Genomic DNA, 72089 nt, shown 5'->3' on the forward strand with positions numbered 1-72089 from the left:
TTGCTGTTTATGATTTCATAAGAGCAGTTCCAGCATTTATGGAGGCTGACATCTTCACACTAGGAGGGCATTGAGATGACAGACTTGTGACTGTAGAGATCACTATTATGTTTTAATGTAACCACATCAAGTTAGGCCTGTCTAAAATATATATCCAACACACATAATTAAAATACTATTTTTAAATTATCTAGGTAAACAAATCTCATCATCATTTGATAAGAAACGTGATGTGGATGTTGCAGTAGCCGTTTTTTACCATGACAGCCTTCATATTGTTAGAGGGGGAGAAGCTTACACACTGTAGCTTTAATACTTTGTTGATTCTCCTCTGGCTGCGATTACAGCTTAAAGTATTTTATGAATATGATGCCACAAGCTCAACCCATGTATCTTCATTAATTTTAGCAGGACATTTTAAGCTCATTCGTGTTATATAGTTTGTGGAACATGAACTGTAACCTCTGCCTGAGGTGCAGCTGCTTTGCAGCAGGTTTTCATTCAGGATGTTTCTGCACATTGCTGCACTTATCTCTCTTTCTCCCAGCAATTTTCTGCTTCTGAGAGACATTTCCATAGCATGATGCTCCTGCCACCATGCTTCACATGGGGATGGTATTGGCCTGGTGATGAAGAGTTCCTGGTTTTCTCCAAACATAAAAAAAAGACAATAACACCAAAGCATTTTAATCTTTGTGGTTCAGAACAAAGCTTTGAGGCAACTTCTCAAGTGCCTTTTAAACAAACTCAAAAAGGGCCATTGGCCTTTTATTATGGAGTGGCTTTCCTCTGACCACTCTGCAATACGGGCCTGATTGGTGGATTGCTGCAGAGATGGTTAATCTTCAGTAAGCCTTTCCTCTCTCTTCCACAAAACACTGGGGCTTTAGCAGAGGCACCATGGGGTTCTTCGGCACCATGGAGGCCCTTTTACCCCAGTTGCCCAGTCTAGACAGCTGATTAGCTGTAGGTAGAGTCCAGGTAATGTTGAACTTCTTCCATTTATCAATAATAGATGCCATTTTATTCGCTGAAACCATCATTTTTCTTTACCCTTCCCCATATTTGTGCCTCAAATAATCAAAATATCAGGGGTCTGCACACAGATACTTCGACCCTATGCTTAATAAAGCTGGACAATTAATTACATTTGTAATTTAGTTACAATTTTAAATATTTGTAATTTTTATATTACGCAAGTAAGACACTAACATTTTCACTCCAGCCCATGGATGGCTGAAGCCCCCTAAAATTATTATCAAGCAGATTGTCAAATACTGTCATATCAGCTCTTACCCACCTTCATTAATGACTGGGGGTAAGGAACCCCTGTGGAGTACCACAGGGGTTAGTGTTAGAGCCAATTCTTTTTGCTATATATTTGCTCCCAACAGGTAGAACGATCACACTCCTTTTCAAGAGTGCATGGAATATGCTTGAGGCCCATGTTGTTCTTTTCTGCCTTGCAGCAAAATAAAATATTATTTTCTCTGAATTTCATTGTTTCATAATTAATACAGCACAGTAGTTTATACAAAGCATAAAGGGAATAAAGACAATATAAGTTCTTCATTTAAGTTTTCAGAAAAAAGTTGCTGCTTCCTGTGTTTTCTTTTCTGTTGAAAGTGGATTCAAGCGGCTCTTTGAAATTTAAGGGTTGCTGAATCCTGGGCCCATGTTTTATGAAACAATAATATTTCTCCACAGTCAGTCATATTAGTCAAAATAGTTGTCACATTAAAACCGGGCTATTTCACTTGAAAAACCTTAGTGGCAACATCCAAAGCTTCACAAAAAAAATAATGAATGTTGCCCTTTGTTGAAAACAAAATATATGAAATATGTTAGAAATGTGTGAAAAATTCACTTTTTAACAAAACACCTGGCATCCACAGTGCTCTGGCAACAGTTCTTTTCATATGTGCCTTCTTATAAATTCCTTGATTTTAAGGCACTGATCCTTTCTGAATAATATATTCAAATGAATCTAAACAAGAACCTGCCTGTATCATGCATACCTTGTGTACGAGAGTGTCGACCCAGTGGTTAGTGCAGTGCACTTGTGCTCTGAGAAGTTTGCAAGTACCTGGTTCGATCCCCACAGCCTGCACTCTGGGTCCCTGAGCAAGACTCTTAACCCCCGATTGCTCCCACATGGCTGCCCACTGCTCCCCAAGGGGATGGGTTAAATGCAGACGTAATTTTTTCCAGTGTGAGATCAATAAAGTTTAATTATGATTAATATTAGTTTCAAATTGATATTGTATCATAGCATGCTTTCTTTTGGTCTGTATTTCATTAGATTAATTTCATTTGATTAACAAAGAGCCGTGTTGAAAGAAATGCATTAAATAATCTTTTCTGTAATATATTCACAAAAGCATAACACATAGTTAAATTGACATGAGACTTATTTATAACCAAAGTAAACTCCACAGGGGCAGATTTTGCATATAAACACTATCTGCTTAGCTCCCTTAGACTGCATTGCGCATGCACTAAAGCATCTTGGGATTAACCCCCTCAAATACAGGGTCCTAAAGACATTCCTTCTCCAGCTGTTTATGCGGTGGTAATACACTTAAAGTCTGTTTGTGCAGTAGGAAAGAAAGGGTGGCAGCTAGCAGGCAGAGCCATGCATGCAAGTAGGAGTAAGCACTTCTCCATGTGACAATAATAGCAAATTTCTGTGAAAATGGACTCTGGAAAAGGAAGATTTTGGGTCCTAAGAATTATGAAACCCAGAAATGAAAAACAACTATATGCTTAAGGTTAGTGTAGAGGGACATTAAAATAAAAGTGCAATATTAGCTTAAAAAACATTTTTTGTGTCAAAATCATTTAGTGCTAATGCATAGTGTCAGCTGTGAGACCTTTCATACACAGAGGTGTGTGCCTCTCTTAATCATGTTAATTTAACTGAATTTACCCCCATTTGATTCAGTTCAAGCTGAAGAAAAAGATCAATGGAATCAGAAAGCACCTTTGCTTAATTTAAAATTTCAATACTTACTTGAATGGGGTATCCTTTATAAAAACAATTACATTGTCATTATTGGTTATTGTAAGTAGAATTTTGAGGAAAAAATTTATACCATTTGAAGAAAACTGAAAACACAATCTAGACGTGAGCAGGAAGTCTTTAATCCAACTAAAGGTGGAGTGCAAGAAAGGAAATCTGTTTTTTGTCATCCTTAGTCAGTATTTTTGTTTCTTATTAGTCAATCTGTATAAACTGAACTTTTAATTCTAAAACCAACTTTATCTGACATATTTAATGGCAGAGCTGTCATGGAAAATACCAGCATACTCTGCTCCTGAAGGTGAATACATTTTTGCTAAGCAGTCCGGTTCAAGCTGGTCCAGATGGATGGTTAGCAGCTGTTGGCCCTACAACCTCTTCCCTTAGTGCAGCCATTAAGCCTATCTGACTGCAATTTCCACCATCCTTCCTCAGTTCCCTCTGAAGTCAACAGTGATCGCTTTCCCACACCCCCGCAGCTCAGCAATGCATAACACTGTACATACACTGCAGCAACATGTGCCCTGAGCTAACCCGTGCACGTTCACAGGACCAATTACCATGTCCACCCACATGTGCACGGATACACTGAATCACAAACACACACATCCGGTAATGTGTTTCACTTTGCAGGAAAAACAGGCAGATTTTTGTTTTATTTCTCAAACTGAAAAAAGTGATGTAACCGTTTTCTGCATTTACTTAATCCTATTTACTCACTTTAACACAATTGATTCATGTTAGCCGGGTATGGCATAAAACAATTGTGTTAAGTAACTAAATATGATTAAGTAGATGAAAAAGCGGTTGCATAATTTTTTTCAATGGTGAATTTCAGTTTTGAGGTTTTCGGTGTTATATGTGACCATTACAGATTGTTATGAATACAAAACTGAAACAAAAGTAATGTGTTTCTGGGTTTTTGAGATTCAGGTTGTTTTTAAAATTTTAATTTTTAGCTGTTCTAGTTTCCTTTAACCTAAAAAAAATCTCCAAGCAAACCAAAACCAGTCACAGCAAAGCAGGTGAGAAATGATACGTCTGTTTATTGGTCAGAGAGCAGAAGAAGGGCAAATCATGTAGATGCTGTGATCTGAACTAGCAGAAATCAGAGAGCTTAATTATATCCTTTATGTGTTTCTTGATATATTTCAGGTTTAATTATCTTGGACAATTCTGAGATGATCACGGTCAGATCACATTCAAATCGTTAAAAGAATCGTCTCCCTCAATATAGTTGCTCTGCAGAGCACTTAAGTGCAATTGCTTTGTTCACATCTACATAAATGAAGGTTAGTGTAGACAGTGCCTCCTGTCTGCAGCACTGTCTGAAGTCACCTACAATTTCGGAGAGGTGCACCAGAGTTTCTGTGAAAGGAACATTTGCGTTCACTGCGACACACATGCAGACGACCTGGTTTCTGCATAAACCAGACCTGGTGTAAATCAGCCTTTAAATTTAGCCCTTCGGGAAAAGAAGCAGTTTTGGTGTCATTATGATATATATTTCAACTTATCTCTGAAACCTTAATAACTTCTGTTTTGTCAGTTAGAATACCAGTTTAACTGTTAGAAAAAAACAACAAAAACGTATATCTCAGTTTTTAGTAATTTGGGGGTTTTAAAGCTAAAAAAAAGGAGGCAGTGGAAGGACTCCGAACTGGGCTGAGGCGATCTACTTTCTTAGTTCTAGTGAGAGCATGGCCAGTACTTTTTTTTGGATCAGCTGCAGCTGTCTGATTAACTTTGGCAGTAATCAGTTCTACCAAAGAAAAAGATATGAATGAGTTTTTTCCTCCTTGGACAGTATTCAAATCCTGTATTTAATCCTGGAAATGTTCATCGGGTGATAAAAGGCTGACTTAGTAACTGAACATTTCGACCATAATTGGTATTTTCCAGCTGTAGTAACTGAAGCTGTGAGCTAACTATTTAGCTCTCCTCCTTTGGTCTGAAGATTATTTCCCAAGTTATTTTTTTATTCAGTTAAAGAAAATGATGACATATCCACATATTGATCTGTTCTATGCATTTAGCCAATGCTCTGATGGGTTCATAGTCACCGGTTTAATTTGTGATGTAAAGCTATATGTCGTCTGTATATAATTTGGACTAATGGGATCATGTAGATATTAAATAGAAGAGGCCCCAGAATGGAGCCTTGAAGAACCCTGAATAATTTAAAGTTCCTTAATGACACAAAGTTCCTGTCCTTCTGGTAAGATTTAAAACATTCCATTGAAGTACCAGAAAGGCAGATCCAGTTTTCCCAGACAGTCTAATAAAAGCGAGTGATCAACAATATCAAACGCTGCACTGAGGTCCAATAATAAGAGTACTGTGTTTTTTCCCACAGTCTCAATTTATATGGATATCATTGAACACCTTAATCAGGGAAGTCTCTGTACTCTGGTTGGATCAAAAATCTGACTGAAAGACGTCAAAGCTGGTAGTCATTGTTAAGAAAGCATTTAACTGTTGAAACACAACTTTTTCAATAACTTTACTGATGAAGGGGAGGTGCCTGTAGTTCTGCAGGATCAGTTTGTCCAAACTTCTCTTTTTCAACAATGGTTTGATAATTGCAATTTTAAGGCCAGGAGGAAAATACCTGACATTAGGGATGGGAGCAAATCAGACTCTAAAAAAACTTATACATCTTGTGGGTAAAACACCAAAACAGCAGGAAGAGGAGTTTAGCTTCTGAACAATTTCTTCTAAATTTTTGCAGTTGGTTAGAATTGTGGCATTGTCATGATGGGTTTCAGAAAAGCCCAGTATGCAGAACACCACGGAAACGGATGAAAAGTTTAACAAGTTTATTGAGCACAAGCACATGGAATAAACACAGGAACTGGATCAGGCCTGGGGGCAGGTTCACTGGAGTCTGTGAGGATGACAGCTCAGTTAGCTTGGAAGCAGATGAGTTTGAGAGGTTCTGATTTTTACCTTGAGGAGTCCGGGTTTGGCTTTGAGAGAGGAACTGTTGGGTCCAGAGACTGTTTAGTTCAGCAGAGTCCGATAACTGCTTCAGCGTCTTACTTCTAGCGTGAGGGCAGACCTTGGCTTTGGGTTTCCAGCTCTTAGTCCAGAGCAGCATGGGAATCCAGAGAAGAGTCTTCAGGTTTGGCTCAGAGGGCAGGCTCGGCAGGTTAAGCTCATCCAGAGCTTACAAGGAAAAACTGGATTCCTGAAAGCAGAGACAAAAAGGGATTAGAATCCAATCAGGAGCAACAAAGGTTCTCAGAAGAAGCTAGGCTCAGGTGCTAACCAAACTGGATAAACACTGCAGCGTTGAGGCAAGGTCTGAAGGCAGGTTATATACTGGTGGACCCTCTGATGATGAGATGCGCCTCAGGTGTGTCGAAGGCTCAGCTCAGGAGGATCCACGGCGGACTCTGCTGGAGAAAAGGTTGAACTTCTCCAGATCCCAACAGGCATTTTAAAAACATTTACTCTAACAGGTCGACAGCAATGGTAATTGAGTTGATATTGATGTACAGACTGTTTTTCTAATGCCTTTTTTCACTCAGTAAAGAACTTTGCAAAGTAATTGAAGGCATTTTTAGATTGGAGTTCATCGGTCACAGAGATAGAGTTTGTGAACCGGTCAACTGTGGCAAATAAGGCCCAAGTATTTTTAAAGTTGTTGTTCAGAATCTCATAGAAAAAAGATTGTCTTACATGTCTTAGTTGTAACTGTGAAGTGCCCAGTTACAGGGTAAGGTGGCAGCAGAAGTGTAAGCTAGGCTTACCCTTCTGCATGTTTTCTTATAACATCTCCTATGGAAATCTAAGTGGAATAAGGAGATTTCAAAGCAAAAATAAAAATGGTCAGATAGGGCATCTTCAGTTACAGAACAATTTAAAGTAGTTAAAACCTTACTGATTACCATGTCTTTATTCAGAACAGAAGAACCCAGTATTTTTTTTTCCAAATATATGTTTTATTGGGTTAGCAGGGTACAATACATCATTAACATGAGAATACATTTCACTTATCCCCCACTCCCCTACATTCCCATGAATACAGTGAGAGATGTTAACAATAAGCAAACGTGATTCTCTCCCTCATAACGAGAAATCAGGAGGGGAGAACAGTTACCAACAAGCAAATAAAAAAAAAAAAAAAAAAAATGGTAATAAACAAACAAAATTTAGAGGAGGGATCTAAAATGCTTAGAAAACCAAATCAAAAATATAACTATATCGTCTATTGCATGTTGTGCTTAAGGTTCGACCACCAAATCCCAACCGCTGGCCTCTCTTAAAATCCTGGCTGGTGTTCCAACAGTTCAAACCACTGGAAAATCAGGAGTGATTCAATTAGAGAATTAGAGATGGGTTATGTCCATGTATCTTACTTAAAGCCATACTTTTTAATCATCTAAGGAGGAAGTTGAGTCAACTAAGAAAAGAATGGGATTCCAAGTTTGAAGAACCCAGTATTAAGGCAAGACAGACAGTGGGATAACTTCAAATAGGCGTTTATTAATACAAGGACAGTGGATCCCTAGAAGTAGCAGCTAGGGCGTCTCTGGCTGGAACATCTGCAGGGGGGAAACACAGGTTATTTACCGCAATAATCTGGATGATTATTATTATAAACGCATGAGTCACCCAGGGTGTCCCAGACTCTACAGCCCCGGTGAACAATCAGGAGTCCGGAGACAGGTGAGGCAAACAGATCAAAACAGGAACAGGCAGGCTCAGAGGTCCAGGATTCTGAAGCCAGATCAGGCAACAGATCAGAACAGGAACAGGCTCAGTGGTTGAGAGGCAGGTCAGGATCAGGTAATCAGCACCTTAAATAGAGGCAGGATCAGGTGGATCAGATGAGAGGCAATCAGCAACCGGGCAGAAGTAGACAGGTGAATGAAATGAGTGATTAAGCCAGTCATCAGTGCCAAGATCATGACAGACCAAATCATAAATATGTCATTGTTTGTGCATTGGCTTTTTAACATATTGATTCAAACCATTTTTAAGTATATAACAGTTCTTTTGAACTGTCTGTCTTCGGGGTTGTCAACATTATGCTTGTTTCCTCTAAAAGTAGAATTTTAGTATCCCACTCTAGGCTTATCAAACTTTGAAGGCCTAATCTTCCCCTCTGTCAAGATAAAAACCATTCAAGCTACCACTTGGATACTAAAGTTGACATTCTGCACATGACTGAGAAAGGAATAACTTCATTCTTTGAAATTGTGTTTTGTTTTGATTCACACATGTCAGTAAAAATAGATTTGGAAAACAAAGTAACAATAGAAATGGTTTTGGAAAGTGGCATTTACTAACTTACTTTTAGTTTCACTTGTTTTGTTTATAAATGTTACAATGAGGCGATTTTAACTCCAAGCCCTGACCTACTAGGTTCTTAACTGTTCTTAATACTGTGTAAATATGTTTTCACTTGCCACGGAGCAGTAATTAATGACCTACAGCCTTGCATTTTTTTACCTCCTTCCTGTCCATGCGTGCCACATACATCATCAGGCCTTACCACAAGTGACGCTGGCAGGCAGCTACAGCTCCTGCTTGGCCTTGTAGCTGCAAACAAACCCTAACATCCCTGCATAGTGATTCAGGCTTGCACTTACACTTGGAGCTGTACACGGAAACCTCATATGCTTTGTCTGGCTCTGGTCTAAAGCTTATGATACAGTTTATTACAATTACTGGTTTCCTACATTGAAACTTATTTATTTTTCAACATCTCCAGTATCTGATTTCCTTTGACTGTTAAAGCTGCCTCTAATGTGACAATCATATATTTGTCTATAATTGGATCTTTCTTTAGAGATAAATCTTGAGGGGTTTTGTTTGACTCTTGAACCTCCTAATTCTATATTTGTCTTTTTTTAGATAGCCTTTGATAGTTCAATATGCCCCAACAAAACAAACAAACCTATTTCTATCCTATTCAAACTTATAAAACACAGTTTCAATGCAAATATTCCTATTCTCCAGTTTGACCGACATTAGTTACCAGAGATCTTTCCTTGAGACCTTATTTCCACTAGAGCCATGTCCAAAACTGACTGATTGTTGTACTCAAGATGCAGATTCTGTAATGATTTACTTGGCGAGGACCGAAAAAAATAATACTTTAGAAATAGCAGCACTACTTCATCATATTTTTCCTTGGGTAAGAGCAAAAACGTTTTTTGGTAAAAATTCTTCTCAAATACAAAGTGACTTGTCACATCTGGTTTACTACTTAAAATTCTAAATAAGACAGACCAAAATGTAAAGTAACCTGTATATTCTAGCATTTTATAGACTGTGATTAAATAATGAAAAGAATAACGTAACTGATAATGATTGATAACAAATCCAAGGCAGATTAAACACTTTTCCTAATCAATTTTCTTTTTATCATAAAATGTAAAAGTCCAATACTGACAGTATTTTAGTAGGCTATGTTGTTTTATGTGTAAGTTACCTTGAATGACAACATTCATTCCTTTAACTTGACCTCCAAATGTTTTGGCAGGTTTACCAGATGTAACCTAACTTCTGCACAAAAACAGAAAAACCATTTTTGCATAAACATTAACTATGGGTATTTGTCTGGAGCACTTTGGTTTAAAAACAAGCTTGTTTGTCATTTAGTGAAGTTACTCACAGTGAACAAAGTAGCCAAACATTTTAACCAAGTAAGCATAGCAACAGTTTATAGAGACCATACTTAAGTAAAAGTAAAGAGTATGGCGTGAAAAAATACTTCTAAATAGTGTTCTTTTCAAAAAGTTTCTCGTGTAAATGTGACTAGTCCTTATGCATCTCTGTAACTGGTCAAGTCCAAAAAAACTTAAGATATTTATCGTCATTTTACACCCATGCATCATTCCTTCAACTCTTACAAAGTCTACTGTCCCTGCTGAAAGAATGCACCACACAGTATGATCATATCATAAATAATAGCTTAAGCAGCCAGAGAGTCAGACCTGCTACGCCGTTAAATATAGTACCTGGATTTTGTATTAGACTTATTATATAATGAACATTTTGATCAATACTTCTTGGGGATGTAGATGAGAAATAGATGGGGAAAACATTGAGGAAAAAATATTCAGGTCTGGCAATCACATCACATCCATCAAAAAATGACTGATCTGTCCAAGCTCTTTTGTCTGGTTCACCTATACCTAGCATTACAAATTTGGTCCACAAAAAAAAATGCAAGCACATGTGTTCTCTGTCATCTGCTGACTTTGCTGTGTGTTGTAGCTTTGTGTGATAGAGACATATTAAACTATAGCAGAGAGAGAGAGAGAGAGAGAAGGGGAAGCAAAGGGTAGAAAAGAATGAGCCGTGGAAAAACAGAGAGCAAAGTAAAAGAAAAAGGAACAACAAAGAGACAGAACACGAGCTAGTCCTGCATGTGTGCTGGTTCCCAGCCCTGTCTGGGCCCTGTCAGCCAGTGATTTATGGCACCGAGACTGGGAGCAGTCTTTGCTGCCAGCTCGGTATTGTTACAACTGACAGCTAATGAGGCTGGACGGGCTTTCAAGCACGGCACTTAACAGAGGCCTCCAACTTCACGTGTCACAAGCTTTCCTCCTCCTTTTCTCACTCCGCTTTCTCCCTCACATTCATTTCTTCTTCCAGGGTGGCTGCAGCAGCGTTGCAAGCCAGTACAAAATCTCTGGGCTTGCAGGGAGAAAATAAGGCAGGCGACAGAGATGTATGAGCAGCGCCCTGAAACTGCTGCACTTTTACTTTCCTCTTCCTGCACACTATTAAACCAGAAGCAAGGGGGAGATTGGCTGGAGGATGGGAGTGGACACAGAGAGAGATTCAGCTTCTGCACTTCTTTTTCTCCATCTGAGGCCAGAATACTTCATGCCTCAGCAATTACTCTGTCATGTTTTCAGAGGCTGGAGTCACATGTCTCTCCTCGGTCTACATATGATTATGTGAGGCTGATCTGTGAGAGGTTAGCTCAACATTGCAGTCTTGGCAGCAATGTTTTCTACCTTCTACACTCTGGGCCTGAGCAGCTCGGACCACCTTCTATAATCACAACCAGAGTCTCTGGCAGAGCTGCCTTCCCCTCCTTCCACCACCTCCCTCGTCCCCTGGTTTCATGTCAGTCGTGATTAATGGCACTAGGGCCCCGGCGCAGCTTACTCTGCCAGTTCCAGAAATGTTCCCCTGATACTTAATGAACTCTGACAAACTTCTTTTCCCTTGCTCTGTTGTTCCCTTAAGAATCACACCCCCCTCCAGCCACGTTTAAAATGCATGACACAGAGCTGCTACAGCAGCACCTTGGGCTTAGCTCTGGTCGCTTGTAAATTTCTCAAGAGGCCGATGCCTAAAAATAAAGTGGGGCACCCGTTTAAGAGTCGAGGATCTCGGTTGTTAGCCTGGCATTGCCACACAAATGAGCAAGCTCGGCTTCTGCAAGGGCAAATGAAACATGACTGCTCTGATTCCTGTGGCCCCCAGAAAACTTTGATTTGTACCACTTCAAATGGTTTGTCAACAGCTGCAGATTATATGTTTGTTTTCTTCCCTGTTTAGAAATTGTTGAAGGAATGCAGAATGATATGTTCTTGTAGTCTTTGACTGAAACCAGGCATATGGCAATAAATGTTAAATATGATTTAAGACAGTAGAATAAACATGAAATGTTACAGTTAGTCATGGGGGGATGAGCTTTGATACCATAGACCTAGGATGGTTACATTGCAGCATGGTCTCTGTCTCCCCCTGCTGTTCACATTAGGAAAGACAGTGATAATGATTTACATGATCTTAACAAGCATTTGTGGGTTAACCAGAGGTGGATAATTCAGGTCCAGGGAGTAAAAAAGCATGTAGAGAGATCAGTTCCAGTCATTTGCATTTTCAGCACAAAAAAGACTAATCACCTGAGGAGCTAATCACCTGGTTAAGTGAACACGATAAAGAAAAAAAAGGCTGGGCTTTTGCCTTCTGGACCTAGATTATCCACCTCTAAGGTTGACTAAACATTTTTTTATTTAAGGTGGATGATTGTAGTTCAGTGATAGCCTGGTCCATTCATTCTAAAAGCACTCTTTTTATTGCTGGTGAAGGTTCTCATTCATCCAGGTCACAGTCATTCCAAAAAAATTTTTTTTTTTTTTTTTTTACAATTTTTTGGAAACACTCATTTTATTCATTGTCTGTCCTGTATTGTTTTTGTTCAGTTTTTTTTTTTTTTTTTCAATTTATTTATGTCTTCTCTGACCATGAAAATATTCTCTTTCCAACTTTTCTCAAGTTTTTCAGGACAGTAAGTTTGGATAAGATAGCTGATATGACTTTCTTATAATCGATTATTCTGTCAATAAGATTTAGGATTAATTGATTAATAATTGGATAGCCAAAGCTTCTTTAAAGAAGACTTTTTACAACATTAAAACTGAAATTCAAACATCTCTACTTGTGGAGTTCTGGATAAAGATTTTTTTTATCCTATGCAAATAAATTTACATTTTTTTTACAATCTTGGTATAGTTGCTGCTCTAAGTGGGTCACTCTGTCAGGTAAAGGCATGTTTTAGAGCCTCTATACTTCAGTTAATGATTATTTGATTACTAAATTTGTTTACAATTTCAATAACCCATTAATTACGAATAGTCTAAATAATTGTTTCAGCAGTAGTCCCAGTGCAAATTTCCAATACAATACTGATTTTACAGCTTTTAGTGTTGACCAATACCTCACATGTGAATTTACTACTAATTTTGTAGTGAGCGGTGTTAGAAAAGGAAGGTGATATCAAACATAGAACAATAGTCAACAACAGTATTTATGGTAGATGGCCTGTATTTTTATAGCGCTTTGCCTAAATCAAATTAAGACTACATTCAGTCATTCACCCATTCACACACACTGACAGTGGTAAGCTACCTTATAGCCACAGCTGCCCGTGGTTTACTGACAGAAGCGAGGCTGTCATACACAGGTGCTCTCTCTGACCACCATTTGTAGGCAATATCAATGAAGTGTCTTGCCCAAGGACACAACGACCAAAGCTCAGGTTTGACCTGATAACCCTTTGCTGGCTGAACCACATATAAATGTGAACAACTGACCCATTTATTAATAAACCACGGGTTACATTAACTTTAAACAGAAGGCAGATCTTTATTAGAAACCTAAACAATTAAGTAAATTTTTCCCATAAAGCAATTCACTCCAATTAATATTAATAATTAAGCAATATCATAACATGAAACATTTTTAGCTGTTAATATTTTTCTATTGGCATGTCAATATAGAAGAGTTTAAATGTAGGCCGATATATAATCAAATATTTTTTGGCAGATATTGGACCGATATCTGGTATCAATATTTAATCAGGATCATTTCTTCCCAAAACACTTTATACTTATTTTGGCTCAGATCAAGATGGCAAACAATACAATTCTGTTATAGTGCTGATTTTTCACTTTGTTGAAACTTCTTTGAACTTTATTCTCTATGTTGGGAATCTTGTGAGTCAAGTGTATGTGAGAAGTTTCTTAACAAAAGGCCAAGACAGAATCTATTCAGGAAAATTTCACTAAATCACCAAATCAGTGGTTTTAGCAGCCTTTTTTTTTTGTACAACATTTTCAAATTCTTACCCAACTTTTTAGAGCTTCCTGAACATAGCGGTCATACAGCTCGATAGGGGGCGCTCTGTTCATAGGGAGCTACAGGAAATTTGTGTAGAGCAACCAATCATTGATTAACAAAGGAGAACCTGGCACAGAGCTTTCGGTAGGTGCATGGCGCGTGTTTTGAAGCTGCTCTGCTTGTGGAGAAATGTCCTGGGCCGTGAGTAGTGAGGAAACAGGAAGCGATTCTTGTGGGATGGAAGAGGGAAATAGTGACAATGAAGGTTGGAAGATAGCAGCATCAAAAAATGAGAAAAAGCGGAAAAAACAGAGATCAGTTAAAGGGGAATCTAGTTCAGAACAATCCAGTGATGATCAATCCATACATTCCACAGCACAACAAAATGAATTCAAAGTCATATTCAAAGTCGTTAATCAGGCAGACTCTTTTACAAACTGGAATCCGGTTCACTTAACAAAAACCATCAATAAACTTGTTGGAGAAGTCAGAGGTGCCAGAATTCTGTACAGTGGAGACCTGCTAATTAACTGCAGAGACAGCGCCCAGCAAGGCAAAGCAATACGTATTAACAAAATTGACGGGATAAGAGTTCAGTGCAGCCTAATGGAGAACAAAAAGATCAGCAGGGGAGTCATTGGAGGAGTTCCTCTGAAAATTTCTGAAAAAGAGATTCTGGAAAACATAAGCGGTGCAAAAGTAAAAGAAGTAAAACGGTTAAAAACAACAAGAAACGGAGAAAGATCTGACAGTTTATCTGTACTAATTAAATTCGAGGAAGAGCAATTACCAAGCAAAGTATTCATCGGTTACATCAGTTACAATGTCAAAATCTACAATCCACCACCATTGAGATGTTTCAAATGTCAAAAATTCGGACACATTGCAGCAGTTTGTAAAGGGAAACAGAGGTGTGGAAGGTGTGCAGGAGAACATGAATATGGTAAATGTGGAAAAGAAGCTAAAATAAAATGCTGTAATTGTGGTGGAGAACATACTGCTGCTTATCGCGGCTGTGAAGCAAGCAAAAGGTCTGAAGAAATAAAAAAAATGAAATTTGAGCTTGGAATAACTTATGCTGAAGCTGCAAAAAGGATCCCATCTCAGTCAGAAAAACCCAAACCTACAGTTCAACACACGGCAAATTTCAAACCTCTAGAGAAATCTCCAAAAATTGATGAAGACTCACTAATTGTTAAAAAGACAAATTTTGTTCTTTTCATGGTGGAAGTGATTAACTGTACTGCTCAGACGACAAAAAAAACAGAAAAAATCAAAATAATAGTGAAGGCTGCAGAAAAATATCTGGATGTTAAAGATATGAACTGGGAGATGGTTGGAAGCATGATGGAAAGACCAATGGGACCATCAGAAACTGGCAGAGGTACGATGACCTAGAGTAAATTAAAATTATACGGGCAAATGTAATTTAGTATAATTTAGTATTATGTGGGTTTAAGTTACACAGGTTATTTTATTGTATTTTTTTTTTTTTTTTTTTTTTTTTTTTTTTTTTTTTTTTGGGGGGGGTGAATCGTTTCCTGTTTCCTTGCTTTACTCCATATTAGTTGGTGGCGGTAATGCACATTTCACAAGTTTGCCAACCGCCATAAAATCTCATAAGAAGAAGAAGAAGAGCTTTCGGTAGATTCAAGCTAATTGCGTTCTGTTCTTACTTTATTTAATACTGCTGTGCAGTTCCTGTTCATAGGAAAGGCTCTTTTAATTAGTTTGAAGAATGGGTAGGAGCAGGAGCCGAACTCCGCCGAGACGAGGTAAGATAGTATAAGGCTGCTACTGCCAGGTAGCTAACTTAGCGCTAGCTTATGTTATCACACATTTTTTGCTGTTTTATTCCTAAACATATCTATTCTTTCTTCAATATTTGATTGCTATATTGGTTACATATCACCGTCCAAGATGTTTATATCAAAAGAATATAGTTCAACGTTCAGAGTAAACTGTTTTAGTCCTCCGTGGTCTTAGAAGGTTCTAGATGTAGGGAATGCAGAAGCTAAAACTCCTCTTAATAAGATGAAAATATGAAGTTTTAACTATTGTTTGTGCAGATTTAACGAAAGCTCTTCTTTTTCAGTAGCAAATGGTGATATAGTTTCTATGATTGCTCGACGGTAAATTATATAGCACTTGTAAAGATGGATGAACTGAGGACTTTTTGTTTCTTGTACATTTTTTAAATGAGGCGCCGTTTAGTTACAGTTATCAGAGGGTTTGTTTCTGTTCAATTAATAAATACTGGAGTTTATGATGGAATCAAGTCCTTCATTTACTTCTTACATTTTAAAAAAAGTAAAACCTAAACCGGTAGAGCTATAGAGTGCAGGTACAGCAGCTCTCAAAAGTGTGAAACCAGGAATTGTAAAAATGTGACCATTTGCTGAAAGAATAATCTACCAACATCTGTATAGAACCCAAAACTGGGAAAATAATATAAACAGTTTACTTTTTTTTTTATCTCAAACTAATCACATTTGCTATCCTTATATTAATTTTATTGCAAAAGTAACAATGAAAATAAATTGTATTTAAAATAATAAATAAAAAAATGCTTATTTTTGTGTGGGTTTGTGTAAGTAGTTGTTTATGTTACCTATTTAGGACTGTATTTGGTTTATTTACTAACCTTCTGAAGACCAACAGGCCTCAGAAGATTAGTAAACCCTCTAAGTGCTGTATGAAACCCAAAACTGGGTAAATAATATAAACAGTTTACATTAAAAAAATCTCCAACTAAACACATTAGCTTTCCTAATAATAATTTAATTGTGACACAATGCAAAGCATGTTTGTTACTCATTGTTACAATACACCGTAAAACAACCTACCTTCGTAATGGTATTGTTTCATCTTATTTTGATTAGATGAATGCATCAAAAAATAAAGGTAACATCAGTCTTGTCACTTTTGGATCTTAGATGTAGATGACGCCCTGATTAACCAGCTCATTGCGTAAATGTAATTATTCTACAACAGCTTTTTGTAGATTTAGTTCTTAGACTTAAACAACTTCTTATTGAAATGTCGTTTTGTGCAGCTTTCATGACATTTCCATTTCTTAAAGTGCAGCAATGATCGAATGTAAACAGTGTGGGAGAAAAAAAATATAGTGAAAAAAACTGCATTGATATGAAATTTAAAGGAAGAATTTGAAGTTTCTTGAAGTTTTTTCTAGCAAGTTTAACGGCTTCGATTAACTTACATTTTAAATTCAGGTACAATGTATTTTTTTTTTAAAGTGTTTAAAAGCTGGTCATTTGTGTTTTGTTTTCTTTAAACATAGGGAGAATTTATTCTATCAGACTGGCCTGATAGACGCATGTTTTTTTTGATAGACGGCAGCACTGATAATCTATAAATGCAGATCTGTCTAATATAACAACTAAAATATTTAGCAGCATATTTGTAACAATCTTCCCTTTAGTTATTTAAATTGAACATCATATTAGGTTTTTGTTTTAATAAGTTACAGAAGTCACTGCTTCTTATTTGATTTATTATTTCTATTTAAAACATAAATATGCTGTTACTTTTCTTTTTTGAAGTATTAGGTGGTGATCAATTGACAATAAAGAAATTCTGTAAAACTAGCTAAAGTCCCATACTGATAGTGGGATGATTCAGAACATATTATTGGTAGCGGGTGGTGACACACTGGCCTGCTTTTCAATAAAGCTGAATAAAATCTACTTTTGCTTAATTGTTGTTCAGAAATGCTGAACAGTCTGTTGTAGATGGTTAATAAACCATTGCAGATATTTGGAAATAACTACAATGCATCGTTAACAGTTACCAAAAAAATTTAGTTATTGATGTGATGTGTGTTTTCCTGTTAGAGAGAAGACGGTCCCGCTCTACGTCACGGGAACACGAGCGCAGGCGAAGAGACAGGGAGCGCTCTCGCTCTAGGGACAGGGACAGAGACCGCCGCAGATCTCGTTCACGCTCACCACACCGAAGGCGCTCCAGGTGAGGCAATCTGTTTACTTTAGATGGTTCTTTATTTCCCCGCATGGGTAAAAACATCTTCCAAAACTGGCTTTCCTTTAATACTATAATATAGTTGCAGTAAAAGTTGCCAATTTGCTGTGAGGGGTAAAGAATTAACATATATAAGCCCCTTCTAATTTATACATTTTAATCTAGAAAGAATATTTAAGAGTATTTTATTTTGGTAATATAATAATAGGTGTTTGGCCCTTGAAGTTTGAAGAAGATTAGGGAAGTAAAGTAAGTAGTTATAAAGCTTTAATGTCGTTGTTTACTTCTGCACATACTGGAGTTTATGATGGAATCAAGTCTTTCATTTACTTCTGTAATAAAAAATAGTAAAACCTGATCCGGTTAGCTGCTGGGGTGGCAGCCTAGTGGTCAGAGCACAGACTTCCCATCTGGGTCTCTGAGCAAGACCCTTAACCCCACACTGCTCCCTGGCCGCCCGGTTGTGGCAGCCCGCTGCTCCCCAGGGGGATGGGTTAAATGCAGATGTAAATTTCTCCAATGTGAGATCAATAAAGTTAAATTATTTTTATTAGAGCTATTGAGTGCAGTAGGGCTGAACGATTTTAAGAAAAAATTGAAATTGCGATTTTTCTGGCAGAGATTGCGGTTTCGATTTCAACCACGATTTATTTTTTTTTAATCAAATTTCAGTACAAATTAATATATATTTAATAATTATATAACCAATGAATTCAATTAAGATAATGCAAGAATGAAAACTGGTGGCAACATATTTCAAATGCAAGACTGTTTATTCAAGCACCTAAGAAACAAATTATATTATCCAAAAAAGTCAAATAAAATGAGAACCCTCCTTTGTAAACTTTTGCTTCTTTTACATTCATTAACAAAAAATATCAAGCATCAATGGCTCATCAGCATCAAAATAATTGCACTTTTGTAAAATAACGTAGGCTACATAAAAATTACAAAGGGACGGGAGCCCTCTTAAGTAAACTTTTGCTTCTTTTACATTTTTCATAAAAAAAAACATTAATGGCTCAGCAGCATCAAAACAATTGCACTTTTGTAAAATAACATAAGCTACATAAAAAATATAACATATAACAACAAAGTTGAGCAAAAATGAAGTCTTACCTTAAAAGAAGTGCAAAATGGCTCAAAGGAGCTAGCTTATGAACATAAGCAACAGAGCAGTTACAGAAATACAACCCCTGTGCTTAGAAACCTGTGCTTCTTCAAATAAAGTGGCAAGAGGAATTGAAACATAAAAGGTAGTAAAAAATAACAACAGTACAATAACAGTATTAAAGTTTAAATTATCCTATATTTTCCTCACAACAAATGATGCCAGAATGGTTAAATTATTTTACATAGTCAGTAAACAAAAGATAAGTAAAAAAGATGAACAAAGTTATGTCAGGGTAAGTGCAAGTAAGGGATTTCAGGATAAGATGAAAAAACAATGTTCCCCTTCATCCCTACATCTCTTTAGAGATTTTTGGCCAGGAAAACCAACATGTCAACCCTTGTTGGCTTCAGACTTGCACGCTGACATGTGACAATATTACCACTGGCACTGAACAGTCTCTCTGATGGTGCACTCGTTGCTGGTATGCAAAGGTACTTACGAGCCAACCTGCTAAGCCAGGGGAAGTTGACATTGTGCACTCTCCACCAGGCCAGTGGATCTTGCTCTCCATCAATGCTAGGAGTTATGAGGTAGTTGTCCAGTTCTGCTTTAATGGTATCCTCCAACTGCATAGTAGAGGAAGCAGGGACCGCCTTGAAAAAGCTGCCCAGTGACCGCTTTCGCTTTGTAGAGGTGGATGGTGGTTCTTCTTCTGTACTGAGTGGCATGGGATGGGTTTTGACACAAGCCCTCTGCTCCTGCAACACACAGTAGAGGCATAATGTTTTGCAATTAGTTGTGATTACTGACATTGATGTTGAAATGTTGCCTTGGTCTTACAGTATAATTCAAAAACATATATAGAAAAAACACAGCTTTTTGTTTTATTTTGAAAGAGTGAAGAAAAAGGACAGCTTACCTTTAGTGCCAACTGCTCCATTTCCATCTTCACTCTGTCTTTCATGAATTGGACATTCTCCTCACTAATGTAGTTGGTCTTAAATCTTGGGTCGAGGAAAGATGCGATGTCCAGGAGTTCCTGGGTCGCTGGGTCACTGTATTTCTCTTCAATGTAGTGGAGAGCTTTTGACTTTATCTCCTTTGTGAGATCTGTGTCTTGGTCAGTTACAGCAAGTGTTGCTGTTCTCAGCAGGTGGAGCACTGGCTTTAGGTAGGATACGCTCACATAGTCCTCACCTGAGAGGGCGTCTGTGAACTCCTGAAGAGGACCGAGAGCATTGTTTACAGATTCAAGCACATCAGTGTCTTGCCAAGTCGGGACCAGGTGCCGCGTCTTCCTGTCTTCAGACAGAACTTGGCACAGTGCCTTGCTCTGTCCCAACACCCTCTCAATCATTTTCTGCCGGGAGCCCCATCGTGTCGGACATTCGGTGACTATTGACTGCTGAGGAAGATTCAGGTCTTCCTGTGCCTGTTTTAGCGCCGCCTTTTTCTTCCAGCTGTGGCTGAAGACTGCTACCAGCTGCTTGCACAGTCCTGTGGCCCGTTTGATGCGTTGGTCATCTTTGACTGCATTTTCTGGGAAAAACATTACATACAGTCAGATAAGCCTACTTCATAACTTTTTTTAACAGCAGACATCAGGTGGTGCTATCACATTAAGTAATTCGCCATACATTAATTTGTAACTGGTGATTAATTTGCAGCAATATGTTTATTCGACAATCCACTAAAACACAACAAACCTTTCAATCTGTAATAAAGTGGCATCAGCCATCCTCATATCTGCTACAAAATACCATTGGCGTCATTTGCTTTTTTTTAATTTATTTATTTATTATTTTTTTGTTTACTAAAGTGTGTCAAAAATAAGCTTAGGGCAGGGGTCTTCAATATTTTCCTGGCCAAGGACCCCCAAACTGATGACGAGATGGAGCAGGGACCCCCTAATTATATATATTGTATGAAATTGTGTTATATAAAACTGCTCCTATAGTCACTCTATTACAGATGGAGTGATTTAACAAAATAATTACTCCCTGGGATTATTAAAGTACAGGTGCTGGTCATAAAATTAGAATATCATGAAAAAGTAGATTGATTTCAGTAATTCCATTTAAAAAGTGAAACTTGTATATTATATTCATACATTACATACAAACTCATATATTTCAGATGTTTATTTTGTTTAATTTTGATGATTACAAATGACAACAAATGAAAATCTCAAATTCATCATATCAGAAAATTAGAATATTGTGAAAAGGTTCAAAATTGATGGCCCCTGGTGCCACACTCTAATCAGCTAATTAACTCAAACCTCCTGCAAAAGCCTTTAAATGGTCTTTCAGTCTAGTTCTATAGGCTACACAATCATGGGGAAGACTGCTGACTTGACAGTTGTCCAAAAGACGACCATCGACACCTTGCACAAGGAGGGCAAGACACAAAAGGTCATCGCTAAAGAGGCTGGCTGTTCACAGAGCTCAGTGTCCAAGCACATTAATAGAGAGGCGAAGGGAAGGAAAAGATGTGGTCGAAAAAAGTGTACAAGCAAGAGAGATAACCGCACCCTGGAGAGGATTGTGAAACAAAACCCATTCAAAAATGTGGGGGAGATTCACAAAGAGTGGACTGCAGCTGGAGTGAGTGCTTCAAGAACCACCACACACAGACGTATGAAAGACATGGGTTTCTGCTGTCGCATTCCTTGTGTCAAGCCACTCTTGAACCACAGACAGCGTCAGAAGCGTCTTGCCTGGGCTAAAGAGAAACAGGACTGGACTGCTGATGAGTGGTCCAAAGTCATGTTCTCTGATGAAAGTAAATTTTGCATTTCCTTTGGAAATCAAGGTCCCAGAGTCTGGAGGAAAAGAAGAGAGGCACTTCATCCACGTTGCTTGAAGTCCAGTGTAAAGTTTCCACAGTCAGTGATGGTTTGGGGTGCCATGTCATCTGCTGGTGTTGGTCCATTGTGTTTTCTGAGGTCCAGGGTCAACGCAGCCACATACCAGGAAGTTTTAGAGCACTTCATGCTTCCTGCAGCTGACCAACTTTTTGGAGATGCAGATTTCATTTTCCAACAGGACTTGGCACCTGCACACAGTGCCAAAGCTACCAGTACCTGGTTGAAGGACCATGGTATCCCTGTTCTTAATTGGCCAGCAAACTCTCCTGACCTTAACTCCATAGAAAATCTATGGGGTATTGTGAAGAAGAAGATGCAATACACCAGACCCAACAATTCAGTAGAGCTAAAAGCCACTATTAGAGCAACCTGGGCTATCATAACACCTGAGCAGTGCCACAGACTGATCGACTCCATGCCACGCCGCATTGCTGCAGTAATACAGGCCAAAGGAGGCCCAACTAAATACTGAGTGCTGTACATGCTCATACTTTTCATGTTCATACTTTTCAGTTGGCCAACATTTCTATAAATCCTTTGTTTTTATTGGTCTTCAGTAATATTCTAATTTTCTGATATGATGAATTTGAGATTTTCATTTGTTGTCATTTGTAATCATCAAAATTAAACAAAATAAACATCTGAAATATATGAGTTTGTATGTAATGTATGAATATAATATACAAGTTTCACTTTTTAAATGGAATTACTGAAATCAATCTACTTTTTCATGATATTCTAATTTTATGACCAGCACCTGTATTTCTGATTCTGATTCCTGCTTGATGGGACAGGTGCTGTGAATGAAATGGTGTCTTGAAAGAGCTGTGTCACTGAATGTGAGCATTGATGACTGAAAGACATCTTCTGCCTCCATTTATCTGTGTTAATTCATATTAATGTGTATTTAAAGACATCTCAATTAATGAAAAAAGTTGCAGGGGGGAATATATAAAAAAGTCTAATCAACCAAAACTTTCGCGACCCCCATGCAGTACCTCCGTAGACCCCCTAGGGGTCGCGCACAACCCTGTTGAAGACCTCCTGCTTAGGGGAAACGGCATTTGTATCTCTCTGTTCCTTGGCATTCCGTAGCTAAACAGAAGCAAGCAGTAGCTTATTGGGAGGTTTCAAAGTTTACTCATGAAAGCGTTCATTTTTATAGGTAGGAGAAACGGTAGCATTGCGCTAACAGTTGGTCAGCTAACAAAAGCGTGAAAACAAACATAGGGTCGCTTTGTCCCCCTCCCCCGCCCTAACTGTGTTTGAGAGACTATGATACCACTAATTCTTACACAGTAAATTTGGACACACACACACACACACACACACTTACCAATTGCAAGATGCAGCCGGTGCCCGAAGCACTGCAGTCTGGTCCACTGATTGAGCTCCATCGCTTTGACCATGTTCGTGGCGTTGTCTGTTGTGATGCAGGTCTGGGCCTCTTCTTTTAGGCCCCAGTTTGCCAAGCACTCTTTAAGCCCAATTGCAATGTTCTCCCCCGTATGGTCAGTGGGGAAGTATGCTGTCTGCAGGCAGCGGCTTCTCAACTCAAAGTTTGCATTCACGAAATGCACCGTCAAACTCATGTATGGCTCGGTCGTTCTACTTGACCACAGATCCGTAGTTGACGCGTAAAACTCCATGTTTTCCAGCTCATTTACAACTTTGGCCCTGCATTCTCCGTACAGCTGTGGGATGGCGACTCGGTTAAAGTAGGTGCGGGAGGGTAGAACATACCTCTTGTCCATTGTGCGTAGCAAACTTTTAAATGCGTCTTTGGTTACTGTGTTTACAGACACCATATCCTTCGATATGTAATTCGTTACGGCAGTGGTAATCTCCTTGTGTCTTCGGCTAGTTCTTTCATAAGGCGTCAAACTGGCAAAGGATGAAGTTATGGTTGGCTGTTTTGCTGAAGTATCACTGCTATTTGATGTTTCAAGGCTCTTTTTCGCCATACAATCCTCATACAAGTTAAGGTGGTGGACTCTCAAGTGACGATGTAAATTGTTGGTATTGCCAGCCGATGTAGCCACTTTCCCACGACATGTTTGGCAAATCACCTGTTTCTGGTGCTCATCAGTGGCCTCAAATCCAAAATACTGCCAAATGACCGACGTGCTGTTTTTCTTTGGTATTAATTTTGTCGGCTCCGCGTCTGCTCCCGCTTCAGCCATCTTGAAATTGAGTCTCGAGCTTACGAGCTACACTGAAAACGTCATCTGGTCACGCGCAGCCTTTCAGCTTTCTGATTGGTTCTGGCCGACACAGAGCCTTTTCTGATTGGTAATAGCCGACACAGAGCCTTTCTACATGAGCATGCATTGGAATTATTGAGGAATTATTGGGCTAATATGCACCAAGAAAAACCGCAGCTTTGACATTCCCAAAATCGCGTTGCTTGAGATCGCGGTTTTCGGTCGAAAACGATAGATCGTTCAGCCCTAGAGTGCAGTTATAAATGCTTTGGAATGTGTGAAACCATGAGACAAACAATCAAAGTAATTGTAAAAAATGTGACGATTTGCTTGAAAGAATAACCCACCAAGAGCTGTATGGAACCTAAAACTGAACAAATAATATAAACAGTTTACATATAAAAAAAAATCTTTTGCTTTCCTAACATTAATTTAAGTGCAAAATGAATGAACAACTCAGTTAAAAAATGCCTATTTGTATGTTGGTATAGTTGTTTATGTTACCTATTTAGGATCGTTTGGTTTATTTACTAACCTTCTATGGACTAACAGGCCTTATGGGGACCGAAGGCTGGTCCCAGTGTGGTGGACCCCTATTTTTAATCCTTAGAGGATTAGTTTAGAGGTTTGGTGTGAATTAAATTTCAACCAAATTTTTGGGAATATGCTGATGGTGGTTAGTGTAAATGTTAGGGTTAGGCATAAATGCAGTAACTAAAATTAATTTAAAGTCATGTGAAAAAGTATGTGCTCGAAAAACTACTTAAAGTATAAAAGCATGAAGTAACCTTTAAAAAAACAGCCAGATGCCACTATATGAATTGAAAGCTAATTTTTCGATTATTTTGAAAAAAATCATTGAGATGGGGCCAAGGATGAGGGAGGTCTTGTTGGTCTCTTGTCTCCCAATACACTCTCGCCTGTGTCTGACCTTTCAGTCATTTCAACATCTTTTTCTGAATCCAACATTGTAGCATGGCATAGACAATTCACATTTAAAGTTTGAAGAACACCTGCTTGCTTCAGAGTATCTCCTTTAGCTAACCGATGAGTGTTTGCGTCATATGACTCATATATGACACTACTTTTCACTATATGTGGATGGCCCTGGTGATCTGCATTGGATGGAGCACATGAGGTGAAATAAATACTTATAAACATTAAACTGAAGCCAAGAGTAACATTTGTTTTTGAAAATGTAAGTAATAGAAAGTACAGATACTGGTGTGAAAATGTAATGAGTAGAAGTCAGAAGAAGGAAGAAAAATAAGTAATGGAGTAAAGTATAGATACCTAAAAACTGACTTTTCTGTTAAATTAAAATTTGTATGTATTGATTCAAGTCGAACACAGTGACGTCCACAAATAATTTTTGAATCAAGACCTATTTTGCATCATCTTGTCCATCTTGTACTGCATATCTGGATCATGTGTGTATATTCTGCCTCTTTTAACTCTATTATTCTATTACCAATAACTGGTTAGCTTTAAAATCACTTTCAGTGTTTTTGGGTGCTTTATTTTTAAATGGTCCAAAGTGAATGTGAACTAAAGTAGTTTAGATACAGTTGTTTTATCTGTATATAGCTTTCGTATACTGAAGCAGTCTTTATGTTCCTCTGGTAGGACCCCTCCCAGGTGCCACCGCTCCTCCTCCCTCTCTCCTGGAAGGCAGAAGGACAGACGTGATGATGAGCGGAAAGAGGGGAAGGATAAAGCCGGGAAGCCTATTCAGATCTCAGGTAACAACATTAATGCTGACAAAAGCAACATAAATGTGTCTGTTCAGTGACTTGGGAATCTGGAGCTTAAATGGCTATTTTTTTCTTCTGTTACAGCGGAGGATATGGAAGGCAAAACGGAGGAGGAAATTGAGATGATGAAATTGATGGGATTTGGTTCTTTTGATTCAACCAAGGTGGGTATGCAGCATAGCCAGAGGGGGGCACTGTTGACTCAAATACAGTTTTGTACTTTGAAAAGCCAAAGGATTCACAATATTTTACAGCAAAGCAAAGGCAGCATATTATAGAAAAAAATATGTTTTTCAGACTCTGCTGATGGAACTTGTGACACTTAGGGTTGCGTTTAATCACAACCACACTAGTACTGGGAATTCTACAGTGTTGTCTTTTCGTAAACACACTCTTCACCAACCTTACAAAGCCCGGTTGAATGGCTGCTATATTCTCAAACATGAAGAAAAAGTAGGGAATTAACATGTGTTTCCCGCTCTCTCTACAGAAAAGCGTAGCAATACCAGAACATCTTAAAGTGCCACTACACAATTATGACCGTTACTAACTACTTAACCAAAAAAAACATGCTTCCTAAAGGGCTGGTTATACTCCCACAGCAGTGTGTCGCAGTGAGGTTGTTGCAGATATTTTTGATTTATGCCCAATATTGAAGCGTGGTCTGTGCTATGTTATTCCACGCCAAAACGAAGGAGGGGCAGTCATGAATTAGCTTTGGGTCTAGATATGGCTGAGGTGGTGAGAAAGTGAGGACAAGTTTGTGCAACAATGGAGGGACATGGGGGCGAAAAAGTGCGGGGATCCAGGTGGAAAAAGGGTCCCAGCGTTCTCGCGCACCTCGCTCTTCTAGCTGGTCCATCTTCACAAGTCGTTTTCTACAATGGCGGTCATACAAACAAAACAAGCCAGTAAAGTACCAAACAGTAGATACGCATATTGTAGAACGGATGTAGATTTGACCAATCAGGGGGCCTCCTGTCTGTGGTCTCCTACAATTTTGGTGAAGTGCAGCAGTGTGTCTGCCGCAGGGGCGGGGGCATATCTGCATTAAAGTAGGCAAATCATGTTTAAATTTCAAATCATTCTGGCTTAAACATGTATATAAATATACTCTTTATCCGACCATATTGTCCTAAAAGTTAGTATATATTCATTAAAAAATAAATAAATCCTGTCTTAAAATCTGTGGGTTGTTTTTTTTTTTCGTTATCTTATGCAGTCCAGTTAGTTATACATCAGCTTGTACACCTAAATTTATCCAATCATATATCAATAGTAATCTGTCAATCAAATTTTTGCGGCCATATCATCTTGATTCATATGTTGCAGCTAATATACGCAACGGTTGAAATAAGAATCAACTTACTTTACCATTGATATACATCCCAGTGTTCACGGGGATGGATGTCTGTGTCTTCAGCAGGAGTAGAGCTAACAAAACTTGCAGCGATGCGAAGCAAGGGCTCAAACATGGACGGCTGTAAGCCTTCTACACCAAACCAAGCTTCTGGCGTCCTCTTCCACAACATCTTAGTTCCCACTTTCCTCCTCTAAATAAAAAATGGATGATGGAGGAGACTCATCTACGACCTCCGACACAAAACTCCCCTCCTCTTGTATGTTTCCGCTGTCCATAGCGTTCCTTGACAGTGTCGTGGCTAAGTGCGACTTGGTTCCCATCGGGAACCTACTACCACTACGTTGCTAACTGGTTAGCAAGATGCTTTTGACAAACCGGCCACAACCAAACATGCTTGCGAACCTTCTGCCACAACAATCTCGCCCCCTTGATAATCAACCAATCACATTCAGTCAGGCACCACTCGGGAGAGTTCGGAAATGTAACGTCGGAAACAGCTGATCCCTACGACTTTAACTGAGACACACACACGATGACCTGGTTTCTGAGTATAAATTAGCCTTAAAGCTAACATAAATGTTGTATTACACTGATAATGTTGCATTATTACACTCTTTAGTATCATTGGCAGTAAAGTTAGTTTTTGTTCCATAGGGGAAGAAAACGGATGGATCAGTTAATGCATATGCAGTCAACGTTACCATGAAGAGGAAATACAGGTACGTTTTCACATATACGATTTTTTTTTATTTACCCTATCCTAGTTTGATGGAATGTTGCTGTATAGCACTGCAAAGAGAAAAAACAAAATCCCTCTGACATATTAGGCCTTTAAAGTTTTTTTTTAGTCTATTACTCTAAACCTAAATGTTTTATTCATCTCTAGCTTTGGCTGTTTATTGCATGGTCTGCTGTTGAAGTAGCCAAACACATATGCAGTTCCAGCCCTCCTATTGATGATGTAACCTGCAAGTGCTGCAAAGAAAATGATGATGATGTAATGTTTGATGCTGCATTTATTTCCTCAGGCAGTACATGAACAGAAAAGGAGGATTTAACAGACCACTGGACTTCATCGCTTAAAGGTGTCAACAGCTTGTCTTTAACAAGCAGTTTTTTCCCCCCTGAAGAGGACAAGGACAATATAGATCTATCTCCTATTAAATTTATGTTATTATACAGCTTTTTTGTTTTTTGCTTTTACTGACCATATGTTGTAAATAGTTATACCTCCAGTCCTTCTCAGTTCAGAGCAGATGTGGTAATGGAGTATTTTGTTGTGGAAATTTGTTCTGTATTCTTAATAAATTTTAAAATGTTGACTATCTGTAAAAGTATTTTTTTTAGTCATCTAAAGCTTTATTCTTAAATACATCCTTAAACCTTTCTTCCCTTGCTTGTTTCTTCATTTATCTAAATCCAGGTCCCTATACTCTCATTGATTGTTTGGTTTAGCTTACTTGCTAACTTTGCTCTTACGTTTTCTCACAATGAGTGACCCCTAATAATCCAGCCGTTGTTCTGTTTAATGTAGCTTTAAGTAGTTCTTCAATTCCAGATTTAAATAAACTTAAATATACCTAAAAAATAAAAATTGGCGTAAGCTATTTTTTTGTTCTGTTAGACACTGCTGCATAAATGTAAGATAGCAGATAAAAAGCCTGATGATATACCGTCATAGTTTAGAGGAGCTACTAGTATGTGCTATTTTTCATGTATTTGTATCGGACTGTCAGACTAACTTGTTGGGGATTTCACTCCTAATATTCTAACAGTTTGTGAAACCAGTAGACTCTGAATTTACAGTTATATCGCATCGGACTTTCATAAAGCTTGGTGTAAGTTATAAACGGAAAAATAAATATCCAACACTCAAGTTCTGTATTTGTCTCTGTTAAAAGCCCTGAGGAAAATTACTGTTAGCAGGTATTTAAAAGCAATATATTACCTGCGCAGCTGTAGTTCCAGAACTGCCGCCTGACAGGATGTGCATGTTCTTTAATTGCTGTAGTTCAGTAAAATAAATACAAACATTTTCTATACCATAAAGTTGACAGAATTTGTGTTGTTCCTACTTTGTATCTTAATCTAACTTTAAAACTGCATAAAACTTTGACAAACTGATTTTAAATACTACTAGGCACCACAGTTCTAGTTTAGAAAACAGAGGTAGCAGCATGGTGCTCATTAAACCAAGTGGCTCCCTGATACTGTTCTCCACTGAAGCGGCTCTTAATAGACATGTTTTCAGACAGTTTAATATGGAGTAGATCATGGCTCATCCTGTGCTTTAAAGGTTCTCAAACAAATGTCAGATTTATGTTTATATAAGTTGTGTCATCTCTTAACTTAGAAGCACCTTCTGAATTAAGGAAATTTATAATTTGAAGCTCTCAAAGACACTGTTCAAATAAACATTGGATTTATCTAATGGATTATGTATCAGTATTGGGGTAAATATGAATTAAAGACTGATTTTTATATAAGGTCTGTATTTTGATATCCTTGTATCTGACCTTGGAAAATTTAAGTGAAAGTCCTTTGCTTTTGTTTTTAAGAATCGTTTTATTTGAAGGAACTTGGTCCCTCCACAAAGGTTGGAAGAAGGAAAGGGTCTAAGGTTGAAACTAAAAGCTGTTTCGCCACATAAGAAAAATGATTACGTAGCAGGCAATCAAGAACATAAAAAATCCACGTAAGTAATAATGAACAATAAATAATTTTATGAAATTGTGTGCATGGTCTAAAGCAGACCTCCCTCTGGGTCTTTGTGATATTCCTTTTCCCAATCCTGTCATGAAAATAGATCATTCTGATCAAACTCTCCAAAGGGGTCAAACATGGATGTAAGCTGGATCGATTGGACGCAGTCATCCTTCAGTTCTTTGTTTTCCATTCGGTGTAGCTGTGTAAATTATTGCCAGGCTTTTCTCTTTAGCTTCTCTGTAATCAGTGTTCTGATTTGTCTGAACTCAAATTAAATGTCCTTACGAACCCAAGTTGCTGCATGATCTGCAAGATTTCCTTATTGTTGATTTAAAGCCTAATCTGGCGCTCATCCAATCTACAGAGGCGTAGCAATAACTAATGTACACTGGGGGATGACAAAAAGCAGATAGACGTGAGAAGCTCAGGGTCAGTCTACACTGTTCCAAAAGGAAAATGAAAAACCACAACATCCATATTTTGTAAATAAAGACTATAATTTCCTATAGCCTTTGCTAAAACATAGACACATATTTTTAAACATCCATGTCTTCTAAATTAAACATGTATTGGACAAAATTCTTTCAGGTTTGAGTTCTGGAGCAAACATCTTATTCATTGTCATTACTTTCCTACTTTTATCAACAGTAGTTCTGAATAAAATTCATATTTACATGTACTAATATCTACATTGAATGGACTACTTATTAATAAAGTAGTTATTTATCTCTGATTTCACTAAAGGCTCATAGATGACTTGCAGAGACATTGTTTTCTCTTTACCCCATGAGACAAAATCTAGTTTTGAAAAGAGCATGATTTCTATATTTATCATCTTTAATGTTAGTGTATTGATGTGCACAGGGGTGGCCAATGATTGTCTAAGGGTGGCCCCCATCTAGCTCCGCCCCTGCTAATCTATCAAAAGGAGCACCAGCCGACGCATTCACTCATGTTGGGTGCCCACTTCTGTCACGTCACTGGAATAAACAATGATTTATTTGTATTACTTTGATTTAGAAAAATATCTTCCTAAGTAATGATGCAATCATTAAATTGAATAAATGTCACTAGTTAATGTGTTTGTAAGGTAGTGGTCTAGTAGTTTGATTTCTGTGTATCTAGTAATACATAATTATCATAGCTAAACAGCATGGCTCAAGGGGCGGGGCTACTGTGAAATTGTCATTTTAGTTTGGATCGTTCAGTCTTTTGCATCGAAACAAATAGTTAGGAAACTCTGTCTGAAAGTATCCAATCAAGACACACCTCTGTGAGCGCAGGAAACAACGTCCATCTTGGCTCAGCACCTTCCATTGAACCCAACGAGATTTAGATCCAAAATGGCCCCCTAGTGGCGGCCTGTGCCAAAGCATTTTTTTTCTAATATCGATGGTGGAGAAGACCAATAGGAGTCGGAGTTCTTGTTCTATTTGACCAATCACGTGTCAGCACACAGAGGCTTTGTCATACAGTTCAGTAGGTAGCTGTTGTCCACATTAACAAGGCACTATTTTGGAAGCACTTTGACAACTTGTCGCTGCTCGATGTCATTCGGTTCGCCCGTTTTCAACGAGACGTCTGAGGTGTTCCGTTAAGCTATAAACCAGCACAGAACCAACCTACAAACTTTAAACAGCAACTCTGGCTTCATTTGAAAATTAGCTCCATTTTCATAGTGTTTTCCTGTTTGGCAGCTTCAGGCAACTACAGACGTCAAAGTTTTTCTCCTCCTCTGGCTGACGCTTCCAAAAACACCGACATTAGTAAAACCTCAACGTCGTTTATTTGGCATTTTGATTTTTTTTTATTAATTTTTGTGCTAACGTTAGCCTACTTTTTATATTTCCTCCACACAAAGCTACAATCATCAAACATTTTCCTGTCCGGGGAAGTTTTCTTTTCTTGTTTTACAAACAAACTAAATAATATTGGAAGGACTTTTAAATATTTAAACGATTGTTTCACTCGAATCGGTTTTAAAGGAGTGTTTAGCAGACCAGAAGTGTTAGCCATCAGTAGCTAGCTTCCACCAAGCCCTTTAAATCATCATCTGAGTGCTCAGCAGGGAAGACAGCAGTTTTTAACTGATTGGTGCTTTACGCTGTTGGACCTTTAACTTTTAAATATACCAGAGTTAAACAGCTATTGTGACTCCAAAGGACTCAGCTTCGTCTTTTTTAAGTAAAAGCTGCGAGCAAAGCCAAAGCAGATCGTTGAAGGAGAATCTGGGGAAGGACCTGAGGCAGGTTGGATACACCTACGGAATCCCTGTTCGGATTGTTTTAATATTCCTGTTATTGTTGAAGATGGCGGCGATTGGAATGGTGCAGATGTTGATCGAAGCAGCTGAATACCTCGATCGCAGAGAAAGAGGTAAAGTATATCTGTCGTCTTGTTTCCTTTGTTGTTTTTTTCCTCCATAATAACTTGCAATGACAGTTCTTCCACAAGTGACTGGAAATAATGAACATGATTTTCTAGTTGCCTAAATGCGACTGCAGCCCAGCTTTATTTTGCATGAAATGATGGGAATACCTTCAATATTGTTATTGTTTTTGGAGTTTGGACAGTGTGTTCTTTACCCTGTGCGTTGCTAATCTTCGCGATCCTGATAATGTCTTATTTCCTATAAATAATATGCATGGTGCAAAGACAACTGTGCAATCTAAATGAAAAGATAATAAATGCACAGCTAGCAGAGGCATTTCAACCTGCAGGAACACAATGTTTTTGTTAAGGCCCCTCCTTTCTTACTGTTGTTGTTAGCTAGTGGGGTTTACTGTCGTGCAGGATGACATCATTGTCCAAATTGGGGGGGGGGGGGGGGGGGGGGGGGGGGGGGGGGGGTTGTACTGTATCAAGATAAGATATGAAATTAATAATTTTGATTTATTTATTTATTTGACAGGGACAAATAAATAATTCCTGCAAATGCACCAGAATTAGAAAAATAGCCAAAAGGCTATTTTTCATCTGTTGTCTCTGGACAGATCTTAAATTTGTCTACCTAAACCACAACAGTAACCTTTTTACAATGAAAAATACAAACATAAAAAGAAATAAAAACAGCTATATCTCTTAAATTCATTTAATTTATGAAAGGTTTGCATGCACCATAGCATAAAAAAATGCATATTATATCTGGTTGGTTTCTTGCATCTTCCAGTCTTCCCCCTTTACAGGCTCTCATCATCCTGTCTGTGGCTGTTATAACCGCAGGTAAAAAAAAAAGGCAAGTAACCACTTTGTTGTTTATCTGCTTCCAGAAGCTGAACATGGCTATGCCTCCATGCCGCCCTTCATCAGCAGTCGGGAGAGGGAAAGCTTGAAAAGGAAAAACAAGAGCAAGAAAAACATAAGTAGCAGGTAAATACTGTTCAGCTTCTTGTCACGCAAACCAGTGCATGCTGGGTCTAGTTGCACTCTGGTACTTGGAGAAACCTTTAATTTACTTTGAGAACAAGAAATGACATAGATTAGCTACCATTTTGTACAAAAAAGAAAGTATGGCAAGCATACAGTTTCTTTTATGCCCATATATGGCAAACTGCTAAATGTTGTTATGGGATCCAGTCTGGCCATTGGATTCTCCACTTAAGTCAATTTAAGTTGATCTAATTTGGGTAAGTACTGATTGTTTATCATCTAGTCAGGTACCCGCTCTCTCTAAGGAATGTTAAACTGGTTGGCACCAAGTGTTATTTTGCCATGACTTTATGCCTCATTAACAAATCACTAATAATCTGTCCATTAACACTACAGTGCAGTACATTTAGCTAAATACCGGCTTTGTTGGACCAAGAGAAAAAAGGGAAAGGAGATCGGGGAAGTTGTCAAAAGAGATTACCCAATGAGCAACATACCTGACTTCCATGTTACGGCTTACACAATCTCATTTGGACAATGTCAATGTTAATTTGCAATGTTGGTATTTAAAACTGTTTTAAGACTCTTTTAGTCTTAAGGTCATTTCAGTTTAGAATTAGTCATTTCTAAGAAGGATAAAATGCCTCCTTACTGACGACCTGAAAAAGCCTTAATGAAAATAGGAGCTGCATTAAATTTACTTTAATTATACTAATACCATATTTTGGTCAGCCGGGATATCATGATAATCATGTGTGATAGTTGAAGCGCATAAAATGTTTTGACATTTTCGGTGTGCATCGTGCACATGAAGTTTGGTTCCTTTCCATGATTGTTCCAGGAAAATGGACAGAATGTTCTTTACCTGTTGCGCCTCATACAGAATGCAGGGGTCAATCCATGCTGTTTGATTGAACAAGAGAAACCATTGTTCAGAGATCAAAAGCTGTTTAGGAAGATTTACTTTTTAAACAAAATCCATACCTTTGTGCTCCTGTCAATTCTTTTATGAACCCCCACCCTCCTCGCCCTTTTTTTTTCTCCAGTTTTGCTCACTTGAGTCCCAGCACAGAGATGTGTGGAATGCTGCATACAGACCATGCATCAGTTCAGACTTTAGGGACATTTTGTACACGTTCTAACAGCCTTCTCAGTCTGCTGTAAGCAGCTATGAACCAATTAAGAAATCTCTGTAGTAGGAGCTCAAAAGGAAGTGTTGTTTCGGTCTGATCAAGGGTCATAGTCGTTCATATTTCATAAGATTCACCTGGCTCGGATCGGAATCAAAACCAAAATAGTTTACGAACTTAGGTATAAAATAAGAGACAGAGCTGTAATGGTAATATGTGGTTATGAAATACAGGTATGAATTAGGAGGCGAATGGAAGAGGAGCTTTTTATACAGCACTGTATGTTGACAGAAATGATGTGTTTAACTCAGGCTCCTATAGAGATCTGTTAGTTTACAGTAAATAAATGATTCATTTTCACAGGAAATGTTAGGGCTGAATAATGCAATGCTGGAATCCTGCCAGGTTCAGACAATTATGATTCAGCTTTTAAAAAAACATAACGCTGCAATCAAATTTTCATTAGCACCTGGAGTTATCTATAGAGAAGTCTTTGGATAGGTGACTACCCTGCCTGCACCTTATGCAGTCCAGGCTGTGTGTAACGTTCTTTTCTTATTTTAGATGTTTTGATTAGAACCGAAACATATTCATTGTGATAAATTGATTATTGAAATAACTATCAAGCACACACACCATACACAAAGCAAAAATACAACTATAAACATTTACAAATATGAAATATAAAACAGGTTTCCATCTTTGACCTGCTGATGGTGGCTGATTCCAATCTGTTGATGTATTTGGGGCCATCAGACAGAGACAATCTCTTGCTAAATTGAGCTGTCCTAGATAAGACTTAAACAAAGAAATACTCCACAGACTCTCCTCATTCCATACATTTTGAACCTTATTCAGTGGTACATACAGTGCCCCTGTATTTTGCACTGCAGAAGTAACTTGTTTTCCACATTCTTTGATTGCATATCAGCATTTGCTGGAGCTTGTTGGATGCAAATTGCTCTTGCCTAAAGCCTGAGGAGAAGAGATCACAACTTTAAGTAACCTAATTTATATTTATAAATCTTTATTCCAAAAAGATTTAAATGTAGCTGCTTATTTAAGTGCTGGGATTGTTGCTATGCAGCAATTTAGAAAACATAAATGGCGTAAAAAGAATAAAGACTGTTCATTGGGTCATGTTTTGGCCTAGTGTGATAACTATATATGTGTCTGGGTTTGGTAGAGCTTTGACTGATGGTGACAAATTAGTTGTTTTTCCACTCCCACCGTGTTTTAAGAGACACGAGCCGTGCAGAGTGTCCCTTCACCTCAGATCATGTGTGAACACGTTTAGCAGGGCTGCATTTTTTTTGGCATGTCAAGCATAAAGCGTGTGAGTTTGTCTTCATTTCCAGCGACGCTTTATCCCCCAGAATTTCCGCTTCCCTCATTGTTGTTTATAGATTAGGTTCTGATGTTCTGGCTTGGCTTTCCTGTCTTCTCTGAGGACTTATTCAGCTCTTGCTCCTATTTAAAGGCCTAAGAGCCACGCTTGTTATTAAACAGAATTCTGCACTGCAGAGTTGATTATTCCATATTAGGAAGACCTGCACTAGCTGCAGGAGAGAAGATCCTGGGAAAATAAGAGATTAATATCAGGGAAACTGGTTCAGTGATGGATCAGAAAGGTTTATTGTTTTCTTTTTTGCAGTGCAGTTAATACACGTTCAAATGTAGGGAAGTCAGAGAGGAGTCTTGGACCTGGATATAACCATCATGTGATTCCCTCCCAGTTTTCTGATGCATCCCGACTGCTTGGATGTGTGAATAATGGGGGAGGGGAGTCGCCATGTTTCTGCTGCCTACACATGCATGCATGTCACATGTAGTGATTGGCCCCCTTCCCTTTTTCTCTCCCTCTCCTCTTTTCCCCTCCATCTTCTCCTACCTTATTCTCTCACTTTTTGCTGGCTGTCTGTGGAGAAAATGAGATCCACTGGTGCACAATCAGAGTCCACCCCTCACCCTGCCTTCAGCTTCATACATGCTGCAACCAAGCGCCATAGAGCTCATGCTGTTTGGATGGACGCCCAAACATAGCCATGTAGTGCTCAGCGCTGAGCACATCGTTGTTTATGATGATGTTACTGACAGACGGACAGTTTCATTGGAAGCTGAGTCGAGATATGAAGGAGCAGGTGAAATATTGTGCCATCAGTTTTGGTTTTCCAGTTCTAACCAGCCTGATGAATTGAAACCACCTCCGTTTAGAAATTAGAAATAAAACGGCAACACAGGCAGCAGGACACGACCCAGGCAGCCATGTCAGTTGGCATCATTGAGCCGTTTCTTTAGATTGTAATTGTTTTTTATTGACTTCCTCCATTTCATCGAATGCGGTATTACTGGAAGCCATAAACTAGACGTTACTGCTGCAGTCTTTCTTAATTGGCAGAATTACTTTGACCTAGTTAGGATTCAGCTTCTTATTCTGTGTTTAAATGAATTGATAAAACATTTGGCTTAGTTATTTAGTGAGGCCTATATTTCCATCCATATTAGTTTTTATTAAACAAAGTCGCAATCTAAAAAATTGTATTTCAGAGTCGTTTTTGGTTTGAGTTAAATTTTTAAATTTGGGAATGATGTCCTTTTCTGACGTGAACCAGAAGCAGACTTTACTTCTGAGTTGCAGTTTAGATTTAATCTTAATTAGCTCATTTGTTTAAATTCCTTAAAATTATTGGTGTGAATCAAATTGGTAGAACAATCTCAGGATTGCTCTACTTGGATCTTGAAAAATATTTTGAACAAAAAACATGTGTCAATCATATATTTTTGAGGTTGATTTCCAATAATCCTAACATAATCATAAATAAATGTTATTTCTGGTACAAATTATACAAAACCAAGCTTTTTTACTGACCATCATATCTCAAATGTTAAAGTAAATGGTGTGTACCTTACAGCTGTTTTTCCTGTCCAGAGACACAGCTGCCCTGCGGCTCACTGATGGAGGCAAGGCTGCTGTACAGAGGCACCGCCGGGCCTTCTGGTCGCCATAATGCACATGATCACTAAGAATTAACAGATTTGTATTTTATTTACACACACATGACTAGAAATATTTGAGTTAAAGTTACGTGTTATATATTCATTTATTTAGTTTTACCATATAGTAATTTTCTGTTTTGACTACAGGCCATGTGAGGCTGTGTGTAGGGAGCCGTCTGTAATACACGTCTCTGCAGCTAAGTGCTGATCGATTACAACCCGTACCTTGCTAAACTGCAGCAACTTAGATAAGTAATGAGGTTGTTCAGCTGAACATGTGGAAAATTGGGAGGAACATACTGACTCTATAGTTGAAATAAATCCTCGAAGGCTTGAATCCCACTGGAAATGAAAGAATCAAAGAGGCTGACCTCTTTTTAAGATTAACAGTTTAAAAAAATCTGCTGTGCTGCTGCCATCAACACCTTTGTTTATAGATGTTGGTGATCAGCCTGTTTTTAAGTCTAGTCCTGTTTCTCTGACTGTGACTAGCTGGATATGCTCTCTGGATTTGCCTGGCTGTGTGTTTCCTGCAAGGGGCTGCCTTTAATAGCTGCTTTTTGTATCTCTGCTTCTGTCTCCTTGAACCCCAGTCGGCCTCGGCAGATGGCCGCTCACACTGAGCCTGGTTCTGCTGGAGGTTTCTTCCTGTTAAAAGGGAGTTTTTCCTCTCCACTGTCGCTACAAGCATGCTTAGTGTGAGGGATTGCATTTGAGTCAATTAGTCGATGCAATCAGCTGGTTTTCCTTGGATAGAAACAGGGTAACCTTGGGTCATTAAAATCATTAAGTCTTTTTTTTTATTAAGACCTTAATTGGCATTAAAATCCATTAAAGCTTTAATAAAAAATATTGATGTAAACCATTTCATCAGATATGTTACATGAGATATAACATGTTCTGCGTGTTTGCGCGTAACTGCTTCCGGTTGATTGTAAAGCGTATATAAATAAACTAAATTGAATTGAATTAAAATAAAAAACGAATCAACATTTGTCTATATTGATTGAACCTTTCTTTGAATTAAACATTGTTTTCTTTCCCAAAAAGCTTGCTAGAATTTCCTAATCCAGCAGGTCTCCTGTCAAATATCTCCATACAGAGAGGCACCATTGGTGGGACCTGCCTTCACTGGTGCATTCACTGAACTTAAAAAAAAATCAGATTTCCCCCCCCCCCCCCAAAAAAGCCAATTAAGAATCACCAAGCAGTCCACTGATCAAATTTTTAGTCCCCAACAGAATTTGCTATGCATCGTTTTCTGTTGCTTAATTGGTTGTAATGTTAATGTAAAGCTGCCTCAGTCTCTGAGCCAACTCAGTGACCCTCCTCTCTGACATCCAACTGAACTTGAACCTGATACTACTCGATCATGTCAGAAAAGGTCTCACGTAAATGTTTGTGCATTTGTTGTCCTAGTTTAGCAGCACTGTGATCTGAAACAGAGTATTTTAATTACTGGAGAACAACCAAAGTTGTGTTGGATAACTTGTACTGCAGTTGTGGAGGAGCAAACAGCACAGGAGCGAGGCAGGAGGTGTAACATCTTCCAGAGCCAGAAATCAAGCCTCAGTATGTAGGATCCCTTCACTGCCAGATCTGTTATGTCACCTGTGGCCGTCTGCCCTGCACAGGAATGCACACCGGCTGGAGGGGGCCAGGCGTGAAACGGAGCACCCTGAGTGGCTGCTTGAAACATGATGATGCCCACACAAACAGATCTGTGCCACATCAGGAGAAGAAGCTTCACTTACACCCTGTAAGCCTCATCCTGTGTAGCATAAAACCATACTTTTTAGGGGTTCTAATCAATTTAATTCAACAAAAAGACATTGGATGTGTCAAAGATCTGCCTGAGTATCAAACTGAGCATAAATCAGTCAGTCAGGGATCGCTTTGAGTCCAGCGCTGCTGAAAATGAGGAGGTTATTTTGGGAGTCGTGGTAGGACAGGGGATCAAGGGTCAGGTGGAGGTGGATGATCTTAACTCTACGTTTCTCTGCGCTGTTTGTTCCCATTAAAAAAAAAAAAAAAAAGGGTCAGATTTCCCTCCCCCGTTTGTGAGTTAATGCACCACTGCAATGCAGGAGCAATGCTGGCCATCAACACACACCTCCATCTCTCATTTTACCTTTGCTGTGCTTCACCCCACCCCCACACTGATCGGTACAACATGTGCTGGAGGATCTGGCAACATGAACAGGCTTAGAGGCATCTACACTTGCCTTCATTGTTTTGGTCACTGTCACTATGTACACGCTGTGGTTCTCGTTATCGTAACATAGTTTCACATAATAAACTTCCCTCTTATTTAAATCCATTCTGATAAATCCTTTTGACTTCTGTTAGATGTTAGAACCTTCCCCCATAGAACAGCACATTGCAGTGGATTTATCTTTTTTAAACATTTGGCTGTAAGTCATATTTAATCACTACAAATCCACAAGCAATGTTCCACATACACATCATGAAACATAATTTTTCTGTTTCACATAAAAAGTGAATGCAAAAAAACCTCAAACAATAAACGGTGATCCTTGTTCTCACTGTTTACCATTGAGGTTCACTTTTTTCTTTAAATTCACCTTTAATGCTTCTAACATTTTTCTCTCCCTCGTTGTAGGGAAACTAAATGTTTTAGCTGCATTTAAGAAACTGCAATGATTCCAGGAACATCTGGCCTCCATGAAACTCAGGAAGTGGTTTGTGACAAATACAAGGCCAGACTTGAATGACAACATTTCATCATCAAAGCTCTTTAGGAATCACTTGGAGCCACATAGTTATAGAAACCATCCAGGCTGGTCGTTGCATCCCATTAGGAGGATTTGGAAGTCCCAGTAATGCTTAGTAGAGATCTGCTGCATGTCCAAAAACATCACCTACCAGCCAAACTTATGATCCTAGTACTCCACTACTGCTGTACGGCCTCAGACCTTCCTACTTAACCACTCTCATGTCAACTTTTTTAAGTGATACAAGCAGAGCCGGGCAACTTATCAAGCTTTTATTGATATATAAGATAAGAATATAGTGAGATGCTTTATGTTACGTTATAATTACACTCTAGACCCCCCAGTTCCTCTTTCTCTTCCTTCCTATTTAAGTCCAGGCTAAATCTCTCCCAACCCCCCCCAGTGCTCTTTGTTTGTGGAGGATTATTATCCAATATCTTCCACTATGTTATTTTAAAGCTATTTCTCATGAACATCTAGAGCAGTTTACTAATGAATAAGATTATGGGATATTAGTGTTAAGGCTTTGGTTCTGAGTTTACTTTTTCTTTCTCATTACTTTTTGAAAGAAAAGAATATCAATATATATATATATTATGATTGAAAATATTGAGATATTTTTGTCCATATCATCAAGCCCTATAGAAAACAGAATCCGGCATTTAAATTTTAAAAAGGAGCGTAGGTATGCAGTAGGTGCAAAACATTCCTTGTTTTTGCAATATAATCACCATTTTTTTTAAATTATTACCAAATCACAGAGACACTTGATTTATCACCTCTAATTTTATGAGACGGTGACTTTCTCACTCCAGCATTTAAAGCGGGAATATGCTAACATCATATTTGATGTCACACAACTGGTAAGAGTGAGTTGTAGCTAGCGCACAGCTCCATGCTTGCAAGGGAGAAGAAAGCATGTTTTTAAAGCAATGGCTAATGCCCCCCCGTCAAGACGCCCAGTTAAAGATAATCCACGGCCATGAAAACAATGAAGCGCTGCCCACATGCAGTGAAGAGAAAATGTAAATAAAATTGGAATTACTATTTTGGTAGAAAAAGGATTAAAAATCGTAAGTGAAATGTCGGCCTTTATTGTTTATTTATACTCTTGCTGCTTTACTCAAAGATTCTGATAAAATGGCCGATCTCCACTGGTCCCAGGGACAGAGACATGCAACCATACACACACACACACTCATATCTAAGGACAGTTTAAGCGTAAGGAAGCAACCTGCAAAGATATTTAAAAATCTGAGCTAACAAGTATCTCTAAATAGGAATTAAAGAACAACCTAAAACAAAACATCTTAAATAGGTTTTATTTGACCAGTTGATACGTTTGTACATGACATCCTTTCTTTTCCCTGTTTAGATCTGTGATGGCTGCCTTAAGCATTCAGAATTTTATGCAGAAACACATTTTCTGATTTTTTTGTATTTTGTTGCTTAAAAACAAGTATTTCCTTGGTTTAAAATCAAACTGAGAAACTAGTTTGTGATAGTCTAAAGAGAGGGAGACCTTTTGACTATTGTGCAGGCGTAGATGTAAGAATACTCAGTTTTTCCTTAAATTTTTCTGGAATCTCTTTGTTGGCTTTGTTGACAGCACGTACACCCCCACACAGCCTTTTCTCTGGCACTCACTCCTCTGCAGTTAGGTCCCGGACTGCAGTGATGGCACATGAACAAGGCCCTGCTCACCCTGTATAATCACTGGTTCTGTTATTAGGTTTCATTTCTCTCACGTTGCTTTTTTTTGTCTTGTTTACCCCTGCAGGTCTACACACAATGAGATGGAAAAGAACAGGTACGTAATAAAGTGTTCATTTCTGTGTGTGTGTCTTTGCTTCTCCTGAATTAGTGATCAGTGAAACATCATCACATGGCATCCAGATCACCCAGATACCCTCTGGCAGTCCTGAAAATACTTGATGATTTTGCAGTTAAACCCAGGATGCTGGTTTGTTCAGGTGCTTTTTCACTGAAATTTTTCTAGTGTGGTTTGTTGCTTTTTCAAGCTATGATACTTAACTGTTTCAAGTTAGTCACAGTATATAAAATCAATGCTGTACCAATGTACAGTGTCTTCAGACCCTTCAGTGTTTTTACACTAAACCCCTTTATGACAGCTAGATTTAATCAATTTTCTGTCACACTTATCCCAAGCGGGGTCACAAGGGGTGCTGGTGCCTACCTCCAGCTGTCTACGGGTGATAGGCGGGACACCCTGGACAGGTCGCCAGTCCATCGCAGGGCAACAGAGAAACAGAACAAACAACCATTCACACACTCACACTCACACCTAAAGAGAATTTAGAAAAGCCAATTAACCTTGCAGTCACGTTTTGGGACTGTGGGAGGAAGCCAGAGTACCCGGAGAGAACCCACGCATGCTCAGGGAGAACACGCAAACTCCATACAGAAAGACGCCGAACTTGGAATCCATCCTGGAACCTTCTTGCTGCAAGAAAGCAGTGCTACCCACTGAGCAGCCCACAGCTAGATACTATTTTTTTTCTTGAACAGCTAAATTAAATGTTTCTTATAATGGACAAACACAAGACGCTGCACAACTGAAGTACCAGGATTATTATTCATTAAGGATGTGGAATTAATTCAAATTCAGTCCCCTTTACTCCAAATAATATCTAGAACCTTTTGTCCTAGAATACCCCTAGTTAGTAGACTGTTTTTCTATATTTTGAAGACGGGTCTGTTGGACAATATTACAAAACATGCAGCATCATGATGACCGAGAATCACAACTGACAGGTTAAAGGAAAGATGTGGAAGACCTAAAAGCAAAGGTAGCTCATAGACCATATCTCAAATTTAAACATTTCACAGAGCTCTGCTTAGTCTTTCACCTGAATATGAAAAGATTACCGCTTCTTTGCAAACCTTGAAAAATATGGCCTTCCATCTAAACTATGAACAGACAAATAGACCATCAATCAGACAAGTGGCCAATCAGTCGATGGTAACTCTGGAGGAGCTGCAGGGATCCTGAAATAATGTTGAAGAATGCCTCGCCTTTAGTGGCAGAAAGAGAACCAAACTATAAATGGTCCCAGTTAAACTTGTAGGAGATGACAGAAAAATCTCCGGAAGAAAAGGTGTCCTGATCAGATGAAACTAAAGGGGATCTTTTGGGCCTCCATGCAAAATGCTGTGAGGTTTAAAGCTAACTCTGAATATCACCTCCAAAGACCTTCCTCCCAGTCATACATGGGGATGGCAGCATAATGCTGTGGGGCTGCTTGTCCTCTAGTAACAGTTTTAATGTTTATGAGAAGATGTAGGGAGTCAATCACACACTGAAAAAACAATCTAGGAATAAGTAAAACATTTCTAAATTAAGTTTATTTACCCTTATTTGAGTAGGTAAGTGCGATAGTTCGCAAATGGAATGAGTACTTTAATCTTAAAATAAGATAATTAGATAAAATGCACATGAAATAAGACAATGCAATTGTGTTTTCTTGTTTTAAATGTACATTTTTCGTGTTCCATTGGCAAAATATCTCCTTTACCTCCTCTTAACCTGGTAGAGGCCAGACAAAGAAAAAGACTAAAAAGTATTCAACCAGGCTAGAATAACAATGAAAACCAAACTTAGATTTTTTATTCATAAAAAGGCTAAAGAAAATGTCTTTTCAGCTGCCGCATTACAATTATTCATTACTTAAGTTGGTCTGTCCCCGTAATATTCCACATCTACTAATATGGTGATAACTATTTCTTAAAAGAAATAAAGCTACATTTGTTTCCAGTTTCTTTTTTGATAAAAGTATGAAGTAGACAGTTTGCTGGGAATGAAAAACCTGGCTGGAGAAGGTCTTTGTTATCTTAATAAAACACCAAATCAGGTGTTGACCTGAGAAAGAACAAGGACTCTGTGTTCGCTCTCAGTCAAACAGCCCTTTCTCCCCCAGGATTGGTGGATATAGTAATGCCTTGGGCTCAGTGCTTCAGTAGGTTCCTGCCAACTGAGCCCCCATTTGTTCACCGCCTGACACTGAAAAGAATACATCAGGTGTCTGGTTAATCAGCTGACTGTATCTCCTCCGACTACCTCCTCAATTTCTGCAAAACAATTTTGACAATGATACAAACATTTTATTCAGTTTCTAGCAGAAGAAAGTCAAATTTCTACTTGTTTAAAGATCTCACAGTAAGAGCAGGACCCTCGTCACACTGGATCACAGTGCGATACATGAGAGGTTTTCCTTCAACTAGACGGATGGTGCTCTGCTGCCAAATGGCATCTAGTATTGCTTTCATCACTTCCCATAAGGACAGTTTTCAATGAAAATCCAGTAGAAAATATCTGTTATGGGGAAGAACAACAGTCTTGGCCATTTTATTCAACTTTCTGTAGGAGAGTGTTTCTCTTAACATACTTTGTTTTATAAAGTTGGAACAGACAGCAGAAGACCAATAACTGATGGCCAGTGAAGCAGAGACTTACTAGTTACTTGATACCATAATATAACATTCAGGCTCATATGTAAGCTATGGCTAAGAAGCTAGGTTCCCACTCTTTTAGACCTGAGTTTCTCAAAAACCTTGTCTAGAACTTGTTTATGAAAAACTTGACACTAGACTCAAGTCCCTTTAACGATCTTTATCTCATGTATCAGGAGTGAAGGCGAGCCTGTAGACCGCAGCTCTGACAGCTGATGAGCTGCATGCACATGTTTTCCTTTGGCAGACTCTGCCTAATCCAATAGCCAACAACATTCACAGACCAAAGGCTATTATTGGCCCTTACCTTTCTGTGCACCTTAGTTGATATTTTATGATTTTCAGCACTAAGGTCTCTGTCTGTCCTTGGCCTAAATTTTATGATTTTGAAAGAAGATAAGATATTCCACTGCCTCCAACATCGCATCTGTTTGGCTAGCTCCAACATTAACAAAACATTACCTGATTACTAAATAAAAGTACTTCTCAATTATTCATATTTATAGTTTGCACAGTTTTAAACATGTTGCAATTTTATGTGTTGCATTAAACATGAAAATATAAAAAGGTGATTCGATTGATTTCAGTCGTTGAATCGATTATCAGCCTGTTACTTTAACCCGATTTACTCCTAAAAAGTTGGCATCCGATTCAGGGGTTTAACATTTTCAGCTCTTACTCCTACTTACTTGGAACGTTTCCATGTCAGCAGCAGAATTGGAAGCTGGAATCAGACCCAACTTCAGCATCAGAAAAACAACTCTTAAGCTCAATAAGTTTGGTTTATTCACAGAGAGTCAGCTTGTGGTTTTTAAACGGTTAAAATCACTATAAGGCCAGATTTAGTTAATCTGAATTAAAGAACTCATAACAGTTTTTCTTTATACAGGCCGTAGTGATGGAAGACGGCACTCAGGAAGTTTTGTGACATTAATATGAACAGAAATCTGAAAGGGATCGTTGAGCAGCAGCAGCAGCTCTGATGATAGGCTAAAAAGCTAAAGTTTTTCTCTCGGTGGGATTAAACTCCTCTGCACCGTAGCTTTTGTTGCACAATTTGGCTTTACACAACTGGCTCCCTACAGAAAATTAAAACAATGTCCTCATGAGAGCTTTTTTAACCTTTTTTTCTAGACGCTACCACCAACCAATTCTCTGCCAATAACCAGGAAGCCCAAGCAGTAGATTGGTTCGTTAGGGAAACCTTGTGAGTTCAGGCCTCCCTATACAGTTTCCATCAGTTCCAAACCTTAATCTGCACACAAGACACTGCAGCATGCCTGTGTGTGTGTGAGGGTGCCTGTTTTCTTCTGCGAAACTCGACTCCATTCACCAGAACAGTTTCTATTTGTCCACAAACGTCTGCATGCTGGCCGTGGCCGCTGGCTTTGTGAGGTGAGAGGGTGAAAGTGAGGACAGCAAGGGGATTTATTACTGTTGGGATAGAGGGCTCCAGCTGACCTACATGTAGTTCTGAGCAGAAACTAAAACTATTTTAAGCTGCAGGGGACGACGCAGCCTGAGCTAGTAGCTACAGCAGTGTGAAGCTTCAGCTTTTGGTTAGCAGTTAGCTCTCTCTTAAGGCCGAGAGGTGCAGTTCCTCATAGATTTCACCTATTGACACACTAAACCTGAATAACCCGTTGCTGATAAAATGCAGAGTGCTGTGGACTTGTCGCCAGCCTGTGACCTGCGATGTTTGATGAGTCTGCCTCTCACTAGTGTTGTTTAGCAAACATTAGCTTGCCCTGTTGATCCCCTATTATGTCAGAGCAACCTGGGCGGAGACATTTCCATGTTATGTAATAGCCCTTTGGACCGAGTCAGCTGAGAAATGGCTGCTTGTTTTCAGCTGCTGACTGCAGCTTTGCATTTACAAAGGCTTCCCACACTGTGCATGCATAAAAATATAATTAAGTGAATCCTCTGTCTACATTTAAATCAGCTGTAGATCTCTCTGTGTTTGATTTGAATAACTCTCATGTTGCCAGCTTTCAGCCGATGGGAGTGAAGCAAAGCCCTTCACTAAACACTCACTATAAAGGAAGTCTGACGTAGACGGGCCCATTCGCTCAGGCAAGCACTCAGACACGTACACACTCCTGGAGCTGGAGGTGTGCATTGTATAACTGTGGGGTCAACGTACCCAACTAGCAGCTGCAAGGGATTTAAAGCAGGAAACGCATCAGGGAGGGGAAATATAAATGTGAACCGAGGAGGTTGCGTTAGTTACCTGGTCACCTGATTGCAAAGTTTTAGCCCTCATCTGTTTCCTGGTCTTCTTGTAGTACTGTTCAGCCTTTTATGCTCCTAAAGAGTCTATTATAGATACATATTTTATTAAGGAATTTAGTAACACTAAAAAGACCAACAAAAGGCCTTGTAATTAGGTTTTCTTATCATTAGGGTTAAAACTGTTCTCTGCAATTTCCCTCTTTTAGAGAAATATTAACAAAAATAGATATACAGTAGAAATAAAAGTTGTTGTTCTTGAATATTACCAATTTCTTATAGTAGTGAACTATTGAGATTAAAAATGGTCCATTTTCAAAAGCTCATGTAGCATTCAGCTCTAGACAAACTGAGGGTAAAAATGGCTGCTTTGGATTTTATCACCTAGTAGTTTGCTGCAATCTTCCTCATCTTCAGGAGCTTTATGCCTCCAGGACTCTTGATGTGCCTGACCCAACGTCGCTTCTGGTAGGAGGCTGAGGTCCGTCAGGACCAAAACCTCCCGCGGCAAAAAAATTTCCTATACGACTTCAATTTTTTTATTTATTTTTTATTATTTACGTACAGAGGCTTTTGAAGGAGCCGTCATAGGTTCGATTCCTGGTGATCTTTACTGCATGTCTTCCCCCTTCCCCTTATGACCATTTTAACTACCTAATCAAAGGCCATTTGAGCCTTTAAAAAACTTTCTATAACTTAAAAATTAAAGTTTTGATTATCAAGTACTTTTCTATGCATGCAGATAACCGAGCCTTGTCTGAATTAGAATTTTTTTTATTTATTTTGAAGATGCCAAAATTAAAGTTTTATATTGTGTTCAATTCCCATACCTGAACTCCAATCTTTACTGTCTGTAGCAAAGTTGATTTCCACTGTTTAGCTGCAGCACCTTTAGCTGTTAGGAAGAACACCTCGTTCTTTTTGACAGAACAGGAACGGGAAAATATTACAACATGCAGCCGCTGCTGTCTTTGTCTTTTTCCTAAAGAAACTGAGTTCTTTTTTTTTTTTTTTATTTAAGCCTTAGCATGGGAAAAAATAAGAAAGGCAAGGCTTACAGAGATCTGCTACTTGTCACACAGCGGGGATAATTAGCTCACATAGATCATAAATCTGACACTGAAATATTCCCATGTTTTGATTTTCATAAAACCTGAAAAGGTAAATAAATATTCTTCTTTTGTTTATTTTATTGTAGGGAGTGTTGTATAAAAATAAACCTGTTAAATAACAAGTTTACTCCTTTTTTCACTTACCGGTAAAACTGACAAAAGAACATCCTCCTATTGATGGTTCCACTTTTGGTGAGCTTTCATAAGTTGTGAGCATTGTGATGTCATGCTGTGTGGGTGTGGTTATTTCTGAACTACTTGCTCAAAATGATGTTCTGAAGCCATATATTATAGCAGTGTTTGTCTCTATGGAAACCAGCTCGTATTTGGGTAAAGTCATTGTGTTCAGTTTGTGCTGAACATCTATGACCAAACGGATTAGTGTGGAGGTGGATCCCAGCTTGATGTAAGGTTAACATGTGGTTTAATATGAACTTGCCCTACAATTACTGAATCATAACGGGGTGAATGTTTACCTCTGTTTCTGTCAGGAGACAACAAGTTGACTGTTTTAACCTTTTTTTATCGTATTTTACTTTTTCTCTCCAGACGGGCACATCTACGGCTGTGCTTGGAGCGCTTGAAATCTCTCGTTCCTTTGGGACCAGATGCCAACAGGCACACCACCCTCAGCCTGCTGATGAAGGCCAAAGAACATATAAAGGTACATGTACTGTATCAAATAAAACAAAAAGTTAGTCTGAGGAGGATTATTTATAGTATTTGTGTTTAGATGAATGAAATGTTGTCCTTTCAGAGGTTAACTGATTTAACATTCAAATCTTTCTGGCTCCGTCTCAAACAGCTTGGCACATTTTGAGCCTCTGCTTAAAGAAATTATATTTAAATGTCAAATCATCCTGGCTTTAACATGTATATAAATATACTCTTTGTCAGACTATATTGTCCCAAAATGTAGAAAATTTCTATTATTAAAAAAAACCCAGTTTTAAAATCTTTTTTTTTCTCCTTATCTTGTGCAGGCCAGTTAGTTATACATCAGCCTGAACACCTAAATTCAGCCAATCATATATCAACGGTCATCTGTCGATCAAATTTTTTTGGTCGTAGAATCTTTATCCATATATCGCAGCTAATATACGCAGCAAGTGAAATTAGAAAGAAGTATCATTTACTTTACCATAGAGTAAATCCCCAGTGTTCACATGGATGGACGTCTGTGTCTTCAGCAGGCGTAGAGCTAACAGAACTGGCAGCGTTGCGAGGCAAGGGCTCAAACATGTACGGCTGTAAGCCTCCTACACCAAACCAAGCTTCTGCCGCCCTGGCGTCCTCTTCCACAACAGCTTCGTTTCCCCTTTCCTCCTCTAAATAAAAATGTATGACGGAGGAGACTCCTCCACGACCTCCGACACAAAACTCTCCTCCTCTTGCATGTTTCCTCTGTCCATAGCGTTCCTTGACAGTGTCGTTTCTAAGTCACTAATTTAGTGCTACTTGGTCCCAATGGAATTTCCCTTTGGGAACCTAGTAGCACTATGTAGCTAACTGGTTAGCAAGATGCTTCCGAGACACCGGCCACAATCAAACTTGTTTTTCGAACCTTCCGCCACAATAATCCTGCCCTCTTGATAAATGACCAATCACAATCACTTTATTTACTTTTGTAAAGTCCTGCACCACTCCGGAACAGCCATTACCTACGACTTAAAGTGCACCAATATTGGTTCTATGCGAACTTCTAATTAAGACAGCTGGATTTTATTTATGTTTGAATCTAAAACCAACTCTGAGCTGCTGTCCCTGCTGAGGAGAAACTTCCACAGATCATGATACTTTCCTCTACCAGGGTTGGTTCAGAAGGATGTGCAGTGCTGGTTTCCTCTGCTCACTCTTTGCCAGGCCTGTCGGTTTAGGCAGACCGTCGTGTCTTCTGTTTTCTTTCAATTTTTTAAGCCGTTCTTCAATGTTCTTTATAAGTTGTCTGAGAACAGCTGCACTTTTACAGAGATTCAGTTACTCAACAGATGGACTCTGTTGTGATTGGGTGAATTCTTGATATTAATTCAGGAGTATCTGAGTCTGCTGATCAAAGCAAATGCAACACTTTCTGATGTTTTTTTTTGTCCTGTTCTAAAAAAAATTTAAAACCACGAATTATTGACCTTTTACTTTGTACGGGTGTGTTTTGGCCTAGTGCATGAGCTCCAATTAAACCACATTAAAGTGATTGTTAGAATGTGAAGAGCTCTGAAGTGAGAATAACAAAAGGACTCTGCCTCCCCTCTTCCCTGTGCAGCGGTTAGAGGAGAGTGACAGGAAAGCTCAGCACACTTTGGAACAGCTACAGCGGGAACGGAGACACCTGAGGCGGCGCCTGGAGCAGCTGGGAGTGGAGAGGACCCGCATGGACAGCACCGGTTCTACCCGGTCCTCAGACAAGTCTGACTCTGACCAGGGTGAGCCTAAAAGACTTCAGTTTGGACACTTCTGTCTCCCGAATAATTTATGAATCCGTCCAACAACATTCATATTACTAAGATCTGACCTCAGTCATCTTATAATCAGCAGCTTCAGTTATTCTTAACAGGCAGGCGTTTGTATATGATTTCTTTATTCTTGAGTTGTAAACCTGTTTTTCTTCTCTGTTTTATAGAGGACCTGGATGTGGATGTGGAGGGGACGGACTACCTGCTGGGTGACCTGGAGTGGAGCACCAGCAGTGTGAGTGACTCAGGGGACGAGCGAGGCAGCCTGCGCAGCAGCTGCAGCGATGAGGGCTACTCTAGCGCCAGCCTGCAGCGCCTGCAGGACACTCAGGAGACGGCCAAGCAGCTGGGCTGCAGCCTATAAACAGCCTGGATCAGCGAGCCAATGGCCACCTCCCCTCAGTCAATAACCCGCCTTCTACCTGCTCAACCCCCCCCACTTCACCTCCTCATCCCCCCGTAAGGACTGACCAAGCCTCTTCTGCAGTAAAGTCTGACTTGCATTCAGACTGTAACGGCTCTGAGACTCCCACGCACATCCAGCTCTTCATCAGCGGTCAGTCTTAAGGGCGTCGCCCGCTCCACTCCGTGCCAATCAAACGAGCGGGTTTCTTAAGATGCCCCGCCCCTGTTATCCTTCTGTCCTCCAAAAACACAACTTTCAGCCAGAGAATGTTACCACACAATGTCCCACTGCCTCTTTTTCTATGCCTCAAGAGCCATGGGAAGCACTTATGAGATTCTTCTCTAGAATCCAACACAAACACACACCATCTCTCCTAGATGTGAGACGTCTCATAAGTGACACAGGGCCCCTTTTTTTGCCCTGCTCACCAGTACACCATCAGTGCACGGTACCTTGCACTTGAAATTGCTTTTGTAAACAAAACTGTCTTTTTTTTTTCACTCTTTCTCTTGTAAAGCCCCCCCCCCCCCCCCCCCCCCCCCCCCCCCTCCAGTGCTCCAGCAGCAGTGATGCTCCCAGATGAAGTGAATGTTTGTGAAACATGTCAGTCGTCGCTCTGTGGACACTAAACTAGACTGCGCACGGTGTTAAACTATCTGAGCCGGCAGCAATACCTTCTGCAGTAACGAAGCTTTAGCAGGCAGGCTAAGTTCCTGCCCGCACGTCCAAACTAAGGTACAGGATGAGATTGTGAAGGGGTTAGGGGATGGTTTTTCTCTCTGATGACGGTGGCGTTTTTAAAGTCACCCCCCCCTCATCCCTGTAAGGTGTGGATAGCGCTTCTTGGCCTGGCAGTGGGTGCAACGGCCTATAACAGCAGCCAGCGGGCCTGATACTTGGATGTTCTGCCAGGTGCTAGTACATTGTTGTACATTAATCCTTCACTGCCCGTTCAGCAGCCGTTAGCAGGAAGGGAAAAGCCGTTCTACCTAAAGACTCAAGCACATTCCACAATATATCTATTGGAGACACAGGTGAGACTGAAACAGATTATTTTTTGAAAGTAGTTAATTCACACTTCTTTTCTTTAAGGGGGGGGGGGGGGGGGGGCAGTTTGATTCAGGGCAGGTTATAAGAGGGAACCAGGTAATGTAGTCGGAGGCCCAAAGCTTTTTGTGTTTTCTCCTCTAAAAAGCACTAAACAGTTAAACCACAGAAACCCCTTTGCCTTGCCGCATAGCTATTTATTATTTCTGGAGAAATGTACACCTTTTAATGTAAATAGTTCTCAGAAAGAGCTCTATGTCTATCACCAAATGTATTTATTAGATATCCTAAATATATAGATGAGTCTATAGAAAAATATTTAGTCATAGCTTATGTTCTTTTTGTGTGTTTTATTGAGAGTTTCCTACAACGTAGTTGGTTTGCACAGCAAAGTCAATCCTTAGAATATTTAGAAAAGTCTCTTGTGCCTCGAGGCGTTTGTGTCTGTTCAATTTGGCGCGATCCCCCTAGGGCAGTTTCATCGGGCTTCATTTTCTTTATTGTCATTTATAAAACCCGTCCTGTCCTCTTATTGGTGTGGGAGATGAGGGAACAAATATACTGTAGAAAAATGTGAATTAAAAAGTTTTAAAAGCATTAGAGATGCACCGATCAGAGCTGCTACAGATTTGCGGTTTTATTCGGAGTTTTATCTGCTAATTTCAGTGTATTTCTTTTAGTTTTTGCTGAAAAAGATGAATTAAGGTTCAGATTGTCTGAAAGTACTTCCCCATTGTGACATTTTCCTCTTTAAAAACAAAATGGCAGCCTCTGCTATTGGACTCTGTACCAAACGGATGTCGATTTGTTTATTCCCTCAATGTTATTTTTTTATACCTGCTTTCAGTGCATCGAGTGGATCCTGTTTAAAACTTTACATTTCAGGTTGGAAATCCTTTTTTTCACTACTAAAAACGTGAAGCTCTAGGCTGCTTTTTAAAAAGTAAAAACAACTGATTTTACATTTAAGTTTGAAAAAAATCTTTAATCCTAAATTGGGTGTACATTATTATCTTTGACAAACCTATCTTAGGACAATCGGAATACAAACTATTGCAAGGGAAAAAAACACATTTTATTTCAGTGATCCATTCACCTTATCGAGCACTTAGATAATTACTTGAGGCAAATGGTCAATTTGTGTGGATGAAAGGGAGACAAAGATATTTGTTTACAAAACAAAATGGAAGTAGGGAGGGAGAAACTATGGGGCTTTGGTACAGAATATAGATACAAGTTGATGGATGAACCTGAAGCCGTGAAAAAAGAAGAAAAGAAGAAAAAAAAGAAAATTGCATCCAATCCCCATGCTGCTAGATTTTATTTTTAGGCAGAAATATTTTCAGATCAGTCATGCTTTGATCCTCTTCAGATTAAAAGAAAAATTGGCAGATTCTGAGCTTTGGCCAACGGACCGGTGCATCTCTAAAGATGGAAACTTGCTTGTCAAACTCTAGGAGGCAGCGATCCAACCCCCTCCCCAAGCCGTCTGCATCGCCCCGCACATAGAAAGCTCGGAGAACGCAGCGGATGGCTTTGGTATTGGTTCTGAAGTCACAGCGGGGGGAGGGGCTCAAAACTATCTGAATGTACACCGACTCTGCAGTGTAGCGGCGCAGAGCCAAAGAAAGCTCCCCGCTCATGCATGTTCTACTAATAAAGCTCAGCTAAAGCCTTAAGATGGTACACCAATGGACAAAAAAGAAAAGAAAAAAAACACAAATAAAATGACAAAAAAAAAAACTAAAATCTGAAAAAATCTAGGTTAGGATTGTTTGGTCTGTGAGTGTGGCATGCTGCTTACTTTAGTCATGTTCAACCCTTTTAAAAACGGAGAGGAACTGTGGAGCCACGATGTCAGGACAATAAATCAGGAGTAGGTGTGAGTGGACAGGTGTGTTCACCAAAATGCAATCCTTTCGGCGTGTGTGTGTGTTTACTTCGTCACTGTCTTCAGAGAGAATTTTATTTAGGGGTGGGTGGGGGCAAAAATAAAAACCCTTTCTAGGAATATTTTGACTCCTGTTTACTATTTGAATGATCATCCCCCCCTTCCCTCCCTTTTGTCCTCCACACATAACCTTTGTGCTTTCCACCAGTCTGCCACAGTCTTTTCTTGATGTCTCCATTAGTTTGCAGCACGGCTCCCTCTCTCCCTCACACGATGCATCCCTTCCCCCACCCCAACATGACACCACCGGTGCTCTCAGCATCTGCCTTAAGAAGCCGGTGTTGAATCTCTCGAAGAACAAGCCTACAGTGAGACCAGTCGTTTAAGCTTCAGGGAAACTCCTTCCCTGCATCCAAGGTGGCTAACCATGCCTTAAAACGGTAACAAAAGTACGACCCAACACAAGTAGAGTCACGTGTGAGTGCTGGTATGAAACAGAAAGGGATCATAGTTCTCATTCCTTTTCATCGTGACACACTTGTTGCATCACACAAGCATTACACGCAGGAAACGCAGACACACACCGTGTCAAAGCTCCATCAACATCATCTGCTACCTTTCACTTCAGAAAGGTCCCATGTCTATTTCCTGGGTAATAAGATGATCTCTGCACTTTTTAGAAATTGGAAAAGTTGAATTTTTCTCTTCTGCATAAATCACTTATGTTGGGTCACAAAATGCCCTCTGACAATGAATTGTGGAGCAGCAGTTTATATTTACCAGTGATAATAAAGAAACTATTTGAAACCCTTGTTTACCCACCAGTGCCTCTGTGTTTTTTACAGCAATAAACCTTTATGTCCTTAATAGGATGAGTAAAGGTTCAGGAACCCATACTACTTGTTTATAATGGTCCTAAAATATATGGGTGACAACACTCATTAAGGACAGATGAATACAGCAGAAACCGGATTACAAAGGGTAGTTTTAAAGGTTGATATATAAACTGAATTTCTGGAACAAAGCAGAGATTTTCACTTTTTAAAATGTTCAAATGAAATCATAGGTTCTTACAAAAGTAATGTATTTCAGTTTTATTACATTACAGCCACAAACGACGCTGTGCTTTATTGGACAGACCAACAGAATTATTTTTAAAGTAAAAAAGGATATGATATGGATAAAATTATTAAGATGTGTGACGGGATCCTTTCTTCCTAAGTTCTCAGTATAATCCAGAGCAACCAGTTGCCCACTGAAGCCACAGTACCTGTAAAACATTTATGCTTACTCAATTTGCAAGATAAAAACCAACAGATTTACATATTAGTGATCAACAGAACGATATTAGACCCGTTTGAAAGATTCTCATCAGTATGTCCACTTTGACCATTTGTTCTGTTTCAAAGTAATCTGTTTACCAAATCACAGATTTGTAGGGCTCCTCTATCTGACTCCAGCTCCGTAATCACTGTAAAACATGGAGGTGGAAAAAGGAAGGGGATTGAGCATCCTTAAAAGGGTCTCAAACCTCATCTTGATGTGTTTAACTACAGAGGGGTGAGGAGAGTCTTTCTGCTTTTTAAAATTTCCAAACTAGATCTCATTGTTGGTTTCAATAACATTTTTTTGATATTGTTTCAGTCCATGCCAAGGATTGAACTTAAAAAGCCAATTTGCATGTAGTTGTTAAGATGCTTGTGCAACCTGAATAAAAACTCAGCATCTTGATCTATTCCTGCTGGCAATAATAGACTTAGACTTCTTTATTTGTCATTTTGTATGCACAGAGTGCATACAGAACGAAATTGCGTTACATACAGCTTATGAACGTTGCATTGATATTTCAAATGGCACGAGTTATACAAAAAGTGCTGCAGTGGTCAAAGTGTGTAAGCCAGTGATCGATCAGCAATTAAATATTCAGTCCTATAATGTTTAAAGCAATTCCCTTTCTCTCAAAGTTCTTGTCTCAATATGTTTAAAATACTTTGATCACACAAAGCTTTAGAAAAGGCACATTTCTAGTAGATGAGAAATCAGTATTTAAATTTATAAACATTCGATACCTTCAGCACAGCGTGGCTGAAAGACAGGATCTCCCTTAAAAAGAGGCAGTTCATTGGGTGGCCATTAAACATTATTCTATATTTTCTAAAATATAAAAAATGGTAAAACTTTCACAATTTACTTTGGATTAAGATCCATTAATAAAACCAGAAGTGAAATCCAAAGTGAATGCATAGGAAGTCACTGCTTGCAGAATTAAGGTTTGATGGGCACAGACGACACATTTACTGTAAACGATCAGACGCCAAAATGATCGTGATGTAGAACTGTTTGCATTATCTAGTGTTAATATTTAAGCTTTAAGGAAATTTTCTATGGAATGGGTCCTGCTCTGACTCGTTATTATCTTGACTTAATTAGAAACTTTGGATTTTTTCAGCTATGTTTGATCAGGCTGCCATCTGTCACAGGCAGAATATTCCACTGTGATAAAAGCCACACAGAACCAGACTTTGAAATGTCTAAACTAATTATTTCTGGAAATGAAGGATACATAGGAGCAGTTTGAACATGACTATAACTCAAAATACCTGCAAACAGCTCAATTTAAATAGTCCAGGAAGATATATTTACTTTAGATCTCAATATCTCCCTACTGAAGTTTTAACAAATCTTGCTTTTTAAATAAGAAAAAAAAACAACTTTATGGTTCTTATTTTATCAACAGTACAAACCCAGCCAGGACCAACATTCTTCACATGCAAGGTTGGAAAGCTGTGCAAAAGTTATCCCTATGTCTTAGAAGTGCCACACCAACAGTTTTTGTTGTTACCATGAGTTTGAACCTGGGTTCACACAGTGGAATAAGCTTACTAGCCTAACTAGATCTCACCTATGTTGTCATGTCTTGAAGGAGTCGTCACAAATTCTGCCCAAGGCATGTTTTCTCTCTCTGCTGGGAGATCAGTTCAGTGATTTGTAAAGTTTAAATATTAAAATGATCCAAGACAAACCACTTATTGCCTTCTGTCAGCGGCGCTCATAATATACATTTTACATTGCAAAAACTGATCTTAACAAGAAAATATGTCTTAAGTGCATTTGTAGGTAAATACCGGTACGATGATCTGCCAAAGTGACAAATATTTTTGCCCTGATAGTAATATAACTAGATATGATGCATGAAATAAGATGTAGAGTTGTTTTTAACTGCAAACCACCTTATTCTTTAAATGGTCATGCTTATCTGCTGAGATCTGGGAAAAATTAACTTAATTCAAAAAATACTGACATAGATTTAGTGTAGTGAATGTTTCCAATACAGCGGCCATAAGAAAGGCCAGGACCTGTTTTACAGGCACTGTCCCCAGTTGGTCCCTCCCTAGAACCACCCAAGATTACTAATCTGAAACTGCAGATTATTTGAATTAATGCATCAAAATCCAGCAGAATTTCTCTGCATTCATTTAGACATAAAATCAATCAGTGGAATGCAGCTTAACATTAGCATTTCTGTTGAATGTATTGACATAGCCTTATTTAAAGCGAATGTGCTTAAATAAAAGGTTAATGAAAGCATTTTATGAGCAAATGTATCCAGCTTCCTTTAGCTCCTCCTGTGGCCTCATTTGTCTGATTTGTCTCGTCTGGAAGGTGACCCAGAAGCTTTGGCTTCACCCGCGTGTACCAACCTCACCAATGATGCATTGAACCCCACTCGTACAATCCTGCATTATTTTCCACCCACTACACAATTGTAGTTTAGTTTAGTAAGAAGTTTAGTTTACTGTTTTAGTTACCTGGGTATTTTGTTCAGTTTCAGCAGTGCTATGTTTGCTTGACCTCATAGTTTAGGCTAACAGAATTTCAGGACCAGTCATGGTATTCAATGGATCAATAAGCCATTTATCAACAAAACACTTTGGTCTGATAATCTATAGAGGACTACTAATATGCTAACACCATCTTCTCTTTATCTGAAACAAATATAGCACAGGCAGAGTAAACTTCATGGATTACATAATTAGAACACATAACTCTGCCACCTAGTGTCAGGGTTCTGCAGTTGGAGGTATTTATATTGCTTTCTTATTTTTTCTTTTTGTATTATTAAAACCTATATTAAAGATTTTCTGTCTGGATTGATAATAATTAAATTCAATTCAGTTTATTTATATAGCGCCAAATTCACAACACATGTCATCTCAAGGTACTTTACAGTTCAACCAGATCATTCAGTCAAATTGATTCAAAGTTTTTTTATCTAAGGAAAACCAGTTGATTGCATCAACTCATTGAATCAAATACAATCCCTCACACTAAGCATGCTTGTAGTGACAGTGGAGAGGAAAAACTCCCTTTTAACAGGAAGAAACCTCCAGCAGTACCAGGCTCAGTGTGAGCGGCCATCTGCTGAGGCCGGTTGGGGTTCAAGGAGACAGAAGCAGAGACACAAAAAGCAGCTGTAAAAGGCGGCGCCGTCCAGGAAACACACAGCCAGGCAGAAGAGCGCTGAGCCAGCTCCCATGCCATATGTTAATACAGATTAACATATAGCAAAATAAGAGACTTTTAGACATGATTGGCAGAAAATTACATTAAAGTATAGTTTTAGCAAAATAATATAAGTCATTGTTTTAATTTTTGGGTGTAGCTTGTTCTAAACATCAAAACCAGAAACATTTTTCTTAATGGTGCCCGTATCAAAACATCTCAATCTAAAGTCCTTCAGCATCTGTCTGGTTGTGGTCAGTATGGTGGACACTGCGTTCATCTTTCCCACTGCAGCAGCAGGTTGAGGATAGCAGAAACCAACTTGCTTAAGAAATGGATCCACAAACCCAGTGCCTCATTGGAAAAGTTGCTGGACTCTATGATGCTAGTATGAAAGAAGAGGATGCCGTTAAAGCTGTACGCCATCTTGGATTGAGTCTCCCACAAAATACAGGAGCGAGTTTAGTGGAAGGCTGGTTTCCACAGAGCGCCATTGGATGGCATAACTAACCCCTAATGTTCAAAACAGTCCTATGAGGGAGTTTGGAAATGCTTTATTCCAAAAACAACTTTGCCATCTTTAATGTATTTCTACATGCTAAAAATTTTAGCCAAAGAAGTTTTATTTCTGAAGCACTTAACGATGTGCCAATTTGGTCAGTGGTTGATGCGACATAGATGTAAGGATATTTATTTTCTACCAGAATTAACCTAGAATTGTGGATGGGGATCTTTAAGAACCTTGAATTCCAGCAGATACAGTGAGTTAAAGAGGTTTGTTGAAAAATGAGAAATGTTTAGGAACGTTGGCAGGAAAACTGGTAGCAGACTTGAAGAGGCAGATGAGGGCAGAAAATGCTGGTGACAGGCCAACCTGACAGAATGCAGACCTGAGGAGGCAAATGATGACTGAACAGAGCAGCAGCAGGCGCCAAGCAGACTCGATGCAGGTAGAATAAACAGGTGGCAGGCAGAAAGAGTCCAGGACCTGAGCAGAGTCAGAGGCCGATGAGAATCCAGAAAGAACAAACCAAGCACAGGAACTCAGACAGACTGGTGGTGCACACAGACGCTGAGGAACCGGTGAGGGCAATGTCAGCACAGGAATGCTGGAAGAGGCAAACAGAATGGATTCAGGAATTAACACAGCTCATTTTGTGAAAGGATGATACGTCAAAATAGCAAAACTTCCCAAACTGCAGTGTTTGAACTTTTAAAAAAGCTGTTTCAGAATTAGATTTTTAACATATTCGGTTCAAATATATCCTAGTTTATTATTAATCCTGGGAAACGACTTAGACTTGTAACCAAATATTTATTGTATGCAGAGAAAATCACTTCATCAAAATGGAAATAAGACCCTAAAACAAAACCTAACTTTCAGTCATTAAGCTGGGCATCGTTTGATATTAGACCAAATGGGATGCTGGGCTGTGTGAACTGTTTGATTTGGACTTAAAGCCACGGTCTCCAACTTCTGTTTATAAAACTGAAAAAAGGTTGTTATCAAACCACCTTTAAAACAAACCATGTTGACTTTGATTAAAAATGTACAAACATGGTATGAAAATAAGAGTAACTATCATCTAAAAAAAATGAGACAGATTATTGAGAACTCCCAAACCAATGAGGAATGTAGAAGATAGATTTCCCAGTTTGAGTATGTAGGGTCTCCCATATGTCACATCCTAATTATCAAGTCATTCAGTCTTATCAGGACTTTAACACGTGTGGCCTCAGAGATGTAGGTGTTGCCTTTAAATCAAGCCTTAACGTTGTAGCATCATTTATTTTATTTTTTTTAGTTTCTTCAGCACTAGCTGCTCGTTTTCTTTTTACAGTAGGCTGACAGGAAAGGGGGTATGAGACAGGGGGAGACACATGCGGCAAAGGACCACAATTCGAACCCAGGTCGGCTGCGTCGAGGACCAAGGCCTCTGTACATGGGTCATGCACGCTAACCACTGCGTCATCTGCACGCCGTAGCATAATTTAAAACAAGCTATAAAAACCTGCTCTTTCCATTTTAGGAATGTTCAAATGATATAATATAACATTGCTCCTATTAGAGTTTCTTATTCCGGCACTCATTACGAAGACACTAAATCTGTATTTATAGCTAGGAAATAAGTATCATCTGATTTCATTCCTTGCACTGGTACTGCAGTGTAGCCTAATTCAGCATGGCTACATGCCTTGACAATAACAGCACAATATGATCATCCTTCAATGCACTTCATGGCTCAGATTAAGGCATGGAGAACAGAAAGAGAAGGTGAGTGCTACAGCAAACAGATGGACATGTCTGCAGGGAAGAGACAATAGATCTCAGGGGGCCGGATTGAAGAGACCACATCACACACCTGCAGTCCGTCCAACGCAGAACAAAAGCAGCCGACAGCCTGTAGGGAACAAGTAGGAAAGCTCTTCAAAGAAGCGCTCACTTAGTGCTTGTGAGGAGCACCTGGCACATCAAACCAGCTTCAAAAGGAGCAGGGTTCAGGAAGAAGGTTTTACCACTGGGTCTCTCTGGAGTGCTGACATTTCTGAGTTAGTGGAAGCCCTGGATTCTACAAAGCTCTCTCCACTGTTACACTATCTGATTCTATGATATAGGGACACATTTTTCAGAGGGAAGTTTGGCGTCTGAAGTGTAGGAGTGGATCTGTAAAACAATATTATCACTCATCAGCCGAGTGAAAGCTTTGTTAACTTGCATAGTTATCATTAGTGCAGGAAGCACAAAGCTAGCAATAGGTTCAGTGGTGTGGTTCTTCCTTGCAGAGGTTTGGAATCCAGATCCAGCGGTGGAGAATCCAGGACCAGAAAGTAAAAACCCTGTTAGGAGATTAGTCTCAACTATTTGTAATGTCAAGATCCACAATGCAGACTAATTACCTGAGAATCTAATAACCTGGTTAAGTGAACAGAGTAAAGTAAAACAAAGCAGGGTTTTTACTTTCTGGACCTGGATTATCCACCTTTGTCCAGATCCAGAGTATGAAAACATAGATTAGTTGCAGTGATTTGCATTTTTAGCCCCACAATATAGACATGGACTTCATAGACATGGACTAAAACTGGTAGTTGGTTCCACAGGAGTGGAGCCTGATATCTAAAAGATCTGCCTCCCATTCTACTTTTAGGAATTCTAGGAACCACTAGTAAACCTGCAGATTGAGAGCGAACTGCTCTGTTAGGAACATAAGGAACAATCAGATATCTGATATAAGATGGAGCTTGGCCATTTAAGGCTTTATATGTGAGAACGAGAACAAGAAAAAACTGAAATTGATCAGATAGATAAGATTTAAACCAGATACAAGTCCATTATCTGAGACCATGATAATAACATTAGCAACCTTCACCAGAGGTGTTTCAGTGCTATGATGAGCTCTACAGCCAGACTGAAACTCTTCAAAAAGTTCATTATGGTGTAAGTGATCTCACACTTCTTTGGCAACTACTTTCTCAAGAATTTTAGATAAGAAAGGAAGATTGGATATAGGTCTATAATTGACCAAGTCACCTGGATCAAGAGACAGTTTCTTAAGCAAATGTTTATTAACAGCAACCTTAAAAGCTTTTGGTACATATCCCTGTCACAGAGATAGATTAATCACATCTAAAATAGAGAAGGAGATCAAAGGAAATACTTCCTTGAATAACTTGGTTGGAACTGGATCTAACATACAAGTTGAAGACTTAGATGAAGACAATAATTTTGCCAAATCTGAAAGTTCAACTGTATCAAAGCAGTCTAAACCCGGTTCAGATTCTACGGCTGCCTCAAATGCTGCCTCACCTTCCAGAGATAAACCATTCATAGATAGAGGAGTACTAATAATTAGGGCTGGGTATTTTCGCCAAAGTTCTGAATAGATTAAATTTTGATTCAATCTGTTTTTACAATAATGAAAGTGGTTCAACTGTGTTTCAAAATACTCATGTATTTTTTTTTGCTGTCACATTAAACACAATGTGCAAACTTGTAAATCAGACAGTTTAAACTTGAGATGTGAACAAAACTGTCTCATAAGTGCAAACTTGTTTGTGAAAAGTGAAAAAGTGAAGCCTCACTCGAGCAAGCGGACGTGACACAGCGGGGACAAAACAGACATGCATGAGCTGCATCATCTTCACTGCACAAACTATATTTGGAGGGTTGTCTGTAACAACCACCGAGTGTTTGCTGGTCAGTCCCCATGTCTTCAGTCAACCTATTGGCTATATTTGCAGCTGTCTGGCTTGAAGTAATCTTGAGTGCATCTTTCCTCCTCATTTGAATGTCAGCATCAAGCATGTCACTATAAAACTAATCGATCTCATTCCCTAGACATCGATTTTGCAAAAATGTAAAGGAATTGATTTAAAATTGATTAAATTGATTTTTTTTACCCAGCCCTACTAATAATCTTATTTTCAATAAGATCAATCTTATTTATAAAGAATCCCAAAAAATCATAATTTCTAAGAGCAGGTGGAATGGACGGTTCAACTAAGCTATGGCTCTGGGTGAGTTTGGCAACTGTATTAAAAATATATCTAGGATTATTCTTATATTCCTCCATGAGGAGCTGCATTTTCTAAGGCAGTACACAGAGAACTAGCAACCCCATCAACACATTCATCAACCTGTAAAGGGGAATAAACTAAGCTTTTGCACTCTGCAGCACTGCTCAGCGACACAGAGGAGAGATAAAGTGAAATTGATTCTTTAAAATTTATAACTGCACTATCTGATAATGATCTGCTAAAGTGGAAACTTATTTTGGGGGCGGAGAACTCTGATAAAGTAATCCTGAAAGTTATTAAAAAGTGGTCAGAGAGGACAGGGTTGTAATGAAATGTTGTTATTTCTTCACATTCTATGCCATATGTTAGCACAAGATCCAAAGTATGAAGATGAGAATGTGTGGGACTAATCACATTTCTAACAAATCCAAGATAGCATTAAAGGCTGCTCTTAAGCTATCACCTTCAATGTCAGCATAGATGTTAAAATCCCCATCTATGATGACCCTGTCAGTATTTAATACCAAATTAGAAAGGAACTCCGAAAACTCATCTAAAAATTCAGGGTAAGGACCTGGTGAATGATACAAAGTTACAAAAAGATGAGGTTTTCTAAAGAGTTGTAATTATTAACTGCCTTTGGAGAAATCAGTAAGTCAGACTATATATATGATCACCAGAGAAATAGAGGCCCAGATCTACCATACCAGACAAGACACCAGGTGCAGACTGTGAAAAGAGGCCCCTGAGACAATCCAGCACATACAGTAACTGCAGGGTGTAAGGTGCTAGCAGAGAAAGTTTACATGGAGCACCATGACCAAGTGGCTGGAATAGGTTACAGGAACATTTCTGCAGAGTATTGACTGGAAACCTAAAGGTCAAAGTGGGAAACATCCCCAAAGATGGTAGAGAATGACTGAGTCAAGATCCTGTGGGACCTCCAGATACAGATGGACCGAATGGTAATGGCTAACCAACCGGGCATCGTGGTGGTGGACTTAAAACAAAGGAAAGACCTTGTGGTTGACATAGCAATACCAAGTGACGGCAACATCAGGAAAAAGAAACATATGAAACCAGAGAAATACCAGGGGCTCAGAGAAGAGCTGGAGAAAACCTGGAAGGTCAAGGCATCAGTGGTGCCTGTGGTCATTGGGGCACTCTGGGCAGTGACCCCTAAACTTGAGTAGTGGTTACAGCAGATCCCTGAAAATACATCAGATATCTTGGTCAAGAAAAGTGCAGTTCTAGGAACAACAGAAATACTACTCAGAACCCTCAAGCTCCAAGACCTCTGGTAGAGAGCTCGGAGGAAAAAAAAAGTCTGTGAATTACTGGGTTCACAGTGCCCTCTAGTGGATTTAACTGATACCTTGTGACTCTGTAAACAGTGACCCAGACTTTAGACTTAGACTTACACAACTTTTACTGTCGTTTTGTATGCACAGAGTGTATACAAACCGGAATTTCGTTTTTTACAGCTTTCATGACATTTCCATTTCTTAAAGAGCAGCAGTGATAAAATGTAAACATTGTGGGAGGAAAAACATGTGCAAAAAGGGCATTGATGTGGAAGTTCAGAGCATTAATATATATGGTGCAATTATGCAGTGTTTTGGTTTGGTGTTATCAGTGTGATGCAGAGTCTGTGACATGATTTAGAGTTTTGTCAACAGTTCAGTTGTCTGATGGCGGTGGGGAAGAACTTCTGCATAATCTGCTGGAACTGCATCGAATGCTGTGAAGCCACTTCCCAGAGGGCAACAGGGAGAATAGTCCATGGTGGGGTGTGAGGGGGTCATTGAGGATGTTACGGGTTCAGAACACACAGTGCTGGGATGAAATGTCCTTAATGGAGGGAAGAGGAGCCCCGATGATGTTCTCTGCTGTTCTCATCACTCTTTTCTCATCTTCTTCCAGTCTGCAGTGCTGCAGCCTCAATACCACACCGTGAGAGAGCTGGTCAGAACGTTCTCTGTGGTGCTTCTGTAGAAGGTGGTGAGGATAGATGGGGGAAGGTGGGCTCTCCTCATCCTCCAAATTCTCCAGGAAGGAAATGCGCTTTTGTGCCCTTTTGACCAGTGAGGTGGGGTTCATAGTCCAGGTGAGGGTGTCTGTGATGTGCACCCCCAGGAATTTGGTGCTGCTGACCACTTCTACAGCTGAGCTGTTGATGAGCAGTGGAGCATGGTTAGACCAGTTCTTCCTGAAGTTGGTCATGATTGTGTAATTCATGTATTGAATATTTACCCAATGCTAAAATGGCACATTAATACACAATAATAATAATTTTCACACTACTTAAACAATGGCATGTCCAATTCATGTATTCAGTCCCCTCTGACTTTGCTAAATAAAATCAAGGAACACCAATTCAGGTCATGGACTCCTCCTGTTTAATATATTGTCCAGTAAACGCAGCTACTCTCTGAAGGCCTCGAAAGTTTGTTATAGAGGATCTGTGAACAAACAGCATCATGAAGACCAAGGAAAACAGCAGGGGGAAGTTTTGGAGGGGTTTATTAATTATGTTATCAAACAATCCCAATACACTGAAGATATCATATTCAGCAAAGCATCTGCAAAGAGAAAGAATATGACACAACTCTAGATCCAATGCATGTCTGTCCACCTTTACTGAAAGGGCAGGAGAGGAGGACAGCAGTGCCTTAGTGGAGCTGTACAGACCAACAAGTGAGACGGATGAAACCAAGAACTGGCCTTTTGGTAGTAATATCAAGAAGAAAGAGATTTTTAAAGAAAGTCATTAGAAGTCATATCTAACATTTACTACACAGAATATATGTAGAACAATGAGCTCTTGGGAGCATTATGCTGTGGGAAAGTTTTTCTTTTCTAGAAACTAGAAAGTTGGGTTCCAAATCCCTTTATTGTGCCAGAATGGGGAAAGTTGGCTGGAGTTGTTGGAGAAATAGAAGGCGGTCCTGAGGTTTAAGTTTGTTAGCAGCTGCTAAAGACTCAGGTGTGGATTCAAACTCAATTATCCTAAATATACAGAAAGAGCAAAATATGAATGATATAAATCAAAAGTGATTCCAGTGTTAGAATGGCCTAGTCAAGGGCAAGAACAAGTCCAACAAGAATGATTTTTTCACCTCAAAGTGTTTTTACCCTCGTGTTTAGGTATTTTTTCCAATCCAAGCGGTCTACCTTCCCTTAACCCCTTGAACCCTACGGACCCACCGGCGGGTCCAGCTGCTACGTGACCTCGTAATTTTACCAAACCCCCAGTATTGATGTAAAAAACATATTTGGCACAGTTTGGTGACATTTATGGATAAATGTGCCAAAATGACCTCTCCGTCTAAGAAATTTTGTCACTAATACCATTCTAAAATAAATATGATTCATCTGATTGAGTCCACATTTTGTATATTTTTACACAACATTTAGATTTGAAAGTCTGTACTACTTTTTTGTGCTATAAATAATATTTTGGTAGTGTTTTGCAATGTTTATTTCAAAGAAAATTTTGGCGAGGTTCAAAAAATGCAAAATATTTTGTATTTTGTCCCTAATATTTCAGGCAGGGTCAAAGCTACAATGGTGCTGACACCAGAAAACCATTCTATGACATCTTACCTTTACAGACGTACCAAAAGTTTCTTCTTAAATCTAATAGCTTTGTGGGTATAAGTTATTTACTTTTGTGTGTTTTTGTCAGGCAGAAATTTATTTATACCCCCTTAGGGTGTAAGAGGTTAAGACATTTTGAAATGAATAACTATTCAAAGCCTTTGTCTGCAGTTTTGCAGAAGTGTCAAAAACGTATTCATCAGCTGTGCATAAAGTATCTCAGTCGCTGAATATAAAATGCCTGATACATTTTCAGACTTTTATTTTTAGAAATATTAAAACTAATTATGATTTTTATTTCACTCCACAATTCTCACTGTGAGATGTAGAAAACTGACAGTTAAATTGTATTTTTAATAAAAAAAAATACAGCTTGTTAAAAATTACTGTAGGCCTACTATTATGTCAATAGGACTGAGTTTGCTGATGTGTTTATTTAAAAATCACTTTAATCTTTTCAAGCAACAAAGAAGAGCTGGAATATAATGAGAGAAGTCACTGTTACAATTCATCCTGATGTTGCTGTATCTAAAAGATGTCTGATAATATCAATGTCAATCAATCAATCAATTAATAGGTAAAACATAAACTGATTGTAGGAACAACCAACTGGAAGAACTATTAAAGAGGGCTCACTTTAAACACAGGAGGGATTCCCTGGGAATACATGATGGAATAACTGCTATTTTTACAGCATATTCCAGTAAATATGTGTTTTTCACAATACTTTGCTGTAAAACAACATTTCTCTACCACTAAGGTGACAGATGCCAAGTGTCATTCTTTTTCTATTGAATGCCAAATGTGACCATATTTTGCATGTGGCAATAAGAGCTGTCAGTGTTTGACCATAGGTTATAAGTACAGATGTGCTTTTAACGCGATCTTAGCGATATTTTTCACATAAATCCCATTATACAATGAAGACGGACAATTTTCAGGCGTGACAAAATGTGAAAAAAATCCAAAGGCTATGAATGCTTTTAAATAGCTTTCTATACCTTTTTTTCCACCGCCAAGTGTCTTGTAGTTTTAAATATGCAGCGAGGAATGCGATTTTCTAAATGATTTCTTCCGTTTTGTTTTAAAATAAGGCAATAACGATAAATTCAGGATTTAGTGTCAAACCGCACCGTGGAGGATGTTTGGAGGTGGCGAGGCTGCAATCCTCGGAGCGGTGGGGGTCTTCTCCTCATCACACAGGGGCGTGGTTCTGCTCCTGCCTGGATCAGGACCAAGGCCAGCGCAACATTTAACAGCGACTCAGTACCATCACTTCCTACAGTTTACCCATAATGTATTATATCATATATTTGTTTATATATATTTGTAATATATTTTATTTATTTATTTGTTTATTTATATGTATATTGCTATATATATTTATTTTAATTTGTGCCTTTAATATTCTAGGGTGATGGATATGTGACTTAATTTTAGTGCTCGATGATTAAATTACACTGTAATTTAATGTTTAGTTTCTTTTGCACCCTGTTTTGAGTTTTTGAGCACAATAAATCACCAACACCCGTAACCCGAATGAGCCTGGATTCTTGGAGGCCAAAGAACCCCGTCACAGTGACCCAAATCATCACTGTTAGTTATTATATAGAAAATTAAATCATTACTGTTAAATTGTATGTATTGTCCAATTGTTTATTTGAATTCTTATTCCGGATTAGATGGAGACATACACTAGGCTATATCAGCCCCACCAAAAATATTTTTCACCAGCCGCCACTGAATTACAGTCAATTCACACAAAAGTGATTTCAGTTTTAATCAGGGATTGTGTTTTACAGAAAAACAAACAAACAACTTGCTGAGACTTTTCTCTCATTTCGTTTAAATTTCTTACTTTACGAGCCAGACCAACATATTTCAGAGTGAAGGTGCTGAAGGCGACTGGATGCAGACTGCAGCACCATCACACATTCTGGCTGTGCACATCGATCCCATTTGGTATTCTGCAGGGCTAGCAGAGAAAACTGCAGCGGCAATGGGCAGTATAGATTATAGGTAGCATATAAATGTTAAAAAAGTAAAGAAAAGATGTTAATTTCATTGGTAATAATATATGCTGCAGGTAGGAAATGAAAAATATGACGGGTGCAAACAGAATTTTGTGCATAAAACTTGGGCCATCACTTTAAATTGCTCTTTTTATTTTTGAGCTGCAGTGTGGAAACGGATGAGGTGCGTAAGGTGTCTCCCAGGAGGGAGAAGGCTTTCTGCAAAAGTCTGCAGGTTTCCCCCCTTCTCTGTTGTTGCTGCGTCAAATGATGCGCCGCAGAGCCCTGACTATAAAAGCACCAGTCCGGGCCAAACATCACTCGCATCTCACTCTCTGTCCCTCCCGCGCACTCACCATCACACACCTCTGAGCTCCACACACACACACGTACGCACACAGTTGAGCTGTCTTTCTCTCCTCTTCCCTAAAGTAAAGGAAACATGAGTTACTCCAGCGACATCTACAGCAGCAGCTCCTATCGTAGGATCTTTGGAGATGCGCCCCGGTCAGGTCGCGTAGTTCTGGGCAGCAGCAGCCCGTCCCGTCTTCACTCCTCGGGTTACCGCAGCAGCCACCGCACTTATGGCTCCCCGTCTGTGGTCTCCTCCACCACCTACCGCAGGACAGCGGCTCCCGGTCGCACCTTCTCCTCCATCCCGGACTCCGCCATGGACCTGACCCAGTCCACCGCCGTCACCAACGAGCTCAAGATCATTCGCACCAACGAGAAGGAGCAGCTGCAGGGTCTCAACGACCGCTTCGTGTCCTTCATCGAGAAGGTCCACAACCTGGAACAGCACAACAAAGTCCTGGAGGCCGAAGTAACTCTGCTGCGCCAGCGCAACAACGAGCCGTCGCGCCTGCACGAGCTGTACGAGCAGGAGATCCGCGAACTGCGGGCGCGCGTGGAGGAGCTGACTCACGAGAAGAGCCAGATGCACCTGGACTGCGTGCAGATGAACGAGACGCTGGAGCGCGTGAGGGAGAAGCTGGAGGAGGAGAGCAAGCTTCGGGAGGAGGCGGAGAATGCCTTGAAGGGCTACCGTAAGGACGTGGATGACGCCACCCTGGTGCGCCTTGAGTTAGAGAAGAAAGTGGAGTCTCTGCTGGATGAGATCGCCTTCCTGAGGAAAGTTCATGAAGAGGAGCTGCAGGAGCTGCAGACTTCCCTACAGGCAACTCAGGTAGACATAAGCAGAGCATAAAAGCATCTAAATGTGGATGAAAGGAACTAAAAACTCCCAGTTCCCTACTTATACACGCTCCTCTTCCCATTCTCACCTCGAACCCTTCACACACTGAGCACTGCGCACGGGCAGATTGATGACTCTGCGGTTTGATTTCAGCACCACGCGCTATTCCGTCCGCTGCTGAGCTCATGAACTACCCTGCAGCACCGTGCACTTCATCACGCACCTGCCTTGTCCAAATATCTAACTCTAACAATCGTTAGTCCTGTTTAACTGACTAATAGAAATATCGCGTCCCTTTAATTGAATCTAGTCTCGTTTATGTCTCTTAACGTTTAAAAGTTTTTGGCCCCATAAAAATACGTATTAATAGAGGTGAAAGGGAGAGAGAAAATAAAAGGCTGTGGTGCAATCCATAAAAATTGCGCATAAATTCTAAGGGTGTGGTCCTCCTCAGGGACAGCGGGACAGACAGTGTGGGCCAAGCGACAGCAGCACAGCTCAGAAACCTAAAGGTCGAAACACTAAATTAATTCCCGGACACCCACATGTGTGAAAAATATTCAAACTTCAAAATAGTTTTTTTTTTTTATCACATCATTGACTTATGTTAAGGCAGACTGTAAAGAGAAAATATATCTTATATGAATATTCTGGCTATAATGGTTGCTGGGTAGGTTTGTCTTGAGTACACTCAGTGTACTCAAGACAAACCTACACTGGTCTGCAGGGAATAGGACTGACATGAAAGATACTGACTGCAGCTTTCTGCAGCAGAGGAGCCTGAGTCAGCAGTCCATTCATCTGTCCCGCAGCAGCTCAGTGCGCTGAGCCAAAATCGTGCATCTGTAAACACAACCTTCAGCAAGGATGCCTCATTATCGTCACATAGGTGGACATTATCATTAAGGGCTGGTGAAAAAAATATTAATACAATCTAAATCTTTCTGGGATTATTTTTCTACAAATTTATGACTACAAATAGAACACATTTTTTTGATAATTTTGATTAAAAACATTATTTTGTTAGCATCCTCCAGAATGATATACAAATTATTTTAAACAACTTTACTTTCATAATGGTTTACCTAACTATGTAAACCTCAGGGCGGCACTATGACGTTTAAATGTTTTAGTTTCAATAAATTGATCAAACCATTAGTAGGCTAGTTTTTGATCAATTTATTGCAATTTCAATGTCAATAATATAATTAGCGGTGATTTTAGATTTAGTTTCTTAATTATAATTCACCACATTAGTTTAAATGGAATAAGCCCACAACATAAAAAAAAAATAAGGGTATATAACAGCCTGAGGCTGAAAACCATGGAGCAGTCGGTTGCAGTAATGTCTGCCTGATGCAAACAGTTCAAAATGTTCAGCTGCTCTGAAACAGAAGTGACCTTGTCTCCCTTCCCTGTTGTCTAAAGTGATGTACAGCAGCTCAGTGGTAGCTAACCTAGCAGAACATCCACACTGGTTCAACAAAGCTGAGTACTAAAGAAATGTGTATTGTCTGATTTCCTTCATCAAGGTGTCAGTAGAGATGGACATGAGTAAACCCGATCTGGCTGCAGCTCTGAAGGACATCCGGGCTCAGTATGAGAACCTGTCAGCTCGGAACCAGGTCCAGGCTGAGGAGTGGTACCGCTCCAAGTTTGTCACGGTGACAGAGGCTGCTGCTCGCAACCAGGATGCCATCAAGCACTCAAAGGAGGAGCTGAGCGAGTACCGTAGGCAGGTGCAAGCCCGCACCCTGGAGATTGAGGCCCTAAGGGGCCACAATGAAGCCCTTGAGAGGCAGATTGCTGAGATGGAGGACCGCCACAACAATGAGATCGGAGAGATGCAAGTAAGTAAATTATGAAATATGCAAGCAAGGTGAGATTGTAAAGAGTCAAACACTTAGCAATAAAGACCAAGAGAAGAAACATTTTAATAATGATAATTCTCTTAAGATTATTGTTTGGGGGGGGGTCTGATTTTGTTCTTTACCTTTGGTTGTTTCTGTAGGACACGATTCAGCAGCTGGAAGCTGCTCTGCGAAGCACCAAGGGAGAAATGTCCCGTCATCTGCGCGAATACCAAGACCTGCTGAATGTCAAGATGGCCCTGGACATTGAGATTGCTGCTTACAGGTCAGGTTATTTTCCAAAAGAAAATATCAGAGTGGTAGACAACCCATAATAACCATAGTTTTAATAAACTAAACTTCACATGATTTCTTCATTTAGGTCTTCTGTGGCTTTTATTTCTAGTTTTAAAGTAATGGAAATCAATTAGGTTGAAATTCTTCAACTAACAGGTAAACATGATTACATTCAAAGAAGTGCAATTAAAATAACAGAATATAAAAATACTTACTTTATATAGCAGCTAAACTGACCTAAAACAACCTTGATGCACTTTGAACTTTTAGGAAATCATTGAAAAGTAAACAGTTGCGGCACATTTTCTTTTAGGGATTTGGTTTAACAATTATGGACCATCGAAACTGAATTATTGCTGAATGCTTGTTAGTTCTTCCCCCTGGGTGTCATACAACGGGACAGATGGGCCCAATATTCAAGGTGAGACAGTCAGTAGGAAAGTTAAAAACGTTTATTAACAGAAAAATCAAACAGACAATACAGAACAAAAGCGCTGAATTGTGTAGCTATGGACCTGCAGGGACTGCAGGGGGCAGGGCACAACCCATGACTGACTCTGGTTACACTATTCATTCCATCCTCCCTTAAGAGGTGCGATCCAGCTGATGAACTGCCAACCAGACGCAGCGTCCGTCGCCCAGAACTTG

At 39.3% G+C, this 72089-nt stretch overlaps 4 protein-coding genes across 4 annotated transcripts in view; 3 read left to right on the forward strand and 1 right to left on the reverse strand.

Moving 5' to 3' along the window:
- The first annotated feature begins 13675 nt into the window (after positions 1 to 13675).
- Positions 13676 to 28800, forward strand: snrnp27 (small nuclear ribonucleoprotein 27 (U4/U6.U5)). Its single transcript, XM_038303651.1, has 7 exons — positions 13676 to 13769; positions 15270 to 15396; positions 17476 to 17608; positions 25434 to 25549; positions 25646 to 25725; positions 27579 to 27643; positions 27953 to 28800. The coding sequence occupies exons 2-7, from the start codon at positions 15360 to 15362 to the stop codon at positions 28005 to 28007; spliced, it is 486 nt and encodes a 161-aa protein (XP_038159579.1). The 5' UTR covers positions 13676 to 13769; positions 15270 to 15359; the 3' UTR covers positions 28008 to 28800.
- On the reverse strand, positions 18907 to 23532 carry LOC119795574 (E3 SUMO-protein ligase ZBED1-like). The gene is made up of 3 exons (XM_038303649.1): positions 22940 to 23532; positions 19654 to 20273; positions 18907 to 19492 (listed from the first exon to the last, which is right to left on the reverse strand). The coding sequence occupies exons 1-3, from the start codon at positions 23409 to 23411 to the stop codon at positions 19094 to 19096; spliced, it is 1491 nt and encodes a 496-aa protein (XP_038159577.1). The 5' UTR covers positions 23412 to 23532; the 3' UTR covers positions 18907 to 19093.
- Positions 28801 to 31102: 2302 nt separating the features above from the next.
- mxd1 (MAX dimerization protein 1) lies at positions 31103 to 50778 on the forward strand. Its single transcript, XM_038303650.1, has 6 exons — positions 31103 to 32006; positions 32900 to 32999; positions 41642 to 41671; positions 48225 to 48339; positions 49936 to 50095; positions 50293 to 50778. Exons 1-6 carry the CDS (start codon positions 31940 to 31942, stop codon positions 50487 to 50489), a joined length of 669 nt encoding a protein of 222 aa, XP_038159578.1. The 5' UTR covers positions 31103 to 31939; the 3' UTR covers positions 50490 to 50778.
- Positions 50779 to 68406: 17628 nt separating this feature from the next.
- Positions 68407 to 72089, forward strand: part of zgc:65851 (uncharacterized protein LOC321113 homolog) — a 7144-nt gene continuing 3461 nt past the window's right edge. The window contains exons 1-3 of the mRNA XM_038303653.1: positions 68407 to 69285; positions 70827 to 71144; positions 71306 to 71430. Coding sequence (XP_038159581.1) covers positions 68542 to 69285; positions 70827 to 71144; positions 71306 to 71430 — 1187 coding nt within the window. The 5' untranslated portion in view covers positions 68407 to 68541. The remainder of the gene's footprint in view (positions 69286 to 70826; positions 71145 to 71305; positions 71431 to 72089) is intronic.

Source organism: Cyprinodon tularosa, unplaced genomic scaffold (genome assembly GCF_016077235.1).
Source record: "Cyprinodon tularosa strain WSP-4 unplaced genomic scaffold, ASM1607723v1 ctg515, whole genome shotgun sequence".
Taxonomy (NCBI): Eukaryota; Metazoa; Chordata; class Actinopteri; order Cyprinodontiformes; family Cyprinodontidae; genus Cyprinodon; species Cyprinodon tularosa.

Bases quoted from the DNA above. Each gene is read 5' to 3' on its own strand.
- snrnp27 (XM_038303651.1), top strand. From the start codon at position 15,360: ATGGGTAGGAGCAGGAGCCGAACTCCGCCGAGACGAG. The intron at 25,550-25,645 runs GTAACAACATTA...CTTCTGTTACAG, and splicing joins GAAGCCTATTCAGATCTCAG to CGGAGGATATGGAAGGCAAA. The intron at 25,726-27,578 runs GTGGGTATGCAG...TTTGTTCCATAG, and splicing joins GTTCTTTTGATTCAACCAAG to GGGAAGAAAACGGATGGATC.
- mxd1 (XM_038303650.1), top strand. From the start codon at position 31,940: ATGGCGGCGATTGGAATGGTGCAGATGTTGATCGAAGCAGCTGAATAC. The intron at 33,000-41,641 runs GTAAATACTGTT...TTACCCCTGCAG, and splicing joins AAGAAAAACATAAGTAGCAG to GTCTACACACAATGAGATGG. The intron at 41,672-48,224 runs GTACGTAATAAA...TTTTCTCTCCAG, and splicing joins AATGAGATGGAAAAGAACAG to ACGGGCACATCTACGGCTGT.
- LOC119795574 (XM_038303649.1), bottom strand. From the start codon at position 23,411: ATGGTGTCTGTAAACACAGTAACCAAAGACGCATTTAAAAGTTTGCTA. The intron at 20,274-22,939 runs GTAAGTGTGTGT...TGTTTTTCCCAG, and splicing joins CCGGCTGCATCTTGCAATTG to AAAATGCAGTCAAAGATGAC. The intron at 19,493-19,653 runs GTAAGCTGTCCT...TGTGTGTTGCAG, and splicing joins TGGAGCAGTTGGCACTAAAG to GAGCAGAGGGCTTGTGTCAA.